At 42.7% G+C, this 60,948-nt stretch overlaps 3 protein-coding genes and 1 long non-coding RNA gene across 12 annotated transcripts; 1 reads left to right on the top strand and 3 right to left on the bottom strand.

Annotated features, from left to right (window-relative positions):
* Nucleotides 1-314: 314 nt before the first annotated feature.
* On the bottom strand, nt 315-15,378 carry SSR1 (signal sequence receptor subunit 1). 2 transcript variants are annotated; one of them, XM_053396953.1, is made up of 9 exons: nt 15,187-15,378; nt 10,984-11,102; nt 9,354-9,441; nt 8,960-9,222; nt 7,875-7,951; nt 5,900-5,978; nt 4,438-4,531; nt 3,763-3,777; nt 315-1,747 (listed from the first exon to the last, which is right to left on the bottom strand). In XM_053396953.1, the coding sequence occupies exons 1-9, from the start codon at nt 15,272-15,274 to the stop codon at nt 1,680-1,682; spliced, it is 891 nt and encodes a 296-aa protein (XP_053252928.1). In that variant the 5' UTR covers nt 15,275-15,378; the 3' UTR covers nt 315-1,679. The 2 variants fall into 2 exon arrangements, with proteins under 2 accessions (XP_053252928.1, XP_053252929.1); XM_053396954.1 differs by lacking the exon at nt 3,763-3,777 and having other exon boundaries at nt 15,187-15,377.
* A 2,324-nt stretch (nt 15,379-17,702) lies between these two features.
* CAGE1 (cancer antigen 1) lies at nt 17,703-34,223 on the bottom strand. Of its 7 annotated transcripts, XM_053396946.1 has the most exons (13): nt 33,785-34,223; nt 32,824-33,027; nt 30,774-31,985; nt 29,622-29,744; nt 28,681-28,830; nt 25,201-25,311; nt 24,056-24,136; nt 23,597-23,704; nt 22,662-22,766; nt 21,722-21,792; nt 19,720-19,788; nt 18,532-18,574; nt 17,703-17,842 (listed from the first exon to the last, which is right to left on the bottom strand). In XM_053396946.1, exons 1-13 carry the CDS (start codon nt 34,205-34,207, stop codon nt 17,729-17,731), a joined length of 2,814 nt encoding a protein of 937 aa, XP_053252921.1. In that variant the 5' UTR covers nt 34,208-34,223; the 3' UTR covers nt 17,703-17,728. The 7 variants fall into 7 exon arrangements, with proteins under 7 accessions (XP_053252921.1, XP_053252923.1, XP_053252922.1 ...); XM_053396948.1 differs by lacking the exon at nt 22,662-22,766; XM_053396947.1 differs by lacking the exon at nt 24,056-24,136.
* A 937-nt stretch (nt 34,224-35,160) lies between these two features.
* Nucleotides 35,161-37,694, bottom strand: LOC128417796 (uncharacterized). The gene is made up of 3 exons (XR_008331555.1): nt 37,081-37,694; nt 36,722-36,859; nt 35,161-35,252 (listed from the first exon to the last, which is right to left on the bottom strand). It is a non-coding gene; the product is annotated as an uncharacterized LOC128417796 (long non-coding RNA).
* A 380-nt stretch (nt 37,695-38,074) lies between these two features.
* On the top strand, nt 38,075-55,840 carry RIOK1 (RIO kinase 1). Of its 2 annotated transcripts, none has more exons than XM_053396943.1 (18): nt 38,075-38,198; nt 39,469-39,585; nt 41,175-41,373; nt 42,103-42,193; nt 43,608-43,677; nt 43,762-43,804; nt 44,244-44,336; nt 45,697-45,809; nt 45,928-46,008; nt 46,453-46,539; nt 48,290-48,427; nt 49,275-49,378; nt 50,010-50,116; nt 51,163-51,228; nt 52,010-52,129; nt 53,563-53,616; nt 54,501-54,650; nt 55,305-55,840. In XM_053396943.1, exons 2-18 carry the CDS (start codon nt 39,515-39,517, stop codon nt 55,413-55,415), a joined length of 1,698 nt encoding a protein of 565 aa, XP_053252918.1. In that variant the 5' UTR covers nt 38,075-38,198; nt 39,469-39,514; the 3' UTR covers nt 55,416-55,840. The 2 variants fall into 2 exon arrangements, with proteins under 2 accessions (XP_053252918.1, XP_053252919.1); XM_053396944.1 differs by lacking the exon at nt 38,075-38,198 and adding an exon at nt 38,274-38,442.
* Nucleotides 55,841-60,948: the final 5,108 nt, after the last annotated feature.

Below are 60,948 nucleotides of genomic sequence, written 5' to 3'. Positions count from 1 at the left end.
TTTGAAGGTATACAACACCTTTGTTTCCAATCTTCCAGTCCACTTTCAGCTGCTGCATTTCAGGCTACCACTGGATGTACATTATTAACAATTGCAAGTTAAGCCAAAGAGATCAACATGACTTTAAATTAGGAAATTAACATACTTTTAGTTTCTCATCAAGTCAAACTTACTGAGGTTAATAATGGATTGATCCTAGTTGGAGGGTTCCCTTCTGAGCAAAATGCAGAGCTGAATTTATCGCTAGTCATTTCTTTAAACAGGTAAGACATCAATAAGAGTTCAAAAAGGGAAAAAGGCACAAAACTAAAAAACAAACTTAATTTATGTTTTTACTGTCATTTTAGAACTTATTCTTTTGTATACAATCAAATATGGGAACAGAAGAGCACAATTCCACTGTACAGGTTGTAAGTTGTTGCCCAAAGACATGTTCATGAAAGTCAAACCTTGTATCCAGCTTTATCTAAGAAATTCAATGCATTTTTCTATCCATGATTGGGTTTCAAATGGTGGAAGAGTCCCTACAATTATAATGGCCTGGTCTGCATGACACGCCAAGCCAAATTATAGCTTAATGGGACTGGAGGAACATGCAGGCTCCTGGGAAGGAGCTTACAGACTCTTTGCTCCTCCTGCATCTTTTTCACTCACATATTGCGCTCAACTAGGCTTAGCTTATTGTCTGAACCAAGCCTTGTGGGTAAGCTTTCTTCCTGCCAACTCAAACTATGGCCAAGAACATACCTGCCCGTGGGGTGTGTGTGTGTGTGTGTGTGCTACAAGTTACTTTCTAGGAGCCTGCCTGTTCCACTGCTCCTAGTAAGCCATATTTTGACTTAAGAGTGTCCTGCAAACCAGGCCAATGGTGAGGACCAATTTGCAACCATTTGAACTAGGCATTCAAAAGTTACCCAACTTGCTATATTCACCAGCTCTGCTGACCAAGTCAAACTACTAACAATTTATACAGATGTACAGTTATATTGCAATCAAAAAAAGGGGGTGATGAATGCCAACGTGAGCACACAATTCATATTTCACAAGTGCAGCTGCTGTAGAAATCCCTTATTTGACACACATGTAAGAACATTTGGGATCTCAGACTCAGTGTGCGCTTTATGTCAAACAGCAGCAGCAATATTGTAAAAAAACAAACACTATACTGCTAAAAGCAGTTACACCGGCTTGTGCCTTTAGAATACTAGCTACACAAAAATGCGACTCAGTGCTTCATGAGAGGTTCCAACATGCGTACCAAAAAGGAGCTGCATACATGTAGCAAAGAATATGATAGATGACTCTGAGTAACAGATAGGAAAATGCATAAAGACCTTCTTTTATGACAGGATACAATCAGAACAGGGTAGGAAACGACACATTTGCATTTCTGACGACGTCAGAAACAAAAGGTGTGCAGATGACAGATCAGCATAATGAAGAGACTCTAAAGGCACATTTCAGATAGCACAATGATTCTTAATTGTTTCTTTAAAAGGAATGAGAAGTGCATTGTATGCAGTGTTCTCTGAACACAGCCAAATGCTTATAGTCCAAATGTTTTTCATAGTATTCTCCTCAGTCGATATGGCTTCTCAGCACAACTCCCAATTCAAGCAAAAACAAAAGGGAGGGGGTTGGATGGCTGGGTTAATAAAGGCTGACTGTACTAACAGTATTTACTCATCAGATCCTACTGATCTCTTCTGCGCCCTCTTCCGGGGCAGCCGTCTTGGGGAAGCTTTGTCTGAAGGAAAAGAAGAAGAAAAGTTATTCAAAGGGATAAGTTAAATGAAATATTTTGGGGGCCAGGGGGAGAAAATTATTTTCTAATTTATTCCCTCAAAGAACGATCATGCAAAAGGCAGATCTGAGAAGCATCTTATATACGTTCTTCAGTTATGGACATGCAACTAGTAGCCTATTAACAAGATGTTCCTAAAACAATGCAGGATCAAAGCATTCAATCTCAGCTCTGTGATGACAATGGGTGGCTTGAGCAAGAGTATTTTGCTCTATTTCAGTTTCTAAATATAGAACAGGTGTGTATCTGTTCTAAGGATGAAGGAAACATCATGCCCTACTTCCCTCTAGGCTCAAGGACAGCCAAATCAAAAACTAATCTTTACATTCACAAGCTCAAGTTTCAGTATCTGTAGAATTCTAAATCATACAAAGTAGAAAGAATGCTAAGTATTCAGGCAGTAAATCCCCCAAAAGGTAACGATATCAGTCTCTTATGGGCAAACAAAAAGAGAACTATGGCACCTTACACTAACATTTTAGCAAAAGCCACAATAAGTAATAAGCCACAATAAATGTGTTAATCTTCAATATTTAATTAGTATTCAGTTTTCTAGATGGTTTACAAGTAATTGGCTGATTAGTTGTGGAGACTGAATTTTGCACACTGATTCGAACCACCTTTTGGCCTTGATTGCATACAGACAACCTTAATGGGGCAAAGCAGAAGTGAATGAATGTAATTGTGGGGTTCCAACTCTAGACCTAGTAACCTTACACCTTTTCTCAGCTCCCTGGCCATCCTCTAAACCTCCCTTGCTTCTCTAATGAATTCCTATCTATTCGCACAGCCCCTTCCACGTATACAACCTTTGTTTTGTCTGAGTCCTACTTTCCCCTGGGCTCATTTCTTGAACTCGATGTCTCCACCATCTATTGTTTTCTCACATTCCCGTTTTTCAGGCCTCTGCCCACTTTGCAACATTTCCTCTAGCTAGTTTCTTGTTGAGCCTCCCTCTGCCCCCTTCCCTCACCCCCATAGCAGGCAGCCCTTCTGCACTTTAAGTAGTATAACGTTTCTTTTTTTATAAAAAAGATCCCCTTCTCCATCTAGCTAGCTTGGCTCAGTTCCCTGTCACCTTTATCCTCTAAGCCTCATTCTTCAGACATTTTGGTTCTGCTTCTCAAGTCAGCTCCCTACTCTGAAATCTTTCTTGAGCATCCTTCTTTCTCAGCAATCCGTCACCTATCTTCCCAGAATATAGCCTGTCCTTGTGTAGCCTTTTATTTCCCATGCACACTTGCAACTTCCTTGGCACTCACAGAGGTTGGCCTAACGTTTTAGCTCCTACAGCAGCTGGATATTGCACTCCACCACATCAACTCAGTCAATGTCAGAGGCTTCACTGCCACCAACACAGTACAATATATATTAGTAACTATTTGCCCCTTTATCAGTTAAAGCACCATGATCATGAAGTCCAAGCAAGCAGCAATCTTAATGCATTTTAAAAGCCCTCTAATGTGTTAATACTTATTTTCTATGCAAATTGCTGTTTAGCATCAATAGTTAGTATCCTATGCTATGGAACAAGTGATGTGACAATTAAATTTTCTATCATGTGTTGTGAAAATTGTTGGTGGTCTATTTTGTTTCTGGCAATCTGAAGAATGTAGCCACGGTTTCCTTTGGGAAATCAGGCATGTGAAGTAGATGACATCCCAATAAGTGCAGATACCACTGAGTTCTAGTGACTGAACCATGTTAACAGTGTAACTAAGTTAGTATCTGAACATCAGCTCCCCCAAGATATGCAACAGTAAATATACCAAGTGGGATTAACTCCAGACTTCTGTTGCATCTTCAAGATACTGGTGAAATCCTCCAAACTTTATTACTTTAACACCACATGCAATTATGTGAAGTGTACCAACTAAGCAGAAATGGGTTCAGTGTATAAGAACCTAATTAGTGCACAATATACGTTTCAGAAGCCTCAACCCAATAAAGTGTCTCACCTCTTCTACTTTGCACTGAAGCCACAGGAAAAGCAAAACAGAAGAGACAGTAAAGATATTAGAAAAGTCCACAAGCATTTAAAAGATCTAAGAACATATTTGGACTAATTTTTGCAATCAGAAATCACCAAAACATACAGCTAAAACTCCACAGCTCCCAACCCAACAAAAAACCCTGTACACTAGTCACAGAATTACAGTTTTGTCCTCACCTAATGCTGTATAGATTCAGCAAGTATGCTTCTAACCAGTATAAGAAACAGTCAGTGATTTCACTATTGACTTCATCATTGATTTCAATATTATTGAATACTATTATCTTCTTCAAATTCATATGCATTCTCAATTTTTGGTTGGAGTCTCATTGAAGTTTATAAAACAATCTAATAGTAAAGGAATAATTCTTTCTGGAACTAATTTCAAGTGAATCTGGCAGAGTAAAAAAGAAACCTTTAGAACAATCCCTTTTCTAAACAGTTAAGAGGCAGGCATATTCAACATTGTAGTCAACACAGTTCCTCCAGATGTTGTGGACTACAACTCCCATATTTCTGACCACTGACATTCTGACTAGTGCTGATGGGAGTTGGAATCCAAACATCTGGAAGATGTTGGTTATCCTTTTATAAGAAATTCATTAATGAACTAACAACCTATGGTAATATGGATACTTACTTATCTGGTTTAAAGTTTCTTGAGGAATCCAACTCATGTCAACATCATTCTGATTCGATGTCCCCATCTCTACTTTTTGAGCTGGTCTTTTTCTCTGGAAACATTAAGCACAAGATTTAATAAGGGAAAGAACTCCACTGAACTCCACTTAAGCCATTCAACTTGTAGCATGTTTTTGTGATCACAACAGCGGTTAACTTCAAACCCAAAGCTGCTGGCTTTACATTCTAGCAGCAGTTCTACTACATGGTGGCATGAGCATCAATAATTTCTTAAAACAGTGTGCATATTTTACAAATATTTAAAGGTAAAAATCCTAATTTGTGATAAATCTCAACATAACACAGATAATTTCAACTTAATTGATTGAATCAGTATTAGGGTGAGCCATAATCTATGAACCATTTTTGAAGTTATATTCCTGTATTCGTGGCAAGTATAGTTGGTTAAGCTAAGTCAGTATGAAAAACGCATGTTGGGAGAATCAAATATACAGTGGTGCCTCGCAAGACGAAAAGAATCCGTTCCGCGAGTCTCTTCGTCTTGCGGTTTTTTCGTCTTGCGAAGCAAGCCCATTAGTGGCTTAGCGGGCTTAGGGGATCAGCTGATAAGCGGCTTAGCGGATCAGCTGTTAAGCGGCTTAGGGGATCAGCTGATAAGCGGCTTAGCGATCAGCTGTTAAGCGGCTTAGTGGCTTAGCGGATCAGCTGTTAAGCGGCTTGGCGGCTTGGGAAAAAGGGGGGGAAAGGGGAAAAAAACCCCGCAGGAACTCGCAAGACATTTTCGTCTTGCGAAGCAAGCCCAAAGGAAATTCGTTTTGCGAAGCACCTCCAAAACGGAAAACCCTTTCGTCTAGCGGGTTTTCCGTCTTGCGAGGCATTCGTCTTGCGGGGCACCACTGTAGGTCTGACATGTGGAACTCTTGCAAGACGTCAATCATCACATGCTGTACTTGTATCTGATCTTTATGATGAAATGAAAAATGGCATTTTAGCCACTTTTCACTCTCAACTATGGCTAAGATTTGCTTATGTAGTCTTCTATTACAGCAACTCAGCATCTAATCACATTTTACAACATTCTGTTTATAAGGAAGTGTGTGCAGATGCAATCCAGTTACCTCCCAGCTGCAAAGAGAATACCACTGCATGAAAAAAATCATTTAAATAAACAGGAATTGGCCTACGGTCTCTAAAGCAAATATTAGCTACACTTCTACTGCATGGTAGTTTGATCTTTGTGTAAAATTGCCGTGGATTAAGGCTTGCCTTAAGGAAAGCAATGTTCTAATATATGACATGATCTTTCCTTCCAGGTAGCCTATAGCAGTGTGTACAGATTTCAGTCACCAGCCCATCCACATATTAAAGAGAGACAGTTAGTTTAACACAGTGCCTTGAGACCACCGTCTGGGTCCAGAGGAGCATCTATAACTGGAAAGATGACCTGCAGAATTTCTTACCTTCCTAGATTCTAACAGCTGGTGTAGACCAACAATGACAAGCAGGCTAAGTCCACCAAGGAACATATACATAAAAATCCTTGTTTAGAAAAAGGAAAAGAGAGGTCCAGTAAGCTTTCATTTCTTTAAATAGAAGAAAACTAAACAAATCATCCCTGAATACCTTTACCAAATTACATAGACAGTTGCTGTCCTAAAAATGAACAAACACTCATATACCCATCCCAACATCAACCCCAATTATACTTTGTAGAACACTTTATGAAGGACTCATCTCTTGATAGAAGTCAGATTAGCCAACCAAGGGACACCAGTTTCAACTCAGTAATTTTGGTGGGACAGCTAAGTGCTCATCTAGATAAATTCTCCCCATCCCAAGCCAAGATGACAAAAAGAAATTAAGAATGCTCCACATTAATGCTAAATCTTAAATCCTGCACATAAAACATGTACCTAATGGAGCTATGTGTGGGAAACAAAAAAATCCTCGTCTTTCATAGCACTGAAAAGCACCTATGAGTTACAGTGGTACCTCGCAAGACGAAATTAATTCGTTCCGCGAGTTTTTTCTTCTTGCGAGTTTTTTGTCTTGCGAAGCACGGTTTCCCATAGGAATGCATTGAAAATCAATCAATGCGTTCCTATGGAAACCGCCTTCAGACCAGGTCCGGGGACAGTCTGTCCCCCGACCTCTTCTGAAGGCTGAGGGGGGGACAAGGGCTTTTCTTCCCACCGCCAGCCTTCAGAAGGCTGCTCTGAAGGCTGGCGGTGGGAAGAAAAGCCCTTCTCCCCACCTCCCGCCCCGCAAGCTCCGGGGACAGGAGGGCTTTGCTGCCGACCCCCAGCATTTTAAAAGCCCCCGGGACAGCGGAGACTTCTCCGCTGTCCCGGGGCGATTTTAAAATGCTGGCCGGCGGCAGCGAAGCCTCCGCTGTCCCGGGGTGATTTTAAAATGCTGGCGGGTGGCAGCGAAGGCTTCGCTGCCGCCCGCCAGCATTTTAAGATTGCCCGGGACAGCGGAGAAGTCTCCGCTGTCCCGGGAAGGCAGGCGGGGGGGAGCAAAGACTTTTGCCCCCCGTCGGCCTTCAGAAGAGGTCCAGGACCTCTTCTGAAGGCCGGCGGTGGGCAAAAGTCTTTGCTCCCATCCGCCTGCCTTCAAAAGCCGTCGGGATAGCGGAGAAACGCGCTGCGCTTCTCCGCTATCCTGGGAAGGCAGGCGGTTGGGAGCAAAGACTTTTGCCCCCCGCCGGCCTTCAGAGGAGGTCCAGGACCTCTTCCGAAGGCGGGCGGTGGGCGAAAGTCTTTGCTCCCGACTGCCAGCATTTTAAAAGAGGTCCCCGGAGATTTCCCTATGGGCTTTCTTCTTGCGAAGCAAGCCCATAGGGAAATTCGTCTGGCGAAGCACCTCGAAAAACGGAAAACTCTTTCTTCTTGCGAGTTTTCCGTCTTGCGAGGCATTCGTCTTGCGAGGTACCACTGTACTACTCTAAAATCAACAAAGGAGATTATATAGACCTGCCTCGGTGTTGAGATCATCAGAAGATGCCTTGCTGGTTACAGCATGGTGCTGATAATGCCAAGGTTGCATGTTCAATCCCTGTGCGGGACAGCTGCATATTCCTGCATTGCAGAGGGTTCAACTAGATGATCCTCAGGGACCCTTCCAACTCTATGATTCTATTAGAAGTTAGTGGGACAGTGGTGCTTGAGAGGGCATTTTCTTTGGTGGCTCCTCTGAGGTGTGCCCACCCTCATTACATGTTTTGTTTTTAGGTCAAGACACACCTTCCACAGGCCCTTGGGGGTGGAAGATGCTACACAGTTTAACTAAAGATTAACAGTAGATAACCTGCTCTAGGACTGCATGATGAAGGGGGGCCATAAATGCCTATGAAAGAATGAATGAATGAATAAATAAATAAATAAATAAATAAATAAATAAATAAATAAATAGGTTATTTAAATTAAGTCTTACGTTTCACCATCTAATCCATCTTCCTTTTCAATAATGGTAACAGTCTGGTTGAAAACAGCATCTTGAAAGAAGTTTCCCTACAATGAAAAATACAGTAACATTAAAGGCTGCCCAAGATAACAGATTCAAGCCAGTATGTGGCAGTAATGTTAATACAGTGGAACCTTGGTTATTGAATGGCTTAGTTGATGAACAAATCGGCTCCAAAACTCTGAAAACCCATAAATAACTGTTCCGGTTTTTGAAAGCTTTTCAGAAGCCAAACGTCTGATGCGGCTGTCGGCTATTGTTTCTGGGGCGCCTGCACCAACTGGAAGCCACACCTTGGTTTTCAAACGTTTTGGGAGTCAAACGGATTAAGTTTGAGAACCAAGGTTCCACCTCCAGGGATGAACTGCTCCTAAGCGCTTCGTTCTAGTCTATAATTTCCACTCACATTGCAAATCACAATAAACAAAAAGCTAGCTTACAGGACTCAGTGTCTTGTAGGCCTCAGGTTGTCAACACACATTTTCAAAGCTTTACTAGGAGAAAATGTCCACAATAAAGGGATGAAAAGCGACCACTCAAAGTGGAGTTTATTTGTCCTTTCCAAAAGTTCTAGACAAAGTTACATTTGGAGATTGATGAAGCTTTTTACCTGGGATTGGGAAGGTGAGGGGGGAGAGAGGAGGCAAAATCATAACGATAGCTTATGTTGACCAAAACAACAAGAACAAAAAAGACCAACTCAGATTCAGAAAGTGTCAGAACATTCAGATATTGAGGAATGTATAATGTTGTTGTGAAGAGTTACAAAAAGTAAGGCAGTATTTTAAAAAGCAAGACTGCACCTGTTCAAATCAGGCTCCAAGACATGAACTCTAATGTCTCCTTCCAAAACCACTCATCACAAACCTTAGACTATCATATTGGAATACTATCAAGGATTTGGCTATACCAGAACTTGCAGAATAGATACCCAAGCCTAAGCAAGATAAAAATGGCACACTTGGATAAACATCACTCAATACTCCTGGATAACATCAGCAAATGCCTAGTCTAACACTAAGGAAACCTTGCCAAGCTTCCAGGCTGTCACTCACATTTTGGTCTTTGTAGTTCAGATTGATAACCAGTCCAAAGGGGCGACCACCCATAGGCTCTGCAGGAATGAAGGAGTATTCAAATGTGGCCTGTCTCTGTGGTGGAACAACCGTGTTCAGAGGAAGAGCAGTGAAATTCTGAATGAAAAACTGGTAATCTTGAGGGTACCGGAACGAAGCATCTAGAGACTCCACAATGAAGTCTTCTGTACCCTTGTTAGTAAAGCCAACTAAAAACTTCACAATGTTGTTTGCTGGAAAATCTAGGAGGAAATTAGAAAACTGGTTAAACTGAAATTGTGTGCACAACTCAAAACTTGCATAATGTTGCACTATAATTAGACTAAACTGATAAAGTGTGCTGGTCTGAGGTAAAAAGGAGGCGATTTTTTACCTTCTCCTTTCACAAACAAGATGGTTGTATCAGCGCTAGGGGATGCTTTCGGTTCTCCCGATAGATCTTCTTCCTCTTTCTCTTCTGTCTAATACAAGAGAATGTTTTTGAAAAGCCTATGACGAACAGTGAAGCAATGAATATCTGAAGTAAGACTACTATTGCAAAATCCCACATAAAAAGCATTTCCACGTAAAAACATTAATGTTGCAATAAATATTTGGAATTTCTTGAAAACAATTATTAAGAGCACAATCCTTTGTGTGTCTGTTTGGAAGCAAGTCCCATAAGAAAGCAAAATCCCCATGCTGCCTCTGTCTAACAGGGCTCCTTTGGAAGGATGTTTGCTTGCAAGCTGGATTCATGTTCATCTCTGTTTAGTTGAGAGAAGCAGAAAGAAGTGCAACCACTGAATGCAACATGACTGCTTAGACTTGGTTTCTCCATCTTTGTTCATGACAATTATGTATTTTTTCATGTTGTGAGCTGCCTTGAGTATGGTGTGAAATACGGAAGTGCGACATATAAATAAAATTATGTATGCATGTATTATTGTACTCCAGGAATGGAGAGGGAAGAGGGTGGGGAAGGTGAACAAATCAGAGGTGAGCAACTTACCTTTTGTAAATAGAGTAGGTATCAGAAACTAATGTTTATATTATCATGCAACAAGAGGAGGACAATACACAACCTTACAAAACAGCTACCAAAACACCAAAATAGGTGCTTGTACACCAAACCACAACTAAGAACAGCCAGCTTCATGAAAAGCAGAAGTGGTCAAATGTACAAAGTATAGAAAAGCTTAGAGTTACTAAGTAAATTATCAAATACACATTTGATAATTGTGTCTAGGAAGTGATATTATACATAATCAAAACCAGCCTTCTGCTGTTGTAATGTTCACTAGGATTAATGGCAATACAGCCATCAGTAAGATTTGCATACAACTTGGTGGCAGTAATACAAACTGTGGCCATCAAGCATTGTACTTCCCTTTGGGCTTTTGATATACAAGAGGGAACCGTTCTGGAGGAGGGAGGCCTGTAGTGGCAGGCTTAGGAAAGAGAACACCATAAGCCTAATGCAGATATTTCTAAGTGTGACTCTTCCCTCCACAACTGACCATGTGGTCATTCCAACCACTCAAAAGATATTCCCTCTCCCCAATATACTGCAGCATTTCTATCCCTGCTACACATTTTTTTGACCAGCAGTACAGCTCCTTGGGTTTAGCAAAGGTCTATTTTTACTATATCCTACTTACAGTTGGAGCAACTCAAGCATTATGATTTTTGGATGTTCATTATGGCAATTAACAGGGCCAGCCCAATGTCTCAGCGTGGCAGCCTAAGGACAGCTTGGAGGAGCAGCAGAACTGGCCTCCAAGGAGCAAGCCACCTGCCCCCCTCCTCCCAGCCTCCTTTTCATCCCACCCCCTGTGAGTGGGCTATGGCAGGTATGCAGATGAGGAGAGGGAGGAGTGGCATTTTATGCTTTACCTCAAGAGCAAAACATCCTCGGTAGACTCTGACAATTGAGTACTCTTGATAACAGGTTATCTGCTGTAAAAATTGTAATAATGGACAACATAAGCTTGTGAAACAGAAACAAATACTTGTAGATGTACCAATTCTGTGGGTTCATCTTCTTCAACTTCAGCTTCATCATCTTCATCTTCAACGACTGTATCTTCAATAGCTTCTTCATCTTCTGTAGCATCTTGAGCAGCCACCAGCAAACTAGAACCTAGAGACAAGGTAAATGAAAAATTATTTTAAATGTAGGCAAAGTTGCACTAGGCACCATACAGATTAGAAACATAAAGGCCAATGACACTGGCTTAAATCCTACCAAAATACATTATAGAAGGGACAGAAATAGTTAAAATAAAGATTTCCTCACAAAGGTCTTTTTTTAAAAAAACTATTATTGCAAACACACAGAAGTCATCTCACGACTAGCACTCTGAACATAACTTTAAAGTATGGGCATGTTAGTCCAGCTAAAAAGTAGCAAGTATCCACTTGGCAAGGAAAAGGACCTCTAGTGAGCAGCTTAGGAGCATGCAGAATATTTTCTACCCCACAGTGGGGTATATCTTGGCAGAAGCTACAACTGAAGTTGCACTATGGCAAGCTAGCAACTTTGATTTATTAAGGTTAAGAACTCTGGAATGTGGAGGTATGCTAGTTTGTATCAGCCCACACCAAGTTACACAATCACAGCACATAAAGAGCTATTTGCTAAAATAGAGCATGACAATGCATGAAAGAGCTTGAAATAAAGGATTTTAGGACACCTCCTCCAAATGTATGGCAAAAGCAACCCCTCTTTTTTTGGTCACGAGGAAGACTCCAAATAAAATTTTCCTTCCTTTCAGAATGTTACAAAAGGAAAGGTCTTAGTGCCATCAAGGAACCACAGCTCAAAAGTTTCATTACAACTCAGTTCAAGTGACTTCAAGAGAGCTTAAGATCAACATACTGGTTTAATTTAGCTGTCTGTTGAGCAGAAGCGTTAAACTAAATCTCTTAAATTGTGATAGTAGACTTCTATCACTAGGATTCTTTAGTGATTTCCTTGAAATGTTCATTATGCTAAAAGCACTATGGCAGACCACACAAACTTTTCCAAGCAGTAGCATGCTTTCAAGATTTCATGATCTCTCCTATATATTTGAGAAAGAATGATGATGTGGCATTATAGTGGAGAGGAGGGAGTGTATTCAACATCTGTTATCGCAGCCAGGAACTAACTACCAAGAATTGAGAAGTGTAATTTTCCAGTTATCTTAAACTACTAATGCTGAAAGAGAGCCACCCTGAATTTATCTAAATATTTTGAATGGGGAACAAAAGTGGAAATGCACAGCAATTAATTTGTGGAACCAGCTCTCAATCAGAACACTTTGCTAAAAACACTAAGCACATGCTATTGCAACTGCATAAATTCTCTCCCACTCAACAAGGAATGCAGGTATTTGACTTTGTTCCAGAACAAAGAACACTAACTAGAGGTTCAAGAAAACTGAATTGGAGCCAAGAGAAAAGACATGCAAAATCTCCAGAAGAGCTACCTTATAACTGATTAGGTCACAAAACCAAAGAGAAAACACACATGTATCTATGACATTCTACAAGAAAAAATGGTAATACAAAATCACTGCAAATGAAATTAAAAGAGTGCTAGCTTTAATCTGGAGGGACGCGGGTGGCGCTGTGGGTAAAACCTCAGCTCCTAGGACTTGCCGATCGCATGATCGGCGGTTCGAATCCCCGCGGCGGGGTGCGCTCCCGTTGCTCGGTCCCAGCGCCTGCCAACCTAGCAGTTCGAAAGCACCCCGGGGGTGCAAGTAGATAAATAGGGACCGCTTACTAGCGGGAAGGTAAACGGCGTTTCCATGTGCGGCTCTGCCTCACCAGGGTAGCTTCGTCACGCTGGCCACGTGACCCGGAAGTGTCTGCGGACAGCGCTGGCTCCCGGCCTATAGAGTGAGATGAGCGCACAACCCTAGAGTCTGTCAAGACTGGCCAGTACGAGCAGGGGTACCTTTACCTTTAATCTGAAACTAATAAGCCTATGCCAGTAAGCTCAAATGATATCTGTGTTGTTACTATGAGAAGGGTCATCCATAAAACTGGAAGGATTTTTCAAATTGAGGCAAATATAATTCAAAGTGTAAAGTGATGCACAATGAGGCAACCCCCCACCCTTTCAAATGAACACTGGTGGGGTCTGAACTAGCAGTTACTAAGAATGAAACATCTTGGGTCTGTGGTGGACAGCTCAATGAAAATGCTGATCCAATGTATGACAGCTGTGGAAGGTACTTGCCATGTGAGGGACCGCTGGGGAAAGAAATTCAACTCACCCCCTCCCTCATTCTGATATGCAAGTTCATGCTGTTTTAAGGTGGATTCACCTTGTGGTTAATCCATAAGGCATATGTCAGAATGCATATATATGCATAAGGCATATATAACACCCATCCTTTATGGTATCCCCATATGATACCAGCAATGTTTTATTTCATGTTTGAGCTTTATAATTTATGTGATTTTTGTTCCAGAATGTTTAACAATTCAAATACACAACATTTCTGGATTTATGTTTTAAATGGAAATAATGCCAGTGGTCTGCTGGGAGTAGGCTTCGTGCTGGGAGGTTTGAAGAGACAAGTGTTCCTGGCAAATACAGCATGCCTTTTAAACACATAACCCTCACCCAGACCTCCAGCTGTGTTACCGCACCCTGTATAATTAACCTTGGAAAACACGTGCAATATTTTCTGTGAAGTACACCTACCCCATAACCTTGATCACACCTGCATATCAATAATAGCCCTACATAAGATCACAAACTTGTATTCTACACTAGCTGCCCCTGTATTCCTTCATTTTGTACTCAACTACAACCCCAACCACAAACATTGTTTCAAAATCGAAAACAATCTACGTTTACACCATCTGGTTGTGTTTAGAATATGTTGATTAATTACTTAATTAAACATTAATTGAACTCATTTGCTGGTATGATACACAAAATCAAATCTATGCTGGTCTCAATTTATACTGACAAGCTTCTTGAGCAAGGTCCTCCCAAAACTTACTTGACCTTGGCTTCTACTGCTGCAGAAACATCCAAGAAATTGCAAGTAATTTGTATGATAATGCAATTTAAATGCTTTTATTGGTTTTACTCAGCAAAAACATGAAGGTCTCAACCCTGACCGTGGACAACCACAGGGATATGTTCTAAGTTGTCAAATAAACTCAGGAAAGTAATTTGATTCAATTCACACAGTTCAGCAGACCTCTACCAGTTCAGACACCCAACTTTTGAGATCAGTAATCTCCAAGCTCTCCACAATTTTATCAGCTGTGAAATCACTACTGAACAGAACCCAACAGGTTTGGGAAAAACTGTCTTCAGTTACAGACTTCAAAGGTTCCTTCAAGGAAACTTGGCTGAGCCCCTATGAATCCGGCACAAGTTTCCTCTGGGCACGAGTTTGCTTTCTTTCCCATTCAAAGCAAGGATCTCAAAGCTGCAGCTTGTACACTAGTGCAACAAGTTGATCACAAGAACCTGAAATGTTATGCTTCCGTGTGAGTTGCCTGCACTTCAACTCTCCCTCTCCTCTCTTTAAAGGGAACAAGAGAAACTGGTTTCCCGATAGTTGTCCATTTGGCAAAGGTTGCCAAAGCGTACCGAGCTTTTTGGCTCGCACGTCTCCAGGTGGGGTCAGAGGCCGAACCTAAACGCTGTGCTGAAATAAGAGGAACTATGTGTGATTTTCCTCTCTTTCTTCCCCTTCAGCAGCAGCCAGAAGGAATCACAGCTGCACCGGAGGAGACACATGAGCAACGTGAAGAGCTGCGCGCTCCATTCCCACCGAAGGTAAGAGTTTGCAGGAGTAAAAAAGCGAAACTCCTCACACAACCTCGGGCTGCTGACACGTGTCAGCTGTCGAGTCCCTCAAAAAGGAGGTTAACGAGAAACGTAGAAATAAACGAAGCTACGACCAGCCAGCCCCATGTGGCTATCGGAGGTCTGGACTGACACGTCAGCCTAGCGAATAGGGGAGGGGGGAGAGAGCGCAGAGGAAAAGGAGCCCCCCGCCCCACTCAGAAGCCTCCGCCCCCGCCTTTCAGAATTCACCCGCCGAAACGACGCGCGCGAAGCCGCCTCACGCGCTGCTTCCATTTCAAAAAAGCACAGGAACGTTCCTCCCCCCCCCCACGCCCGGCCCCTCAACCGCCGCCTCGCGTACGCGCGCGAGGCGGAGATAAAGCGGAGCCCCCGCTCGTTCTCTGTCGGTCCGCCTCACCTGGGCCGCTGCGGGCGCCGCCCAGAAGCAAGGCGGCGGGGAAAGCCAGGAGCACGAGCAGCAGCAGTTGGGGAACGGACCTCCTCATGGTAGCGGGCCGACTAAACGCCCTCGGCGGCAGTTACTACTTTTTCCTGCCGCGACGCAATGGCGAAAGGAGCTCATCCGGCCCAGGTCCCGCCCACCGTAACCCCGCGGCGCCCTCGCGTCACCGCCCTGTCACGCAAGGCCCGCGGACTCCGCCCCTCTTCTGCCCCGCCCCTTCCCCACCGCCCAGCTTTGCGCGGAGGACGTGGCTTCCCCTGGAAGGAGGAAGGAGGGGCACGTGACTGCAACTTGGCTGGTTTCAAGCGTGCATGCTCCGCGCGACCAACAACTCCTTTTCCTCGTCAGACTTGCTTTCCAGAGCGCAGGCGCGAAAACTTTTTACCGCGTGGAGCGCCTCAACCACGGGCTCTCTGGAGCGTATGCGTGGAACCCTATAGCTCGCTACAGACGAGGGGAATCGTGCAGTACCTTTGACTTTACATGCGGACGCTAGCGTGTCTCGTTGCGTGTCAGTACGAAAGGGATAAGAGCCTCAACCGGCGACCTTTTTAAGACACTGCCGTGGGATTGCCTCTTTCAAGATCCGCAATAATCAAAACCATTGTTCTTCCGCAACGTTTTGATACGCGATGCCCCGATGACACAATGCATTGGATGTATACACCCCAAAATAATATTTGGAAGATTCCCTCCCACGCAAAAAAATAAATAAAAAATCATGCTCCTTAGGGTTTCAGTCGTGGATCTTTCCCAGCAACCACATTAGCAATGGCAAAGGATGGATTTTGGGATTAAGCAAGACTCATGGCCCCCTGCTTGGTTCGATTGCAGTGGTACTTTTAATTAATTGATCACAGTCAGTTACAGGTTTTTTTGTCCGTTCTCCACTCCCACTGCTTCACTTGAGCAGTCTTAAAAAAGAGAGACCCGTGACCCCTGTCAGCATTTAAATTTCCCTGTTGTGGAGGTGAGCAATGCATATGGGACAAGCAGGAAAACAAGCTCCTTCCAGTCTCGGGAGTGAGATAATGGGGTTGCTCCAGTGGGTGCCTCTTTTCCTCAAAGAAGCTCCCATATGAGCAGGAAAGAGATCCCCGCCCTTTCCCCCCTGTAAACCGAGTGTTTTATTACACCCGGGAATGAGGAAAATATCCACAACTGCCATCACACAATCCTCTTCAGTATGACAGGACACAGAAGCATCTCCCCCACCCCACACACATGCCTCTTACGAAGTGAGAATCCCTTAAACAGGTTGTGGGGCTCAGACTATAATTATTATTATTATGGCAACAAAGTATCTTCCTTGTTTTCACATTGGCCCATTTTAGAAAAGATTGCCTTTTAAAACAGCCCCAAACCAACATTGGCATACTCTGTCTGGCTGCTTCTGAAATAGTACAATGACAAGGGTTTTTATCAGAAGTAGTAAGGAGAGTTGCATTCTTCAACCTTTAATCTTTGTCTTTCAAATTGGTCTGGTCAGGAACCAATCACCAAAATTTGCATGGTTTCCCAACAAGTCCCTGGGGAGGTATAACTCACAGGGGTGCCAACTTGGGCCCCAGGTTATTATGGATGCCTCAGACAGCATCTCTGAGCTCTTGCGATGCCTTGGACATGACTTCTCGTGTTTTGTGAGGCACCAGAAGTTGCATCGGCAACCCTGCAGTGCACCCACAACAACAAAAATTGTGGGTGCTTGGAGATGGCGCCCTTGATAACTCATAAGAAGCTGAAGACTATTGCAAATGCATTCCTGAACAAGTACCACACACATTGTAGTGGGATGAAAATTCAGTGGGGCAACTAAATAGAGCTTCCCAGCCAGAGGTCCCTGAAATGCAAGCAGCGAATTAAGTGTGAACACAATTGCAGCTTTAGCGTACTTACTTGGGGGTGGTCCTGCTTGAATGGCTCTGACTTTTGCAATTGCAAACTCAATTGCAAAACCTTTTTAGTGAACTGTAAGCTCTAGGAGCCTTTTTTGGCTGAAGACTGGGCTTTTAAAATCTTTAAATAAATAACTGCACAGTACTTGCCTCAACCCCAATTGGGTGTAAATTCTGTTGAAGTCAGTGGGTCATTCCTCTGTGTATGCATAAGATTACATTTCAGTAAATGCATTACTTGTTTTTCTAACTAGGTATTATTTCTAGCACTGGAACTTATTGGACAGCAGAATCTATGTGGATATAATACTGCATATTGGGAAGCAGATCTTGGTGTCTGGGAAGTAGAAGGTGTAAAACTTCAATGTACTTGGGTAGGTTAAGAATCAGAAATTTTGGGATCAAACAAGGTTAACTATCTCAACCAGAATTATGTGTTAAGACATGAAAAAGGTTTCATTCTTTAATTCACTTAGCAGCATCTTTGGAAAAGAATTCACTGTATTCAAACACACTTCAAACTGTTGTCTCCTAATAATAAGAAAATAACATTATACTCACAAACCAAGAAAAAAATGAAGGTTTCTATTTTTTAATCAACTTTAATATGTCATTTGTAAACCTACTTTGCTGCAGTGACAATGACAATCATACTTGGCATATTTAATTGTTTGTCCTTTAGTAACTAAATGGGTTCCACTCAGTTTTTGAAAATCCTGAAAATGGAAGGAAAAATATTACAATTCAGATTTTCCTTCAATTTTAAGTCACTAAAGGTGAAATCCAACTATGTTGCATGCAGAGTAGACCCAGTGAAATTAATGGAGTAACTTAACCCTGGTTATTTCAGTGGGTATACTCTGAGAAGGCCTAACAGTGCAATTGTACAAGCTTACTCAAAAGAGAGAGCCCCACTGTTTTCAATGGAACTTACTCCCAGGAAAATTACACAGGATTACAGACTTAACGTTATATCTCTCTGTGTTTATATAATTTTGATATGTAATGCTGAAAATTGCAACATGAGATTACAGATAATGATCCAAAGGAACTTAAAGTGTTTTGTTTTGTCTTATGCCGTTAACAGAGTTAAGTATGTTTTTGACTCTTCTATGGAAATCAGTGAAAGATAAGTGCTTAACTTTGGACTGTGTCCAATACAACCACACATAATATGCTATATTTTCTTAAAACATCTGAATAAAAATGATAATTCTTTATTTAAACATTTGCAGTCTGCCTTACACTAAAGCAAAGTAGTTTATGACAGTGCTGTTCGGGGAACAGATGGCATTAAAAACCTTAGTTGGCCTGAGAAGGGACCAGTATTACCCTTTCAGGAGCAAAATTTGGACCCCGGTCTCCAGTTGCTGATCCTTATTTAGGGCAATATATCTTGACTTACCCCCTGAATCCACATTTTTGGGAAAAATGAAGACCACCCTTGCCTGTGGAAACATAAAGAAAGTGCTCACTTAATGCTTCTCCATTTGAAAATGTAACTTCTGGCCATGTAAGTTTGGAGAGTGAGACAGCAGAGAGTAAAGTTACTGCCCAAGATTGAATCAATACCCACAAGTACACAGGGCTAACAGCACTGAGGACTAGACTAGATGTTACAGGCAAATGCAGGCAATATAATCTCAAATATATATATATATTAACAGGAAACAGCAAGTGCAGAAGGTTCATTCCCCCTTCCTCTATTTTCCCTAGTCCGATTGTCCTCCTGGCAGCATCTTTTCCTGTTTAAAACGGCTGTCATGGTACTGCTATGTGCAAGTATATGGCCACTATGGGTTTAATGGGCAACTTCAGGCAACATAATCGTAGGTGCATTTTTCATGAAATACATATGCACAGTAACAGTAACAGATTCGGTCCAGTATACCTGAAGGAGCGTCTCCACCTCCATCGTTCTGCCTGGAAACTGAGGTCCAGTGCCGAGGGCCTTCTGGCGGTTCCCTCGCTAGAAGAAGCCAAGTTACAGAGAACCAGGCAGAGGGCCTTCTCGGTAGTGGCACCCGCCCTGTGGAACGCCCTCCCACCAGATGTCAAAGAGAAAAATAACTAACAAACTTTTAGAAGACATCTGAAGGCAGCCCTGTTTAGGGAAGCTTTTAATGTTTAATAGGTTATTGTATTTTAGTGTTCTGTTGGAAGCCGCCCAGAGTGGCTGGGGAAACCCAGCCAGATGGGCGGGGTATAAATAATAAATAATAATAATAATAATAATAATAATAATAATTACAGAACAAATGCAGGCATATTATCCACCTGATAGTTGAAGCCTGAAATTTATGTGATGGTACTGGGACTCAACATGTTGGAAGGTATGCGTAACTGTCCCAATACCCTCGTGAGCAAAAATTATGAGAATACGATTTTTTGTGCTCTGGAGGGCCCCCAAATATTAGCAGATGGGAGCTATAGTTAGGTGGTGGCCATATTTTATTATTTTATAAGAAGCACTTCAAGATTATGTTTACCTGTCTATGCTAGTTGTATGTAAAGGAAGACATTCGTAAGTTTGATAATGTGAGCACTTTCAGAACCCTCCTCTTCTTGAATGTGAAATATATATGAAGTTTACCTCAGCTTTCTGGTATTCATTTTGAACTTCTTAATTAAATCTTCCAAATCCTGGTTTCTTTTCTCTAAACTGCCAGTAAGAGACAATTTAACCGATTGGTACATTTGTTTCAGTTATATGCAGTATGTTCTCATAGATTTAGGCTGTCACTGCAATGACAACTTGCAAACTGCTATTCCAGTCTGAAACACATTTACTTGGAAATAAGTTCAACTGATGTCAATGCAGTTTGCTTCCAAGAAAAATAAATAAATGTTTCGAGACTCGGGATACAAATACACTTAAAAAAACCCAGACAGCTAAAGTTCTTGGTTTGTAGATGGATTTGCAATTTCACTTTTACAATCCAAAAAGAGTTTCTTCATATGTGTCTGAAATTTGTATCTGAAATAATAATGGAATTGTCATAATTTTGATTTATAAGGGCTGAAAGCAACATCACATTTAAAAAATGATCACCCAGCAAACCCCAACATAAAGTATAAACTACTGCACTAAATGTATGAAAACTCCAAATGCGTGCCTTGAAAGCCGATCTACAGAAGAAGGTGTTGCAACACTTCCTGAAAGTCCTTTAGGTCCAAGTTTCAAAGATTCCCCAAGAGAAGTGAATTTGGGACAGTCATAAGATCACCTCTACATGCCTTCGCTGCGTTAATTTAATGCTGTGGATTGTACATGTATAAAGTTCACTCCCCCCCCCCAAGACTCTTAATTTGCCTGTGACCATTCACACATTCACAAAATACCTGACTTTGCCACTTTCTTCTGGGTAGGAAGAAATAAGCTTGAGTATACTGAAATTAACGAATAACTCCCATTTACTATTTACTATTTATTATTTATTTATCAGTCAGTATTTGTATGTCTTCATAGAACATAAACTTCTCTGGCAGTTTAACAAATAAATAAATATGGAAGCCACATAAAGGCGAAATAAGGCACAAAGCCACAAAATCAAAAGCAGAATAAAGAAAACAGAAATGAAACCACATCCCCAAAGTTAAAACACAGATTTAAAAACTGAGAGGCTCTTCCTCTGTCTTCTCTGTTTTTTTCTCTGTCATAAAGCGCCCTTAGTGTGGGGCACTTTTGTGTGAGAGAAGAAACAGGGCAAGGATCTTTTTGTCACACAAAAGCACCTGAGGATGAGGTGAAGTGTGACCCAGGACAGTGTGGGCTAAGGGGAAGTCCTGAGGGACAATTATTCTGTTTATGTTTCTTCCTGTCACTCAATCGAAAAATCAATCCCTGGCCATTGCTAATGTGACTGCAGACAGAGAGGCCTGGAGATCAACCTCTGGCCCTCAGGCCTGAGGTTTCCAACGCTCCAATATGGGGAAATGGCCTGCTTAATGCTGCTTAACACTAGCCGACACTTGTTTTCATCCCTGTGGGATTCCAGACCCCCCATTTGAGAGGTTAATAAAATTCCAAAACAGTGGCAGAATTTAAAAAAAAGGGGGGGAGTAAGCATTGATCTATCTGTGGCTCTACTTTGGTGAAAAGCACCCCCTTCTTACTGAGGCTTCCTTACACATGGATGGCGTGCCATGCAGCATTTGCCACTGAAAATAGCGGTGTGGTCAGGTGTGAACCTGGAACAGACTAAGCCCTGAGACTGCATCTTTAGGCTGCTTTCACACCAAAACAGCCCAGGTTAAATTGCAACCCCAGAGAACATTGAGCTGAAAACACTTCCTCCTCAAGAAGCAGAGCAGCTATTTGATTTAGCTAGAGAGCAGTGGCTCCACACGTCTCTCTCTAGTGGCTGCCAAAACTGTATCAAATGGGTGCAGCCATGTGCTTTAATATCAGCCCAGGATTTGGTTTGAGAGTTCCTAATCTGAAGTGGCTCTATAAAACACTGCAGTGCTAAAACACCTGATTACAAAATTTCATTTAGGTTTCACTCAGTTTTCCAAGTGCAGGAATTGTCTCTTACTATGTGTTTCTGGAACATATACAACAGAAAAGAATCCAGAAGCAGTGCTATACCTACTCAGATATTTCTGAATTGGCTTGTTCGAGCCTTTTGTCAGCGCATTCAATAATTTCCTCATATGATGTCACCTTTTAAAATAAAACCAGAAAATGATTTAGCATAGTACAAAAGAGAAAACAGCCAGTGAAATCTCAAAGTATAATATTATCAGATCTTTGATAGTATATGGTATTTTATTAATTGTGATCTGCCTTCAGTACACTTGTAAACCCTGCCTTTTTGCAACATTATAGCAATACATAAATATCAGCATTATCACTGATCTATGGAACGTCATCCACATGAGCACTGCATACAGAAATCCATTTTTTAAAATCACTGCGTATAATCCCAGTGAATCCATTGGGGTAATTAAATGAGTTAAATGGACGGGAGGTGGATCTTACTGGTATATTTACACTATCATTCTGCACCATGACAAGGGTGGAGCACATCTGATCCTGCAAGTGTACTGCATCTCTCCAAAAAGAGATTTTTACAGCCTGCATCTTTGCCATTCTTTTTGTTATGAAAACAAGTTCTTTCCTTTTAAGTCATTTGGAACATTTTATTCTTTATTTTACCGCCAATAGATGGAGAGTTGCTTGCTCTTACTTCTGAAAACTCTGTAAGTAAAATCTTTGCAAATTTAAGTGTCTGTGATTTATTCTAGCCTGAGCATTTTTTGTTCAAAGGTGGATGAAGCCTAGGTGTAAATCTAACCAAGTTTCAACGTGCTTGGAGATTTGTTTCAGGGATGTCAGTAGCTCAGTAAAGAGCTTCCAGGCACATCTGGCCATGGCTGGGAGCAGAATGCTGGACAAGATAAACCTGCACCCAATCTAGCAATGGAGTTAGTACTACTGGAGATAGTACAACTCCAGATTACAGTTACTATGTTTTGAAAGTGAATTGAGTTTTTCAACCTTGTCAGAGTAACATCAGCTCATGCTCATACCTTGCATGTCAAGCTGCCCAAGTCCTTCTGAAGCTCGACAATTTCTCCAGTGAGCTTCTTGCATACTTCTTCTTTGGATGCCAGATTAGCTTCCAGTGCTTTAATCTTTCCAAAGAAAGAATGTCTCATTAAAATTAATGGATATAACTTGGCCAGGTTGACTCATTTTAATGGGTCTACTCTGAGTAAAAGGTCATTGAACACCACCCATTATTTTTGTGTTCTCCAAAATGCCCAGCACATTACTAGTGGTAGTAATGATCAGCCATAGATTAAGCCTGTCAACACCAATTATTTTTCCTGGGATACATCTTGGGAACAACTGATACAATCAACACGCCATCTCAGGAGTGTGGCCATTTCCCCCCCCCCTTGGGAAATGAATGCTTCTTCAATGAAGTAATGGACTAAGACAGGAAAGGGAATTGCCCCATACAAACATGTGCTTATAGGGCAATTTTTTTCATCCAGAAACTATTTTGTGTGGAAGTGCCTCTAGAAGTTCACCCAGGAGCTATTCAAAGCAAGCTTCTCTTGGCTCTTTGCTTATCGAATCACAGAACTGTAGAGTTGGAAGGGACCCTGAGGATCATCTAGTCCAACCCCCTGCAAGGCAGGAATATACAGCTGTCCCACATGGGGATTGAACCCATGACCGTGGTATTATCAGCTTCACACTCTAACCAACGGAGCTATCCATTATGAGGGCTATTTGTTGCCCTTTGTTGCTGTTTTGGGCTGAAACTGATCCCTTTGGACAACCATGAGGTGGCAACCATCAGGCATGTAACAGAATCAGGATTCCCACAGATGTCTTCTGAAAACCTTCCAAGGATTTAGGTCTTCCCAATGATAACAGGAATCCCAGTTTTCTGGAAATGGAAGCAATTTCATGGAAATGATTCCTGAGCCCTCTTTCTCTCATAACTACTCACCTCAGCTTGGAGCTCATCAGTTTGCTTGTGGTATTCACTCAGTTTTGTTCTCAGAAGATCAGGCAGGTCTCCGCCATTTTCTGATTCCTCTTCGCCAGCTTCTGTAGCCTGTGAATAAATACCCATTCAGAACAAGGCATTAGCCTTTAAAAGCGTAACCCTAGTATGTTTACTTGGAAGTAAGTCCAGCTTACTTCCATTTGGCTTACTCCCTAATAAGTCTGTTTAGGAACGTATTCCATATTTGCTACTTTTTTTAGCAATAGCAGGCCTTTATTATGTATACATAGCAAGTCTACAGTATTTACCCCATGGTTAAGTCACCCCAAGTAAGTATATAGGACTGCAGCCATAGTAATGGAACTTCTTGTTTTAAATTAATGCTCCATAATACACAAAATCCAATTCTCCTCCTGATTTTCTTTTAATTTCTGTTCTTTTTCATAATACTGAACTCACCTCAGTATCGGGGTCTTCAGACGCTTTCTCATTAATTATCAACTCCCTCATGGCTGCTATGTTTTCCTTGTGTTTCCTCAACTAAATATTTATAGTGATGAATTATAGGCAAGAGAGGGAAAGGGAAAATTGAACATATTTCATTCAGTTGTGTTTTGCTTCTCCCCAGACTTTCTTATATGCTATACGTATATCCCAAAGCAAAACTGACATATTCAAGAAGCCGTAAATTTTATTCATGTTAAATCACTATCCATCTTTGCAATGGCACATTAATTGATCCCAGCAGACTGCTCCTGTACTTGTGGTAGAGCATGTAGTTCAGTTTATCGCTTATTTTGTAAGAAATATGGGGATTGATGGTTGAAATGTGTTGTTTTTGTCCGTATGACAGAATGCATAGGATCCTTATGAAGTTCACCTGCCATCGCACAGCATCCTCATGAACAAGACTCAGACGTACAGACCAACCTCCCATCGAGAATAGCTGTATGTGCCCTGAATTCATAAGTGGTACTTTATGGATTTACCGTATATATTCTCAATCGTATGCAGACCACAGAGCTTTTCCTCAGAACATAACTATCAATCTCAGAGTGGCTCCAAGCAGCACACCGCAGCCATCGCTGCCATTGCTTCAGTGGCAGCAGCAGCAGGTGATTTATTCCTCAGAAGCTGAATCTGCTGCCCTGGTGGATCCTGCTGCCTGAGGTGGTTGCCTCACATTACCTCATGAATGGGCCGGCCCTGCAGAGGGGGCATCTGGTGGAGGGCCTCGAGTGATGAACACAGGGTCCGGATATATTCAAGTTAGGGGAAGCATTCTGTTAGATATTGGGGTCCTGAGCCGTATAGAGCTTTGCAGGTTAAAAATAACACTTTGTTCCTGTTAGCAGTCTTGCCGCTATATTCTGCCCCAGCTGCAGTTTCCAAGCTGTCTTATGGTTTTATTATTAGATTTATATACCCTTCATCAAAAGATCTCAGGGCGGTTCACAAAGCAAAAATACAAAGTCTCACAACACAGCACGTTTAGAAGATAATTAGCTATTTTGACATGAGGGTTAAGAACGACAGGAGTGTTCTTACATATGCAAACACAAAAGCAGGGTGTAACTGGGAGGGAAAACAACCAGTGCCCCTACCTCTTTCTCCAAGCTTTTCTTTTTAAATAACAGGCGCTGCATTTTCCCCTTCACTTCAATAACAGTTTCACTTTCCGTGGAACATTCAGCAATTGCCTGATTATCTGTGTCCTATCAAACAACAGTGACATAAAACGAACATTGTTTAAACTCCAAATGGACACCAATTCGTTTCCTAAGAATTAATGCATCACTTGTAATAAAGTGAATTTCTAATCATGATGGTTGTAGAGCAGCAATTCCCCGATTGTGTGCTGGAGAGGAAGCCGTTGGACTGAGAAAACGGTTTGCACGTTTCAAGAAATAAGTCAATCCAAATAATTCAAGTTCGACCCCATAGGAAGCTGTTCTGCACACAAATCGCTCCCCTGGTCTTGCCTTCTTCCTGGTAGGAGACATGGCTAGATGCTCATGCAGAAACAGACAAAATGGGCTCTTTTGAGTAAAGTGATTCTTACTCATAGACAGACTAAAGGGATGCCCATATGAACCCGCTCCTGCATTTACTGGACACATGAAGGAGTAGTGGGAATGCAACTACCGGCCACATCGCTCCCAAATCATTGAGCATTGACATTAACCAGAAGAAGGACATACAAGTGTACACCTGTATGCATGTTCAACTGACCAGCTGTCTTGGACAATCATGGCTCAAAATTGCACAGAGAAGCCCAACACAATTGGTCCTGCACAGGGTCCCTTTTTCATAATGCAGAAGACACAGCTGCTGAAGAGGCATGGCCAGCAGACATGTTAATTTCAGGGGAGGATAGCCAGTGAGGGCCTTCCTTGCAGTCCCCTCAAGCATTCACTGAATGCTTGAAGGATTTCGTAGTGACACCCCTTTAAAAAAAGAAGCCCTTTTGTGGCCAAGGATGAAGCGCAGCTCACAGTTTGAATCAGAGTTGAAGTGTGCCTCAGGTATCAGAAGTTTAGGTAACAGGTAAAAACAACAACAGGGGAAAGCTTGTAAACATCACTGAAGACAGCAGGGAAATAAAAGGTGAGATTCAGAGAAAAGAAGGCACATTTCAGCCATTGCTTTCAACAGAAGAGTTTTATTGAGTAGTGAATTTGCTCCGTAGCAAACATTCTTAGGATGGCTTAACACATACACAAAACCAAGGCAAGACTGGGTAGCCATTTCCATCAGGAAGAAGCAGCGAGCGGCCTTGTCTTTAGAAGGAAGGCGGTTGTTCTTCCCCCACTGCTTCTCAGAGTTGCTCACTCGTCAGTTGTTTGATTCCTTAGCGTACTTCCAGACGTACTTGACCTGGCAATCCACATGTGGGTTATGGTGATCCCCATTCTGACTACTGGCAGTCCAAAGCAACTAGCAAGATATACACAACGGACACACCAACCATTATGCATAACCAGCAATGGCAGCTCTAACCTTAACAGGTGAGAGTGCACCTCTTTGTAGAAGTACTTCTTCTCTCACTTCCTGTTTAGTACTACCAGTGCTAGGTGAGATGACTCTCTAGAAGGACTCTGAGGAGTTACATAGATCCACATAACCCGATGGAAAAGCGCTTCCTATTTTCCACTGGTTCCTATGTGAGACTGAAGAATGTAGCCACATGTGAACCAGGGGGTATATTCCTTGGAAGGAATCAGATTCATTGACTGCTGAGGCATGGGTGGTCTACCATGTAAGGAACACTATTTCCTATAGAGAAATGCTACTGAACATTACAACACAGTATAGCACGGCACTCTTCTTAACCAAGTAACTCCAACAGAACTCAAGATTTGTTACTCAGTTTGCTTCGAGCTGTGATTCCATTCTTTTCAGAGCTGGAAAAAAATCTTACTCAGCTGGTTTAGAACAGGGACTTGATGTTTTCTGAAGTTTTTTTATAAAACGATGGCAAAATGTCAGGATGCACCCTGCCATTTGAATATGTCACCAAAGACGCTAATAAGCAACTGATGCTCTGCATTAACAAATACTTCTCCTTGTTTAGACCTGTGGGAAATGTGAATTGTAAAGACTTTCCCGTACACTTGACTTCGATGCTCATGGAAATTTAATGTAATTTTAACGCAAGCTATTGCTTTGTGTACTACCGTATTTTTCGCTCTATAAGACGCACGAGACCACAAGACGAAACCTAGTTTTGGGGGGAGGAAAACAAGAAAAAAAAATCTGAATCCCAGAAGCCAGAACAGCAAGAGGGATCGCTGCGCAGCTTCTGGGATAGCTGCGCAGCCTGCATTCGCTCCATAAGACACACACACATTTCCCCTTACTTTTTAGGAAGGAAAACGTGAGTCTTATAGAGCAAAAAATACGGTATATAACTTTGCCTTTACCGCTGCAGGCAAAATAATATACAAGCGCACCCATGCCCAGTCCACACCAGAGATTATGCTACACATTTGAAGAAAGTACCATACACTGCACTAACAAAGATACCTTGTCATGATTGCCTGAACTAGCCCTCTGCCTGCAAAGGTATTTTCATAATAATGAAGGATGGAACCTTGGCATTTATGAAGCACAAAAAGTGGGTAGTACAATCATACCTTGGGTTGAATATGCTTCAGGTTGAGTGTTTTCAGGTTATGCTCCGCAGAGACCCGGAAGTAACGGAACGCATTACTTCTGGGTTTCGCCGCTTGCACATGCACAGACGCTGAAAATGACATCATGCGCATGCGCGGGAGCGGCGAATCGCGACCTGCGCACGTGCAGACGCGGGTTGCGTTTGCTTCAGGATCCCATTCACATCCAGAGGTACCACTGTATAGAAAAAGGATGGGGAAACTCGCAAGTACACATGCAGACATTTAATTAAAACTTAAGTGTATACCTTGCTAGTTATTTGTTCAAAGTGCACCACTGGCCACGGAGAGAGCAGGAGGAGATAACCGGGTGTTTCCTATGTGATCCATAGGTGTCCAACTTTTTAAAATTGGGAGGCACATTTAAACGTACCACAATCACTGCGTAGGCACTATCCAAGGACTCAAGGAAGAGCGCACAATAAAACACAAATGTGGTCAGTACTGTTTCTGTCTGATGTACTTGTGTGAACAGAATCATGGTTGGTTTGGGCAGGCTACTCATGCAGGCCTCTCTTCAAGGCATTTTCCCTTCTGCCATTCTGTTTCCCACCCTCTCTGAACCCCTGCAACAAAACAACAAAAACAACAACCCAGGCAGAGAATGTTGCATTTGTGTTATGTCTGATAGTTAATGATTTAGGAGCCAGAGAAGTGCTACTTCCTAAATAGTAACATCCATGTGATCTGCCTGCATAATGGTGATGGAAGAAAAGCTGGAGGGAAGGGAAATATAATAAAGACTGATCTGTTTTACTGGCAGAGTTGAAAGATCCTTTATTTCAATCTTGTTGGAAATATACAGTACAGTGTATACTGGGTGATGGGTTGTTCTGGATGGACCATAGAATTCATGTTTTAGGTGCTATCAAGGCGGCTATTGAAAAGGGCTGTGGTATTTTGCATTACCTGGCAGGTAAGTAATCCTTCTGCAAGAGCCAGAAGACTGCAGATTTTGGACAAGAGGTGAGATGCTTTCTGGACATAAGGAGAACTGAAATGGTCTTCTTCACTGTGGAGATCTCTGATGGACAAAGCTGAATGCATTGACTTCATGTTCTGTTTTGACAGAGGATACAGTGAGGTACATTAGATTATAATAAAAGAAATAAGAAAACAGGTTGAACATAGAATATCGGCACTGTAAACCTATTAAAAAGCATTATGGAAGCAAAATATATTATGGGGTTTTTATTGCCTACAGTAGGCTTCCTCAACCTCAGCCCTCCAGATGTTTTGAGACTACAATTCCCATCATCCCTGACCACTGGTCCTGCTAGCTAGGGATCATGGGAGTTGTAGGCCAAAAACATCTGGAGGGCTAAGGTTGAGGAAGCCTGCCTTACAGCTATGGATGGGGGGACGGGGACTTAAGCTTAAAACTTGTGTTTCCTCCAACCCTAAGTTCAATATCTTATTTAAAACAAACACCAGAACAAGAAAAAAATATATAAAGATCTCTGCAACAAGTATTTTTAACATAACAAGCTACTCCAAAATCATTGCCATCTTTTGTCCAACTGCCGCTTACTGTTCATAAGTGTATGAACATTTCCAAAAGTATGTTTTGCTTAAAAGTAAACATTCCAGGAGCTTAAAAAGACATACCAGTTTAAATGCATGTTTGTGATTTTTTAAAAGAGAAAATAGGCTCATATGTCATCCTTCTTTTTCTTTTTTGGCTTTCTTTTAAAATGGAATGCACTTCTTACTACTTCCATTTGGAAAAGGGTGCAATTTTGACAGAAACTGAAGGCTGAAAGCACCCACACGTGTACTCAGACAAAAATTCAAAATAGTAATGATAAAGCTCAGTGGTGTTGCCCTTAATGGTATAAAACTGAGCATACCAAAAGAAACCTTCCCAGAATGTGCATGCTCCACTCAATTATTTCTTCTTTCTTTCTCAACTCTTCCCTCTTTAATCCAAGTTCATATCTGAGAATCTGGATCATTTGGGAATGCAGCTGCTCCTAATATGAAGAGAGTGCAAGAACATCAGCTTAGGTTATTTGTATATCCCTGAAAACAAACACTCATAATTTGTCAATCTTCACATTCACAGTTACTGTTAGGAATAATGTGACCTGGGGGTGGGGGGGACCTCTTCCCTACAGAGGAGAATAAAAGCAGGTTTGTGTTGTACCTGAATTTTCCCTATGGCCAACATCCTTCTATAATGTTTACTCACAACTAAGTCCCATTCTGTAATGGTTCCTTTCCAATGTTATTTAAACATTTCCTGTTTTCTAGTCCCATTCATTTCATTGCCTTTTATTAGTGACACTCAGGGAATTAAGTTATAGTCTCTTGACTACTCTAATGTTAGTTTCTGATCCTGGAGTTGGGAAGGCTTTAATTTCCCTGCACTGGAGTAATGAGAGGAAATCACTAATTAAGCTTTCTCTTGTGACACTGTGGCCATTCAGACATGTTAAAGGGGGCTATTCATTACTGACCTCAGCAATTAACAGGAAGCAATTAAGTACAACAAACAGATACAAAACTGTTAACTTAAGGTACAAGAACTCTGAATAATTTGTTTTAATATGCTTTGACCAATTGCCCACATTAATGCTGCAATTGCATTTGATTAAAAAAACCAAAAGATCAGATCTGGGAAGGAAAACCAAGGATGGTGCAGAAAACACTGGACTGCAATCATAGCTGGATAATAATGGCAACATTAATTGGATCTCTGTGAGTGAACAAAGGATGATAATTCCATAGGAAAGGGTTGGTGTGGAAGCATCTGTAATTTTGAGCTAAGAACAAATCAAGACCATCAACATTTTGGAATACCTACGTCTCATATTAGCAGTGTACTTCCACTAGCCCTGATCCTGTAACAGGAACAAGATGGAGCAGTGAATCTTGCCACAGGGAATAGAGTGAGAAAGAGAAAGCCTGTTTGCTCCTTTAAAAGTATGTGCAAACCTTTAAAAAAAACACACACACAAAAACTACGGGCTACTCAATGATTTCGAGATAGCCTTGTATACCTTCAGCATTTGTGGCTCTCTAATTTGTCTGCATTGCTCTTTCCACCTGGCAGACTCCAGCTGCAAGAAGTGATTCTCCTCTCTGTTCTTTGCCATCTCCTCCTGCAGCCTGCTCGTCTCTGTTCTGAATGCACAGACCTGCTGTTGCATTTTCTCCATATCGGCCCTCTCCTTCTCAAATTCCGCCTGCAGGAGTTTAATCTGAGCAAGCAGCGTATTGTACCTGCAGCCCAGCCCCTCCCTTTCTGCCAGCCTCTCGTCCTTCTGCCTCTGCAGTTCTGCCTCCAAAGACAAGGAACGCTTCTGAGCGTCCTCGCTTTCTCCCCTCAGTTTGTGCAGAGCCGACGTGGTGCTGCTGGCTTCACGCTCCAATTTTTGTACGGTGCGATTCAGTTCTTGTATCTCTTGCTCCTTCTTGTGGAGAGTGCAGTCCAGCTCCTTACACTGAGCCATATATTTGACCTTCTCTTCTACCTCTGCCTGGTGCTTTTCTTGAAGAACTCTGTAGTCTGCACTGAGCTTTTCCAACTGCAGCACCAGAGCTTTCTTCTCAGGCCCAAAGTCCTGGAGATCATCCTTAGTGTTTCCTGAAGCTCCCATCATGCACTTTGGGCACCCCTCTGCCTCTTCCTTCTTCCCTGTGACTTTGCCCATTGCTTCTATGAGATCAGCAGTGTTCTCCTTCAGCTTCCTGATGGTGTCAATAAAGTCGTGGTTCATGAAAAAGTCCACCTCCTGCTCTTTAAACCTTTTCGCCAAAGAAACATCACAATGATAAAGGTCCATGACTTGGATCTGTTGCCTCTTTTGGCCTTGCTCTAGTGCCTGGATGATTTTGTTCAAATCCGTATCTCCTTCCTCAAGAAGGAGTTTCTCAATTTCTTTGGTCTTCTCAGAAAATATACTGCCATACTGAAGACCCAAGATATGGGGCAGGTGCTTCTGCTGGTCCAGTTCTAAGTCCTTAATGACCTTGCTGAAGTCCATATCGCCTTCTTGAAGCAGCAGTTGCTTTGGACTAAATTCCGGGGTGTTCCAGAGTTTGTCTGAAGCTCCATAAGGACTCAGGCAGCAGCTCTTTGTAGAATGGATTGAGGAAAGAGCTTTGTCGCCTCTGTCCCCTTGTGTAACTTCTTCTGCCACAAAGGAGGACTTCTCTGAATGGAGAGGTGAAGGCTCAGTGTTATGTTCTCTTTCGGACACATTTTCAACCTGTATTAAAACAGATCATGTGATAAGCAAAGATTTAAGTCAAAACGTCATGGGTGAAAAGTAATTTCTATGAGATCTGCTTTCTGTAACAAACAGACTGATGTACTGTAAACTGTTGTAGATTCTACTTGCCCTCACACACTCCTTAGTTTCGTCTACCAAGGTATGCAAGCTGGGCAATTGTACAGATTGTTTGTGGTGGACATGATCTAAAGTCCAACAAATTCATACTTAATTTCTTGGCAGTGCCTTAGTACTAAAAGGTGCTTCACACATGTTTTACATATCATAATTTAGACCTGGGGTGGGGAATGTTTCTCCCCCTGGGTGCTTGCTGCCTTGACTTACAACACATGAAGGTGTTTTGCAGAGTCAGTCTATGAATCCATTTAGTGCAGTATTGTCTACTCCGACTGTCAATGGCTCATCAAGGTTTCAAATGCAGTTATTTCCGAGCCCTGCTTCCTGACATCCTTTTGCAGGGGGGATTTTAAGTGGGATTGTAACTGAGACTTTCTGAATGCAAATCATGCCCTCTGCTATTAAACTACGACCACAACCCAATCATGTGTACATGACTCCACCGAAAGCCATAACATTTGATGTGATCATCTGTGGGGTAACATCAGCTATTGCTCACCCGTACTTCCAAGTCATCAAGTGATGAACGTCAATATAGAACCAATTCTTATTTAAATTAGATCAAACTATGATCCTTTTTTAATTTTTTACTGATGAAACTGATTGATGCATTATGATAGTACTGCCACTTCTCATGGTTGCTTTTTCTATGATCAATTCTACAATATTTATTACGTTATAAATTTTAAAATCTTACATTTTCTGGTAGAAGTGTGCTATCGTCCACTTTCTCATCGCTGATACAACACGCTATATTGCTCTTGAGACGTTCTTTTAAATGTCTGTTGGACTGCACCAGAGTGCGAATGTAATCTAGGTTTTCATCCACAGCATTTGGCAAAACCGTGAGCTCAGAGTCCTGGAAATCTTTTGTTGATTCGTTGTGGTGCCCAGTCTCCATCTGTCAGCAAGAGGGATTCAAAGCTGGTTCATTGTATCGGAATGAAAATATACTACTACAGTGGTACCTCGGGTTAAGTACTTAATTCGTTCCAGAGGTCCGTTCTTAACCTGAAACTGTTCTTAACCTGAAGCACCACTTTAGCTAATGGGGCCTCCTACTGCCGCGATTTCTGTTCTCATTCTGAAGCAAAGTTTGTAACCCGAGGTACTACTTCTGGGTTAGCGGAACCTGAAATGTCTGTAACATGAAACGTCTGTAACCTGATGCGTATGTAACCCGAGGTACCACTGTACAACCATATCTTTGCCAGACACAAAGCTCTAAGTCAAAAAATTTAGTCAAACCTCAGTTTTCAAGTGTCTCGGCTGCCGAACAATTTGGAAGCTGAACGCTGAAAACCCAGAAGTGAATGCTTCTCTTTTCAAATGCGCTTCAGAAGTCAAACGGCTTCCGCAGCAGCACATTTTTCATTTTCACCATTCACTTTGCCGGCAGCCCTTTGATTTTTGAACGTTTCGGAAGTTGAACGGACTTCTGGAATGGATTTCGTTCAAAAACCGAGGTTCCACTGTATGTACATCCTGTATTTCTCATTATAAAATATAACAGAAAGAATACAGAGCTTGTACATCCTGAAAAGGGGTGAAATCTGACAGCATTCTTTGAAAAGAGTAGCTAGGGTATCTACTTTTTTGGACTTAAGAATTGACACCACCACCCTTCCCATCTACAGCCCAGCTAAAGGGAGGCGTACCGTATTTCCGTCATCTGATGCTTCTTCAATCGCATTTGAGCCATTCCATTGGACAATTAAGTCTTCATTAGCCGCACACACATCTGTCTTCAATAAAGAACCTGTGGGCTGTGTGAGAAAACTTGACACAATGGGCGATTCCTTAACAATGCAGTCCAATAAGGACTCTTCCATGATAGGCACATCTGATGTTTCCACCAGTAACTCCTCCACTTGCATGGCATTTTTGGCTGTGACTTCCTGTGAATCTTCTGGATCAGATTCTTCCCCCGTTCTGTACCATTCCTCCGGCCAACTCTGCATCCTGCACTGTTGCTCTGATTCTCCTTGGTCCAATAATCCCTCGTTGCATTCCTTCCACTCAGTGATAAAGGAGGAATCTTTCATTATAGGGCAAGGTCTTAGCGTGCTCAATGGCGACATTTGTTTCTCCAAAGCATCTTCACGATTAAAATCTGCACGATTAAAACAAAAAATACCGTCAAATTCACTGAGAGAACCGGTGGTACTTTTCATGTGTGCAAGATTAAAGGTGGTTCTCCTGCTCTCTGTATAAGGCAGGTTCTAAAGTGAGACAGCAGTTTGAAATCCTCAGTCCGGTGATTTAATCCAATATTGCCTCTCATCTTTTGGGGGGGACCCCATTTGTGATTTTTATTTTTATTTTTTTAAAAAGAATAGTGCTAGGTTGAGCAATGTGGACTAGTAACAAACTACTGAGGCTTTGCAGTACTAATGCCTCTTTAATTAGAAGCTTTTTCACAGCTTGTACAATAGTAATTGTTTCCTTTCCAGGAAAGGATGCAGCATTACTGAATTGACCTTAATTGGCCTTTAATTGCTCTATTGATTTCCCTGCCGAAGAAGGATAATTATTGGTTTTCTCTTTGGAGCCAAAACAATTGCTTTTTGCTTTTTTAAATTCAATTTTTTATGAGCTAAACTGATGGGCAATTTAGAGACTACACTGGAAGACTTCTAAAATATAGGACACTATAGTAGGATCTTGGTTGTGAGGAGATATATTGCCAAGTAAGACGGTGGTATTATTTGGGTTGCCAACAGCAATCTTACATTAAATGCTCAAGCTACTCTTGCCAATAGGAGGACTATCTTAACAGAGCAATGCTTTGCAATCATTTTTGAGACAGTACAGTTCAGGACTGTGGTACATATCAGGAAGTTTTACATAACCAAGCCTTACCTCTTGTATTAGCCATGCTAATAATCACTGTCATGTATAAAAGAATATTTCCATAACCCAAAATGCTCATGTACCTGCTGTGTCATGTGAAAGAAGGGATCAGGCTAGTCATTCAAGAGTTCAGGCACCTATTGCTTCATTTTATATAGTTAAAAAAAGGCACATACCATATGTGAAATCTTCAAACATCAGCTCAGAATAATGGTCTTCTTTGTAGAGTGTGCAGTCAAGTCCACTTTTCCTCACTGAATCCTGCACTTCATTCTGGAATAATTATTTTTTAAAGAGTCGTTAATAACCTTTGCAACTGACACGAGGTTTAGGACATCAGGACCTCAACAGCAATAAAATGAGCTGCCCTTAAAAACTGTTCAGAATCTTCAACTAGTTCATAATGCACTGACCAGATTTTTTTTAAAAAACTTTATTAAATCATACACACGCATACACACTTACATAAAACAGCATAATGCATACGTAATAAATATAGATAATAAAGAAACAATGGCAGAAGTTGAGAAGTTGAGAGTAAAGAGGATGTGAAGTGTCACTGAGAGGAAAAATAGCGGCAGTTTTAAACAATGGCAGAGGTTTGGGTGGAGTGAGCAGGGTGTGACACTGAGGGGAGTGTGGAAGCTTGAAACAGAGTTTGAGTACAGAAGAAAGAAGATGCCGTGCTGCATTATCCTTTTGATGTCAGCTTCTGAGTTGTACTCGTCTCTGCTATTTCTACTGGTTAAAAGTTACCGTATTTTTTGCTCTATAAGACGCACCAGACCACAAGACGCACCGTTTTTGGAGGAGGAAAACAAGAAAAAAAATATTCTGAATCTCAGAAGCCAGAACAGCAAGAGGAATCCCTCTTGCTGTTCTGGCTTCTGGAATAGCTGCGCAGCCTGCATTCACTCTACAAGATGCACACACATTTTCCCTTACTTTTTTGGAGGGAAAAAGTGAGTCTTATAGAGCAAAAAATACGGTATTTGTTTTTCAAACCAAACCAAACCCAGCGTTCCATCTCTGCTTTACTCAAACCTCTGTTGTTGTTTAAAACCACCATTTTCATCTCAGTGAGCCTTCACCAGGGGCGAACAAAGGTGCCATGAAACACAGGGCGGGGCATCGCTATCTAGGGCGCATGTGTGGCGTCGCTACGTACGAAGCATGCGGCGTATGTAGCGACGCAGCACATGCACTGTACATAGCGGTTTGCCGATGGTGGCGCTCCAGCGCCATATGGACAGTGCCAGGATCCTCCGTTCGCGGCTGTAGCAGCGACGGAGGGTTGCCACCGCCATCCGTACGGCACTCAAGCGGTGCCAGTGGCAAACCGCTATGTACAGCACATGTGTGCGACGCCACACATACACTGAACATAACGGTTTGCCGCCGCTGCTGGGATCCTCTGCTCGCAGCTGCAGTTGCGAACGGAGGGTCCTCCACATGCGATGGCTGCTCGTGCCCCTGCGAGCCCCCACGGGGTGCCTTCTTGTCACCCCCACAGACATGGCACCCAGGGCACACCACCCCCTGTTGCAATGCCACTGGCCTTCACCCCGCTTTACTCAAACTTGAGACCTGCTCAGCTGGTTTTCATACATGTGCCACCCCCCCCGTCTCCTCTCCTCATAGACTTCTAGCATATCAAGGGCAATAATGGTGGCTACAGCCAAAACAACTACATTCCTAAGCTGCCAAGAGAGAGTACAAGCGATGATTCAAAGAGCACATACTTGGGAGATCTCTGAAGCTGTGCTGCAGCTTTCTAGGTCCAAATAAATGTTGCTGGTGGAAACAGGGTTTACTACTTCACTCATGATAGTTAAAGGCTCCAAGGTGCAAAAAGAAATCCTCCTCTGATGTGCCGATTCCTAAAGAAACATAAGATTATTTTCAGTACCTTAGACACGGTTAAAGCATCATACGCAGCCTAAAACCTATGCATGTCTACTAAGGCATAAAACAAAGCAGAGGCGATTTTACGATTGCACAACGGTTCATTCGCACTGGGCTGCGCCACCACAACAATGCAGGACAGGCAGAAGTAATTAGAAATCAACCAAAGCAAAGGTCTAAATGCCAAATTGCTCACAGTTTTCCGGATCCATGGAGATCGCCCCAGGTTTCTCCCGAGAGGAGGCTGCAACTTGCTTCCTCGATGCCCCGATCTCCTCTGAAGGGGCTGTTGACAGTTTCTTGTTCGTAAAAGCGCACGTGGCCAAAGGCGCGCCTACGTCACAAAGAATCTTAAGCCCCCGCAGCCGCTCTATTTGCAAAGAGGAGCGCGCAGTTTTAAGAATAAACACCGCATTTCTCTCGCCGGGCATAATATATGCAAGCGCAACCCGATCCTGCTTATGCTTCCTTGGAAGTCCTTACGTTAGGCTCCCCCCCCCCTGTGTAAAGTGTGCAAACGGACCTACTGAATTCCGAGAAAACGTGGAAAGGACCAAGCTGTCAGTTCCGGAAAAATAACGAAGCATGGAGTCCCTTGCCAGTCCCTGCGCTCAGACGAGCCGCCTAGGATCGACACAGGGCTTTGGGTGCCGAGAAAGGGTAGAGACCGATCATATAGCGGAATAATAAGAACATAAAGCGAGCCTGTTGGATCAATGGCGCATCTAAGTCCAACACTCTGGTCTCATAGTGGCCAAGTGGATGCCTGCGGCAAACCTGCAAGCAGTCGGCCAGCAGTCTAAGGTTGTTGTTCCGCCTTTCATCAAAAGATTTCAGGGCGGTTGCAATCCCAACCCCATTTACCCGGGAGTAAGCCCCACTGAATTCGCCCTGGCTGACGGATTCCGAGCAGACACGTGCACAAAAATTCTTGAGTTCAGAAAAGAAATTAAAAGATTCAACCCGGAGCCGGACTGGGTCTTATCAGAGCGCGCATCTTCCTAACTCCGGGTGCGTTTGCTGCATCGAAGCGCATCTTGCGCAAATGGTTCAGAGGCCGGGGGCGCAATGCTATGCGATGCGCGCGTCCACCCGGCTCTCCATCCACCCCTCTCCGCGCCAAAGCGAAACACCTTCCCTCCCTCCGTTGCTCCGGCGCCGGCTCCGATCCTCTTCGCGATCCTCCCCCTCCCCTCGATTGGGCAGGCGCCGGCAGCGACGGGCGCCCGGATTGGCGCGAGGGAGAAGGGGAGGAGGAGAAAGAGGGCTGGGCTGAGCCCTGCGGAGCCGGGCAGCGTGTCGGCGGAAGGAAAGGTAGGCCCGGGCAGCAGGAAACGGGCGGTGGGGGGAAAGAAACAGCGGCTAGGGCGCCGGGGAAAAGGTAGAGGAGGTCTGGCCAAAGGGGAGACACAAAACCGGAGCGGGGCTTGGCGTGAACCTTTGTCCGAAAGCAGCGCTCCCCGCAAGAGGCCTGGGCAGCGACGGGCGCTTTTGCGCTTCTTCCCTTGCTGGCTGCTGCGGGCGCCGCGTTGGGGACCCTGGAGTAGAGCCTACAGGGGTTAGGCGCGTACATTTTCGGACCTGGTTAAAAGGCAGGCCGCCTCCTATGGCTTGTGCTACCTCCTGAGTAGCCGGTGGTGAAGTTTAGCCTGGGCGATCTTCTGTAGGATGAACACGCAGGATGTTGCTCTGCTGAGACGTATACCGGTAATTTCCACGCTTCGTGCGAGTCCCCAGGCGGGGTTGTAGTCAAGTGTGCCGTGTAAAATCATCTGGAATAGTTGTTGCACTCCTGGTTCTGTGCTCTATAGACTTAGTTGAACAGCGTTTCTCAAACTTGGGTTCCTAGTTGTTGTTGGACTACAATTCCAATCATCCCTAACCAGCGGTCAGGGATGGTGGGTAAGGGTTCTAATCTTCAGCCTGCCAAACCCTGGAGATGGGTATTTGACTGGTTTAAAAGGGTTATGGTCAAATAATGGTCAAGTTCGTTAATGGCACCACCTCCAGATGACCTGTTTATACTGATTTGCTTGCGCAAATATTATTCCCGAGTTATGGAGTATTTGCTCTGGCTTCTTAACAGTTCTGCAACGATGAGCATTCGCTCTAATTTGCTTCTGGAGTATTAACACATCTTCCCATTGAATTGGTTCGTCTCACACTTCCCAGTGTAATTTCACCATCCTTTTCCTAATCTCAGAAAATCTTGTTTTTGTTTTTAAGGGATTGGACAGAGCACTTCAATCCGCTTTAATTGTTCAAGCCTAAATTCCCAGTATGTGCTTGAATCCTTCCTTCCAGAACAAGAACAATTGTTTTTATTTCATTTATTTACTATTTCATCATTCTTATAACCAACCCTTCCTCCCATAGGGAGGATGGCTTACAACAATAATAAAAAGCTAACAATGCTAAAATCATAATAAAACAGCCTTAACACAACAATCGGACAACAATCAGTTATGGAATATTGTAACAGGTTGAGCCTACTACATGGATGAGTACAGCATGCACACCACCCACCCACTCGCAATATATAGTGTGTAAAACATTGTCTTATTGTACCATATATATTTTACAGGAAGTGGATCAGGGTTGCGTGCATTGGAGATCTTCTACTAGCCACAATGAATTACAGGGTGAAAATTATGAGCAAAATAGTTCCGGGGCAATTTGATGATGCGGAATCTTCAGACAGGTAATGGAACAATAGAATTGTCAAAGTGATTTTCAGATGGTGTGAAAGAACAGAGCTCCACAGAGTCATCTTTCCGGAGAGGCTGTTTGAAGTATGGGGAGAAAAAGAGAGTAGCAATGTGATGTTGACACAGAAGATCAGCAAAACATTTGGGGGTATTTTTTCCTTCCTTTTCCTAACCCGTCGTAGGTTGGGCCCAGTTTCCATAATGTACCACATTATGAAATGTGATTTTGTCAAGGGTATGTTTCTGGTATGGACTTCCTGGGTTGCCTTCAGTTATAGGCAGTTTTTACAAAAGCTGCCGTATCCTGTTTACAGTATCCAAGGCCTAATAATCAATCGTGCTTGTGCTTTTGTTCCCAATTCCTCTTGCCGGATTTCTCGTGCATCTCCATTCATACAGAGAGGGGTATCTATAATCCGATAATGTTATTTATAAGACTTTCAGCTAATTCACTTATCAATAAGGAAGATACACAGAAATTTAGACCGGCGTGGATAAGTAGCCAAAATACGTAACTGCCACCAATGCTGTCCTTCCCAGTAGTCAAGTGCCCACCTTCACAGTAGCACTTTTTTTTAAAATGCAGATCAAATGAAAGGAAGGGAGGGGATGGAATCCAACAACCAAAGAAACACTGAATCTTATTATAGTAAAAAAAAAAGTTGCTAACCTGTATTTCTCTTTTTTATTGTCTACAATATCTGTAATAATAATATACACGATAAATCTATTTTGTTTCTGCCTACTTGCAAACTAAATTGAGTTATAGTAAAAGTTCAGAACTAATACACCCTACTTCAAAATTTCTTCGGTTTCAACACCACCAATAGCCTTCTTCAGAAATGGCTCATGCACATACAGAATGCAGAAGAGGCTGTTGGGTCATCCTGCCTGCCCCTGACACCCATGGGCTCAGTGTGGGTGTCTGCAAAAGAAAAGCATGGACACATTGCTGCAAGACTGAGAATCCTCTTCACGTAAGGTTTCCAGTTGTGTGAAAGCATATTCACATAGTTGATGTGCCTAAGCCCGTCTTTTACAGATGTGGGCATTGGAGGCATAGGAAGCTGCCACATACTGAACAGGATCATTCATTCCTCTATCACAGTATTTTCTACACTTAACAGCAGCAGATCTCCAGGGTTTTAAACTGGGACGTTTTCTGGAGATGCCTGGGATTGAACTGCAAAGCGGATGCTGTACCACTGAGCCTTACAGTCCTTGCAGAGGCATTTCCCCACAGTCTTCCAGAGGCAGGGTTTGCTGAGCATGATCCTTGGAAAGGCTTGCAAGTCACCTTGATACTTGTCCCCCTTCTTGTACACAAGAGGGGCAAGGGGGAATCTCCCAGGTGTGACACTGAGCCTCAAGGAAGCTTGGAAGATAGTCAGTGAACTTACCTGGGACGGCTAACAGCAAAGCAGCAATTAATCTGTGCTCCAAGGTACTATTTCAGTATAATAATAATACTGATGATTATGATGACGACAGGGAGCTAGTTGTACTGTGTTGCTGGCTTTGCGCAACTTGATGTGTTTATCATGATTTTACTAAATATGTGTTTTTAAAATACATACGTTAGCGAATGCACACAGGCTTCGAAAGCAGCTGAAGAGGCGAAGGAGGTCTTTATAACGCAGCAGCCACGTTTGTGCGAGGAAGCAGATGAGGGTGAATTGGATGAGAGTGGCGAGGAGGAGGATGACAGCGATTGGGACTGGGATGATGCCATGGGGAAGCTCACGAAGCGAAATCCGTTATCTGCAGGCAGAAACCCTCAGGTATGTTCAAGGAAGAAGAAGAAGAGTTTGGATTTGATATCCCGCCTTTCACTCCCTTTAAGGAGTCTCAAAGCGGCTAACATTCTCCTTTCCCTTCCTCCCCCACAATAAACACTCTGTGAGGTGAGTGGGGCTGAGAGACTTCAGAGAAGTGTGACTGGCCCAAGGTCACCCAGCAGCTGCATGTGGAGGAGCGGAGACTCGAACCCGGTTCTCCAGATTACGAGACTACCGCTCTTAACCACTACACCACACTGGCAAGGAATGTGTGGCTTGAGGGTGTCAACTTGTTGTTGCTCTTAAGTGAATTTTTAGAAGGCCTCAGGTTTAGATCCTAGCTACACCTGGAGGGATAATAGGAATTGTAGTCCAACAACCTTTGGAGGGAAGCAAGTTTCCGATCCCTGGACTGGACAATCTCCAAGGTCCTTTTTAACCCCATTTCTGTAACTCTGTTAATGAGGGATCTGGAGTGAGTTGCAGCATCGCACGCTCCCTCTTCCTCTGCTACAAATATACCCCTCCCTCCTAGGCATAACCATGTTAAAGTGTTTATCAGAGCTTGACTTCACATGCTGATTGGGCTTTTGTACCCAGGTGGATGGTCTGTGAAATTTGCATGAGAAGGGATGGGTTGTGCAAGCATGGTGTCCGGATTGTATAGCTCTGGTTATGATATCGAGAGTACGATTGTGTGACAGGGTTTCTTTTTTTGTGTTTTTGTTTCAGGCCAATAAGCAAATTCCTAGCTGCAACGCGGCCAAAATGTCCACTCCTACAGACAAGGCCCTAAGAAAGTTTGAGAATAAAATCAATCTAGGTAAGAGCAGTCATTCTAGGTAAGAGCAGGACCGTGCCGAATAGCCATATTTGCTGGGTTGAAGTTGGTGAATCCACGTGTGTCACACTCCCTAATGTAACTCATCAGCATGAGTTTAAGAACTGCAGAGAGGCACACACAGCCTGAAAATGTGTTTCTCAGGCTCTGTGCCTGCACCTTTGAGGACACCCTGCCTCCAGCTCACGCAAGGGGGCACAGGGCTTGATCAGCTGTAGGGCTGGCTGATGTGTCTTGGTGGGGAGGCAGAAACGGTCAAGACACATTCCAGAGCCGGAAATATATCAGCATATCGTGGTATTTAGCTGCTGATATATCACAATGCTGAAAACCAGCCCTACTTGAGAAGACTATACCGCAGTGGTAACCATTGGGCGGGGGGGGGATTAACTTGATATTTCCCTTTTTAAGCTATTCTTTTTTAATCATATTTTCTGTGTAGCACATGGCACACTATGGCTGTCACAGGACAGGGATGCTGTGGCCCTCCAGATGTTGCTTGACTACAACTCCTGTCATCCCTGATGATTGGTTGTACTGGATAGGGTAGATCAGTGTTGTGAGTCCAATAACATTGGGAGAGCTACAAGTTCTCTCATTCTGATACAGCCCGTTCTCCTCTGTCTGCACAACGGCAGGTATCACTGAACCCTCCTCCATTTGCAGGTCCTGCATCCCACAGCACACCCTTAGTTACTTCTGGAGCAAACCTTCCTTTGGCCACAGGGAGAGAGAAGGACGTTATTCGTACCAGATTTCTTCTTCAACACCCCAGTATATTCATGGCTATGTGAGAGCAATGTAATAGACTTCCCTTTTGTGTGACATTGTCTGAAACCTTAGGAGGGTGTTGGAGGAGTCTCTGAGAGTCTGGCCTAGTTCTCTGTGTTGTTCACTTCCTGCCAAAATAGCAGGCCTGAAACTACAGCGGAACCTCTGGTTACATACTTAATTAGTTCCGGAGGTCCGTTCTTAACCTGAAACTGTTCTTAACCTGAGGTACCACTTTAGCTAATGGGGCCTTATGCTGCCGCCGCGCCGCTGGCACACAATTTCTGTTCTCATCTTGAGGTAAAGTTCTTAACCCGAGGTACTACTTCTGGGTTAGCGGAGTCTGTAACCTGAAGTGTTTGTAACCTGAGGTACCACTGTACTTGCGTTTAAATGATTTTTGGACTAAAAAGAAGCTGAACGTAGTACCTTTGTTGTGGGTAATGGCTTTATTTTACAAACATTGCAACAAGGACATTTTTCTTGATGTGTCTTGGATAAGGAGCGTGACGCATTTTCAGGCTGCAGAGTCAGAAGCTAGTTTTAAATTGAGAGGTGCGGATAGGCGAAAGAGGAATGTATTGGTGTTAATTTCTTTATATGTATGTGTTTTCCCCTCTTCAAGACAGGCTACACTTTGCTGACTCTGTTATAAATAAAGTTACTGAGAAGTCCAGGCAGAGAGACGCAGAAATGTAAGTAGTGAGGATGACCCATTTGTATTTCAGTATTATCCAAATGAAGTGTAGTGGATCATGAAATTCCTTTGTTTCCACTAGGTACCGGGTGAAAGACAAGTCAGACCGAGCGACAGTGGAACAAGTAAGTCACACAAAGTATCGGACAGTTGCAAAAAAAATCTCCATTTAAGTAAAAATCAAGAGTCCTCACCTTTTTTAAAAAGCTAACTGGCGTAATAAAATGATTCAACCACATTTACTCAGAAGTAAGTCCTGAAGAATTCTTTGGTGGGTGTCCATAGCTCTAGTTTTTAGTGTGCTATTGTCTTTCACTTTTGCTTAATATTGGTATTTACTTACTCCATTTTAATCAACCATTTTTACTGTGATTTATTGCTTGGACTAACATAACACTTAGCTCCTAAAAAAACCAATGCTCTTAGCTCTCTTTGTGTTTTTATTATTTTATATAATCTCTTATATGCAAGAATTTAGACAGGACCAATAAATGCAAGAGAAAAGTTTCTGGACAGCAGTTCCAAATAATGCCATTTCATAGGGCTTTTTTTTGCTTTCCTGAGGTTCTGGATCCAAGGACTAGAATGATTCTGTTCAAGATGCTAACCAGAGGTGTCATATCGGAGATCAATGGCTGCATTAGCACAGGAAAAGAGGTTGGTTTCACAGCAAAAAGAGCCAGCTATAGTAAGCTGTTTAGTCTAATGGTTTTAGACCAAAAAGAGGGTCCCAATTAAACACACAACACATTTTCAAAATATAAATAAAAACCAAATTAGTTCAAACTCAAGTTATTATATAAGCGGCAGACAATTATACAGTATAAGCATGCAAAGACGATGGAGAGGTTGTACACTACACTAAACAATGTTTTAGTGTTACGATGGTGAGCTGCAGTTGTGTGATTTCTTCCTTCTACTTTCAATCAATGCTGTGAGAAGATTAGAAGCTGAATCCTGGTAATTGTAATACAGAACATAATGTAATCCAGCCTATGAATTCTGAGCTTTAAAAATAATTACCTTTTGGAGGGTCAGATCCAGCTTGTAAGCTGCCAGTTAGAAGTCCCTGCGCTAGATGATTGATCTTATTTACTGTATTTTTCCATGTGTAAGACTAGGTTTTTTTCCTTTAAAAAAATGTCAAAAATTAGGGGGTGTCTTATACACGGGGCCATCTCCCCCCATTTTCTTAAATCTGAGTCCCCCAAAATAGGGGGTGTCTTATACATGGGGGCGTCTTATTGATGGAAAAATACGGTAATAAGTGGGTTTGGTATGTACAGCAGTGTAGCAGAACAGGATTCATTTCGTGAGAACTTTACATCCATCTTTATTATTTTCATGAAAGGAATCTTGTTCTGTGTGCTTCATGCAAATTGTGTGCATCATTGGCGCCATGGTTTGCACACACATGCAGAAGTATGCAGGTATACCCCCACCTGCCTCTTCTGTTCATGATCCAAGTGTTTGGGGACTGAAAATGTAAACAGAAATGTGGTTCTGCGCAGTTGCCTTCTGGAATAGGGCTGCACAGGTATAGTGGAACCTCATGTTATGCACCGTCCTCCTTGCGAACACTTCAGGTTACGAGCTCCGCTAACCTGGAAGTAGATGCTCCTGGTTGCAAACTTTGCCCCGCGATGCGAGCGCAAGTGGCGGCAGCGGGAGGCGCCATTAGCGAAAGCGCGCCTCATGTTAAGAACGGTTTCGGCTTAAGAACGGACCTCCGAAATGAATTAAGTTTGTAACCGGAGGTACCACTGTACTGACCTGTTAGCCTTCTATTTTGGTCTGCTTAGTCCTTAATAACCTGTTTTTTGTAGACCAGGTAGGCAGTGGAACCTATTGGTTTCTTGGGCTGCCTTTAGCTTGGTGGATTAAGTAGACTTTTGTAGTATAGGATCTCCTTGGATTGTAATCTTTAAACTATGGGGGGGGGGTTAGCAACAGGGTCCTTATCTTTGAATAAAGATCAGATGATACATTTTTGTTTTGCCCATTTGCAATTTGCTAGGCTAATGTATATCATGCCAACACAGCAAACGGAGAGAACAGAGCAATAAAGATTTATAAAACGTCTATACTGATGTTTAAAGATCGGGATAAGTATGTGAGTGGAGAGTTCAGGTGAGTCTGAGATTTTAATTTTTACTTATGTGTGCAGGCTTACTTGACATTTTCCATAACAATAATTTCCATGCTGGGTTTTTTAATAGTTACATTTGCCTGTTGTTGTTATCTCAAGGTTTCGCCATGGCTACTGTAAAGGAAACCCAAGAAAAATGGTCAAGACGTGGGCAGAAAAAGAAATGAGGAATTTAACAAGGTGACCTTTTTCAAACGTTTTGGCCAAGACTTTGTTCCCATACGCCAGCTTTCATCAGCCTGGTGCCCTCCAGCTGTTCCAGCCATCAGGCACAGAGAGTTGTAGTCCAGAACGCCTTTGCAAAGCCTGCTATGCTCCATTTTGTAGTGGATCAAATGAACATTTTAATGGGCTCCCTTGGGAAATTAAAATAGAATCCTAGGGTTTGAAGAGACAAGAATTTTGCTAACCCCAGTCCCTTTTCCCATAGATGAACATTCCCATTTCCCTGCAAGTCATGCTTACCTTTCTGACAGATAAATGGAGTCTTTTTTGTGCTATAACTATTAATGGGCCTTTTTTTAAAAAAAAACTTAGAACATTTTAGTAAGTGTTACAAGTGTTTTTTAAAAAACCCTTCATGCCAGATAATATCATTGGGGGGGGGGGGCTTTTTTTTTGTAGGTTACATACAGCCCAAATTCCATGCCCAGAACCCATTATGCTCAGAAGTCACGTTCTCGTTATGAGTTTTATTGGCAAAAATGACATGTAAGTATACTCAGAAACTTTGTTCGTGTTTGTGTATTTTTTTATATAAAGAAATCACCTTATTAGCAATTCAGTCCTGTATCTAGTCAGAAGCAAGTCCATAGCTCTGTTAGTGAGTTTTCTCATCTATCTATCTCAAAAAAATGCTCTTGTATTGTCCTGTAGTTCAGACAGGGTCATCTCATCAATGCTTGGGAGGGGGGGGAGCCTAAATAATGAAAATCTGAAAGCAAACGGGGAGAAAAATAATATAATTTGTTAGATGCGAATAACTGATACAATTTGTTAGATGTGAATACAGTGGTACCTTGGTTTTCTAATGTAATCCGTTCAGGAAGACCATTCAAGTTCTGAAATCTTCAAAAACCGAGGCGCAAAGGGTGGTCTGCAAATTTAATAAATATGAGAAAAAGAACATATGCACTCAGCAACTTCTGAGGCGTGTTAGAAAACCGAAGCGTTTACTTCCGGGTTTACGGCATTCGAAAACCAAAACGTTTGTCAAAAGAGACATTTGAAAACCGAGGTACATACTTGATTAGCTTACCCCACCCATTAGAAATTACATTAGTATAAGCAAATACAAATGACACATGCGCAAAGGAAATGAGAGAGATGTCTACTGAAATAAAACAAATAGTGATAATAATAGTAACTGTAATAGATAGAAGACGCCATAGAAGGAAAAAAAGGAAAGAAGAAAAAAATAAGGTAAGGGAGGGGAATAGGTGTGTGTGTGCATGTGTGTATAATGCAGTGGAGAGTTATTCAGAAGTCAGGTACAGTGGTAAAAAGGTAAAGGTAAAGGTACCCCTGCCCGTACGGGCCAGTCGTGTCCGACTCTAGGGTTGCGCGCCCATCTCACTTAAGAGGCCGGGAGCCAGCGCTGTCCGGAGACACTTCCGGGTCACTTGGTCAGCGTGACGAAGCTGCTCTGGCGAGCCAGCACCAGCGCAGCACACGGAAACGCCGTTTATGTTCCCGCTATACAGCGGTACCTATTTATCTACTTGCACTTAGGGGTGCTTTCGAACTGCTAGGTGGGCAGGAGCTGGGACCGAAGGACGGGAGCTCACACCGCCGCGAGGATTCGAACCGCCGATCATACGATTGGCAAGTCCTAGGCACTGAGGTTTTACCCACAGCGCCACCCGCCTCCCATTCAGGTACAGTGGTACCTCGGGTTAAGTACTTAATTTGTTCTGGAGGTCTGTTCTTAACCTGAAACTGTTCTTAACCTGAAGCACCACTTTAGTTAATGGGGCCTCCTGCTGCCGCCATGCCGCCGGAGCCCGATTTCTGTTCTTATCCTGAAGCAAAATTCTTAACCTGAAGCACTATTTCTGGGTTAGTGGAGTGTGTAACCTGAAGTGTATGTGACCTGAAGTGTATGTAACCTGAAGTGTATGTAACCTGAGGTACCACTGTATTTGAAAATAGGTTACAAGGGGAGGTGTTGTCTTTGACCCTTTCTTCCAATAGCTTATGCCTCCGAATATCAGTCTCTGAGAATTGCAATTGGGGAGGGTTAGTGCTGTAACACTCTGGTCCTGCTTATGAGCTTCCCATGGACATCTGGTTGACCATTGTGGGAAATGGGACGTTGGACTCGATGGGCCTTTGGCCTGACTCAGCAGAGCTCACATTCTGTTAGCCAAAGTGGGTATGGTATTGGAGAAGAAGGAGGACAACTGTTGATTATATTCTGTTTTTTCCCCCTCTCCCTCTCTCCTTTTCCTTTTGATCCAAGGCCTGCTCCATTGTTGAAAAACGCCCAGTTGTCGGAATCCAAAGCTCGGGAGTTGTATCTGCAAGTCATACAATACATGAGAAGAATGTACCAAGATGCCAAGCTCGTTCATGCAGATCTCAGTGAATTTAACATGCTGTATGTCTTAAAGAAGCTGAACGTTGATACCTCTTTCATCCGTATATGTTACCTGGCACAACTCTGCCCTGGAGCCAGGGTGTTGTCCTCCTGGCTCCACAGCCTGTGAATGTGAAAAATGATTTGTGTCATTGTTACACAAGAGCTCTTTAAAAATTGGTGCAGTTTCCAAGAAACAAAATGAAAAATGAAAAGCTGAATTTATCCTACAATATGGGGTCAAATGTAAATGACCTTCTATTCTCCTTTTTTCCTAAAACCATTTTGGGGGTTCAGTGAAGGTTGGCTATCTTTCTGCAGTATAAAAATAAATATGTAGAGCAAGAGATGCAATTGGACTTAGATCAAGCATCTTTTGCCATCCTAAGATTCAGGTGTTTGACATGCTCCTTCGTCTCTGTTTCCAAGGTTTCCCTAAAGTTAAAACCTTGGTCAAGTATCTTTCATAAGTCTATATCCAGATTTTCATGGATCTTAAAGACACCTCTGGCATCTGCGCTTAGATTCTCCTGCTTCGGCTTATGGCGAGAAATAAGAAATGAGATTAAGAAAATAGCTAAAACGCATTGATCAGCCTTGTATCTTCTGATCTGCCCTCTGCTTTCAAGTAGAAAAAAATAATAAAATACTAATAATTAAATTCATTTTTATTTCAATAAACAAAACAATCGTAGGGCATACAGTGGACTTATTTCACAGAAATGACTTGTGCTTTACATTAGCTGAAATTCTAATGACCTCCCTCTTTCACCCTAAGTGGTAGAATGTTCCATAAAAAGTCTCTAGTAAACTTTCAGAAACAGCAGTACTAACGATAGCATCATGTTGCTTATTCCCACTTCTCCAGGTATCACAGTGGTGAGGTATACATCATAGATGTGTCCCAGTCGGTGGAACACGACCACCCACATGCTTTAGAATTCCTGAGGAAAGATTGCTCTAACATCAATGGTGAGTTCCAGCTAAGGAACATCAACATCCTGGATATCTTGAATATTTTTGTGCGCATGATTTAATCCCCTGTCACTTGACAGATTTGCATGCATGGATCTGATCCCGATTGCTCATACATACAATGTTGAATGGGCGCTGGTGTAAATTTTCCTGCAAATTAAAAATGTTATTGAGTTATCTCGAATGATATTTTGACTCGGATATGCTTTGAAGATTGGTTGCTTCAGCATCAACTGTCCAGGATAACTCTTGAGGACTCCACCAAATAACAGAGTTATACTAGTAATAAAAAATAATAATAAATTTTATTTATATCCCGCCCTCCCCAGCCGGAGCCGGGCTCAAAGCGGCTAACAACAGTAAAACGATAAAACATTCTAAAATCATTTCATTCTAAAATTAATTCCAATCAAATTAATGGCAACCATTGGGCTAGAAGTTCTGTGAGGATTGCCAAAGGAGGGAGTCAGGCTGTGCCCTGGCCAAAGGCCTGGTGGAACAGCTCTGTCTTGCAGGCCCTGCGGAAAGATGTATTTTTATTTTATTTTACAAGAGTTCAGATATTCCACACTGCATTTGGTTTGCATAGGTGCTAATATCTTATGTTGCCTTTGATCCTTTCTGGCAGATTTTTTCCGGAAGTACAATGTTGCGGTGATGACGGTGAGAGAACTCTTTGAATTCGTTACAGATCCATCTATTACAAACGAGAACATGGATGCTTACCTTGAAAAGGTAAAGCTTGAGAGATTTTGCCTCTATGGGAAAGCATTAGGAGGGAAGATAGAGGTTCAGCTTTCTTACAATTCACTTTTTATAAATGAAAGCTGATTTAGCTATTGTGAATAGCAACAATGTTGTTTTTGCAAAGTTTTCTGCATCCTGCTATAGATACGGAAGTATGATACACATGCACTGCTAATCAAAGATGAAGGGTGAAAAAAAGTGTGTCCGTTTTGGTCCTTTCCCACAAACTCATAATGCCTGCATTCTTGGTCTAGTACTCTACACTAATTCTCTAACCTTCCCCAACCTGGTGCCCTCCTGTTATTTTGGACTACAGCTCCAATTATCTCTGACCTGACTGCTATTGGTTGGAGCTATATAAGGTTGAAGACTTAACCACTCGATTCAGTCAGTTGCTTATTTATACTGTATTCTTCTACTCATATGGCATATGGAGTGGCTGTACAACATAAAATGCACAACAGAAGTACAGCATGTACATTAAAAATGCTAATAATAAAGTTTAAAAAAGCACAAATGTAATATGAAGACAGCAATAGTCAAACCTTTAAAGGATTATAATTCTTTAATTAGAATAGGTTTTAAGAGGCAATGAAAAGAAGGCACAGATAATAATGTGTTTCCACAGGACATGTATTAAGACATCCAAAGCTGATTTTAAAGCATGGGAAGTTCTGTATCAGATGTGAGAGTTGTTAAGGTAACCAGAACCTGGACAATTTAGAGCTTTGAAGGGCAAAATTAGCAGTTTAATTGAGCCCAGACGAAACAAGCATCCAGTGAATTTGAGAAAGAATAAAGAGTTACATGCTCTGGACAAAAGTCTGGCCTGCACGTTTTGGACCAATTCAAATTTCCCATGTGTTCTTAAAGGCAGTCCCTTGTAGAAAGCCTATTCTGGGAGAGGGACAGCCCCTCTGGGAGAGGTAGCGGTCACTGAAATAGGAAGAGCTATTTCTGAGGGTTACGAGGAGAGCATTTAGGTCTCGGCGGCCTTTGAGTCACTGTTAAAAGTCTTGCATTATATCCTGTAGGCAATGGAAATATCGTGTGAGAGGACAGAGGAGGAAAGGTCCAATCAGGATAATGTGGATGAAGAGGTAAGCCAGAGCTTGGATTCCTCCCTGGCTTCTGTATCTGTTGTGTCTCTTCTGTGAAATGTTCCTCAGTAATTTGACAATGTTCTGCAGTGTCTTTATTATAAATGTTTTTACAGTATCTAAATGTCCGTGAGATTATTGGCCTTGCAGTCTTTCTCTTTCTACACTTGGGTGTTTCCACCTGTTCCCAAGTGGCCCCTCATGTGGACTACACGATGGCAGTGTTCCCGCATCATGCCAAACCATGGTTTCTCGTGTTGTTGTCTGTATGGCAAAGTGGTTAACACTAACCATGGCTGGTTTCACAAAAGCCAGCATTAACCACAGGTTGGGTCATCAAAACGAACCATACTTTGTGTTACTCACAGTTCTGGGTCCAGATAACACTACAAGCTGTCATTAACTGGAGGTGAAAGCTTCTGAACTCCCCCAGGAGAAGGAGAGGGAATGGGGCACACGAGACCAGGGTTTGCTGCAGCTTGTGGTAAACCATGGCTTAGCATGATGTGGGAATATGACCACTGTAGGAACACAGTGATCACAGATAAGGTTTCTAATCACGCCAGCTGCTAAATGTGTTGACATAATTACAACAATTGCTACTGGCCAAATCTAGGCCATCTGATTTCCATGTTGCTTGTCCACGTAAACATATTTCTGAGAACCAAACTAGACATAATATCAGAGGTCGACAATTTTTGCTGATCTAGTCATATACTCTTTATTAAAACTTCGGCATTGCAGAACTGAATGAATGTTTATGGTTATTTCATCTTGTTAGGTGTTCAAGAAAGCGTATATCCCAAGAACTCTGACTGAAGTTAAGAACTACGAGAGGGATGTTGACACAATGATGAAGCTGAAGGAGGAAGAGACGGCCTTAAATGTGCAGCAAGATAATGTAAATATCCTTGGACTATGTGGAATTTGAGGTTGCACATACAGTGGTACCTTGGGTTAAGTACTTAATTCGTTCTGGAGGTCCGTTCTTAACCTGAAACTGTTCTTAACCTGAAGCACCACTTTAGCTAATGGGGCCTCCTGCTGCTGCCGCTCCACCGGAGCACGATTTCTGTTCTCATCCTGAAGCAAAGTTCTTAACCTGAGGTAATATTTCTGGGTTAGCGGAGTCTGTAACCTGAAGCGTATGTAACCTGAAGCGTATGTAACCCAAGGTACCACTGTACTGACCAGAACATGGCACGATATACAGTAACAATGGTAGCAAGCTTGTAATAAAACAATGTTCCTAAAGGAAACCTCTCGGTCTTTTTTTCCTCTATTTAAAGTTCCACAATTACAGCCTCAGCTGGTCTCAGAAATGGTAGATTATTACTATAAAAGGGATGGTCATAATGTAAATACTGGGGCAGGTTACCTAAGGGACAGCTTCATACTATATATCCCTGCCTGTTATCATATTTTTTGCTTTATAAGACTCACTTTTTCCCTCCTAAAAAGTAAGGGGAAATGTGTGTGCGTCTTATGGAGCGAATGTAGGCTGCGCAGCTATCACAGAAGCCAGAACAGCAAGAGGGTTCGCTGCGCAGCGATCCCTCTTGCTGTTCTGGCTTCTGGGATTCAGAATATTTTTTTTCTTGTTTTCCTCCTCCAAAAACTAGGTGCGTCTTGTGGTCTGGTGCGTCTTATAGAGCGAAAAATACGGTAATTGCTGCTCAGATAAGGCACTGCTGAGAGTAGTGTGTGCCCCAGAGTTATGCTTAGTTTGTACTAGAAACTGGGGCTTTTAGCATTCCCGCTGCATTCCCTCTGGAATAACTGACCAATTGAAATCGGACAAGCGCCTAGCATCTTTACCTTCAGACATCTACTGCAAACGTGTGTGTTTTTTGTCTATGAAAGCATTCCCTGAAGGGGTGACACAATCATTCTATCAAATATTTGTTTATCTTGTTAAAAGGTTTTTCGTTGTTTGTAGAAATTGCTTTAGTTTTCATAAAGACTTTGTGATTTTTGTGTCTGTTTTATCTCATTTGGACACTGCTTCAATGGCTTGAGGCTATGAATCAGTTTATAAATCTGTATGCCTGCATGAATAAATGCCTGTATTCACAGAACAGCAGGGTGTTAATGGACACACTGAGTACTTGACGCAGTGATCAGTGCTTTGTGTCAACTGAGCCAATGTAATGTAATGTAATGGGTAGGCTAGGGGACATAGACTGGAGACACCCAACTTCATATTGCTGCTTCCCCAAAAGGCTCATTGAGACGGATTACCAGGATAATATATATGAAGCCCTTGGACATTTGAAACGTGCTATATAAATGCAAACGTTTATTCCAGGTTTCTTATATTTATTTCCTATGCAGATTCTCTACCAGACTGTGACAGGGTTAAAGAAGGATTTATCAGGTGTCCAGAAGGTAAGTCTGAGATTGTCTTTACAGTGACCTTTTAGCTACTAGAACAGTTCTTCTTGTGATGATATACAATACCTAGTTTGCTTGTTCACATTTATTGCTTGATTACTTTATGCTTGATGACGCAACTGACTTCACAGGGGGGGAAAATCATTGTGTTTGAGGCAATGTGAGTGGATACAAAAACTTGGCTGTGAGGGTAGATTTGTGATGGTTCATTGATGCTCCATGTGTTCAACCAGCTGTTGAGGCAAGAATAGGGGACCTGAGGCTCTCCAGATGTTGTTGGACTCCCAGTTCCCATCATCCCTGACCACTGGCCATGATGGCTGGGGCTTATGGGAATCGTAGCCCAACAAGCTCTGGAGGGCCACAGATTCTTCATTCCTGGCTTAAGAGTTATCTTAGAGCAGGGTTTCCCAATCTTGGGTCTCCAGCTAGTTTTGAAATACAACTCCCATCAATCCTAGCTTGCAGCTGGAGACCCAAGTTTAGGAAACCCTGGTTTAGAGTACCCTTCCCCAATGTAATACTCTCCAGATATTTTAGATTACAATTCCCATCAGCCCCTGCTAGCATGGCTAGGGATAATGAGCATTTCGGTCCAAAATACCTGGAGGGCTCCAGGTCATTCAGGCTGTATATATATATATATATATTCTCTGAGGGAAAAGTACAGCAATTGTATAAATAGGTATGTGAAGAAAGAGAGAGTTCAGCAATGTATATTGACTCCTTTGTGAACTTTCAAAAACAATTAGATTTAAGTGAGAACAAAAAAGAATTCTCTAGAATTGTGGCACGTCCAGTGTTATTTCCTATGGAGCTTTTCTTGACACTTTGAAGTCCAGAACTAGAACGACACAATTATGTTGTCTGCCTTTTAGGTGCCTGCTCTCCTTGAAAACAGAGAGGAGGCAGATTCTGATTCAGAGGACAATGACAGTTCTGACCATTCAGAGTTGGGCTGCAAAGAGCAGGAAGAAGAATCTGTGCATCCTAAAGATCGACCTGCTGAAACGAGCATGGATAAAAAGGTTAGTTGTTCAGATGCATCTTCCGTGGCAGAGTGTGTGCTTTGTGTGTGCTAAAGATTTCAGGTTCAGTCTTTGGGATCTGTAGCTAGGGCGAGGGAGAAACCTCGTCTCAATGCCTGGAGAGCCATTGCTGAGACAGTACTGGGCTAGATGGGGCCAGTGGCTTTAAAAACCCAATTAAAAAAAAAGGTAAAGGTACCCCTGCCCGTACGGGCCAGTCGTGTCCGACTCTAGGGTTGCGCGCCCATCTCACTTAAGAGGCCGGGGGCCAGCGCTGTCCGGAGACACTTCCGGGTCACGTGGCCAGCGTGATGAAGCTGCTCTGGCGAGCCGGCACCAGCGCAGCACATGGAAACGCCGTTTACCTTCCCACTATAAAGCGGTACCTATTTATCTACTTGCACTTAGGGGTGCTTTCGAACTGCTAGGTGGGCAGGAGCTGGGACCGAAAGACCGCCGCGGGGATTCGAACCGCCGACCATGCGATCGGCAAGTCCTAGGCACTGAGGTTTTACCCACAGCGCCACCCGCGTCCCTTTCCAAAAACCCAATTACGCAGCATTAAAACATAAACATTCATAAATAAAACCTGTAATATTCTATGAGTCCAGTTGGTCACTTAGGCCTATTATTCACAATACTCTCTTTTTCCAGGAACGGAAGAAGATAGCCAAAGAGGCTCAGAGAGAGAAGAGGAAAAACAAGACCCCAAAGCACGTGAAGAAACGGAAAGAGAAGACTGCAAAGATGAAAAAGGGCAAATAAATCATGGCTGCCATTTCTAATGGGCAGCTTTAGCCATTTGTGATTTAATGGGTTGCTGTTTTGATATTAAAGTAAACCCCATGGGCCATTTATTGTGGTGGCCACCAAAGGAACAATGTGAAAGGGACATACTGTTACCAGTCACCAAGATTCGCTTGTGTACCCATGTGTATAGTCTATAGCTCACACCAGGAATGTCTTCTTGGTGGATAAATAAAAACAAATGGAATTCCTTTAAGGCAGTTGGCCAGTCCAGAGAAATTTACGCAAGTTGTATTTTGCAGCTTAGTAGTGTGAACAGCCAGAGCGATGCCAGATTATTTTTTCATGCTCCAAAGCAGATGCACATGCATATGTAAATAATAATAATGTGTATAGGGAGGAATATGCATACTCACGAATTAAAACTATCCGTTACATTAGAACTGCTGCAGTTTGTCTCGTGCACAGCGATGAAAATTGTCTACCCATTCATCATAATCCACAGTATTGATGGTTGCTGGAAGAAGGTAGGGAAGGAAAACAGCCAGGCTTGGAAAGGTGGTCCTCACTCTTGGCTGTGTCTGGATTTGTGTTGGCCTAGAATGGGATGGACTATGGGAAGGAACAGCAGTGCTTATTGCAGTACCTCGTTCCTGTCCTCTACTAACTGGACAGCTAAATTAAATCCTCGCCTTCTCTTTTGGAAATGTGTCATTTATTTCTCGATCGGCTTGTGACACTTCAGTGACCTTATTCGGACATAACAGTAAGCCAAATTATAGCTTACAGTAGCATAAGCAAATAAGGTGTGCTGATGCAATGAGAAAATCATGACATCTCCCATTCTCCTGCTGCACTACCAGGAAGTAAGCCATGGTTTGGCTTAGTGTTACATAGGAACTTTTGGTTTGTTTGAGAAACTACCATGAGTTCAGGCTTGAATATAATGCTATGGCAAACCATGGCTTCGCTTTTGATAGCATGGCAGCTGTACAAGAGGCCAAATGGCCAGCATTTTCTGACTTGATCATTCATGGTGAAGCATTTGTGCTAATCTGGTTTAGCATTATGTACAAACTGGGCCAGTGATACTTGCTTTTGTGTTCCATTCTTCTGTGATAAATTTTTGTTCCTTCGGCTTCCTGGTTGTTAGAAGTACAGCCGTGCCTTGGTTTTCAAACGCCTTGGGAGTCGAATGTATTGACTCCCGAACGATCGAAAACCGGAAGTGGTGGTTCTGGTTTTTGAAAGTTCTTTGGAACCTGAATGTGCAGCACGACTTCCGCAGCTTCCGATTGGCTGCAGGAGCTTCATGCAACCAATTGGAAGCTGTGCCTTGGTTCCCAAACGTTTTGGAAGTCGAACAGACTTCCAGAATGGATTCCATTCGACTTCCAAGGTACCACTGTACTTGTTCAAATGGTAATACTTGGAAGAGCAGCATTTTCCATCTTCATTGAGAGTGGATACTTGCAGACTGAAGATCTGTGATACGTAAGAGCAATAATCTATTTGGATCTCGTTGTGCAAGTGTTACCATTTGTTTTCAAAATATTTGAAATCAGAGTTCAGAGAACAAGCACTGCTATGTTGTTTGGGGCACAATTCTGCAGATGTGCCTACAGTGTTTAGGCTAAACAAATGCAATGCAAACTATAACTTCAGTAGTATATTTATTTGGTTTGGCCTTTTAAGGAGCCAGAGTGCTCAAACAGCTGCACACAATAATGTTTTATATACCTTATCGATGGTGCCCTTCTGTTTTAAAATAAACCTGAAAATATTCTCTGTATGGGTACTGAGTCTATAATTAGAGGGCTAAATAAATTCATGGGCTAACAGTTGCACTGTGGATTCCAATAACGAATTCAATCCCAAAAAATGTTCATTTTTTTTTAAAAAAAACACCTCTTTGTTTTGCTGTAAAATCTGAATAACACTGCAGTTGTGAAGTCAAACAAAATAATGAATAATGCCAGTACCACCATGGACTAGATTGTTCACATATTCCAGAACAGTTGCAGTGTTTTCAATGAGACTGTCCTGAAGTAAAATTGATTGTGTTACAGTCTACAGTTTCATGCATATTTGGAGTGATATTCCAATTCATAGGTGCCAGAAGCAAATTTGCAGTCATTTCCCAATAGTAAAAGAAGCTTATCCTTTTTAAGGTAGCATTCATTCATCAAAATATTGCATCGTCACCAGCTTCTGCACAAAAAGCTAGCTTTGCTGGCTTTTGAATAAAAATCTAGCATTTGCTTTAATGCTAATGACACACGTGTCAGTGGTCTTAAATCAGTATTTCTCAAACTTTGAGATATACACACACATACTATTTTAGTCTTGGGTGTACTGAGCCTTCTCAGAGAAATGTGCCTCTGAATGATGTACAGCTGACAATTGGTATGCAATTCACCTGCAATCAGCAGAGACTTGCCTTCTGAGCCAGTAATAGATGGTGACAGGACTGTTTATTGCCCTTCTAAATCAGGCTTTTGGAGGAAAAGCACTATTAATTGCAGAGAGATAAAAATGTCAGGAGCATCTCTTGATTCTTTTGAATACTCGCAGAACTGTGTGTAGAAAAACAAAGCTCAGGTCATGTTCCTGGAATCCACCATCTTCTAACGTGTGTTTTGCGGAGTGCCATTGATCCTATATACAGTGGTACCTCGGGTTACAGACGCTTCAGGTTACAGACTCCACCAACCCAGAAATAGTACCTCGGGTTAAGAACTTTGCTTCAGGATGAGAACAGAAATCGTGCTCTGGCAGCACGGCGGCAGCGGGAGGCCCCATTGGCTAAAGTGGTACCTCAGGTTAAGAACAGTTTCAGGTTAACAACGGACCTCCAGAACGAATTAAGTTCTTAACCCGAGGTACCACTGTACTTCCACGTTGCTAAGCCTCACTTCATTCGATGGGATGTGTGCACTTAATTGTACACAGCGTTGCAACCAGTTTGCATCATTTGAATGTTCCGCCCCCTCTTAGAATTAAACTCTATGTTTTTATTCACTCTTGCTCTTCACCTCAGCAACTACAACTTTATAACAATGTGCCTGATTGCCATAGGCTACAGGGAATGAATTGCAGAGGAGTACAGTGCTGGGATGCGGGTGGCGCTGTGGGTTAAACCACAGAGCCTAGGACTTGCCGATCAGCAGGTCGGCAGTTCGAATCCCCGCAACGGGGTGAGCTCCCGTTGCTCGGTCCCTGCTCCTGCCAACCTAGCAGTTTGAAAGCACGTCAAGTGCAAGTAGATAAATAGGGACCGCTCCGGCGGGAAGGTAAACGGCATTTCCGTGCGCTGCTCTGGTTCGCCAGAAGCGGCTTAGTCATGCTGGCCACATGACCTGGAAGCTGTCTGCGGACAAACGCCGGCTCCCTTGGCCAATGAAGCGAGATGAGCGCCACAACCCCAGAGTCGGTCACGACTGGACCTAATGGTCAGGGGTCCCTTTACCCTTTACCTTTACAGTGGTACCTCAGGTTAAGAACTTAATTCATTCTGGAGGTCTGTTCTTAACCTGAAACTTCTTAACCTGAGGTACACTTTAGCTAATGGGGCCTCCCGCCACCGCCGCGCTGCAGCCGCTCAATTTCTGTTCCCATCCTGAGGTAAAGTTCTTAACCCGAGGTACTATTTCTGGGTTAGCGGAGTCTGTAACCTGAAGCGTCTATAACCCAAGGTACCACTGTATAGGAATGTCCTCTAGATAAGTAGGTCTGGTGGAAGAGGAATAGTTCTCTCTATCCCACTTCAGGAAAACTGCCTGATTTGTATGTTGGCCATGGAGGGAGTATAAAGCTCCCTCCAACCAGGCTGGCATGGAAATACTGTGGGCAAAGAAAAGAGGGGTGTTTTTCTCTGCCAGCCTGCTTTGCGTTTCCGCACTGGCAGAGGAGAAACATAAAGTTTCCTCAGCTGCCAGCACAGAAACGAAGCCTGCTGCTGCTGCAGGAGGAGGAGGGACAGAGTGATCTGTTCCTTTGCTGCAGCCAAGCACAAAAACTGGGCTAGCGAATGAGGGGGAAAGTGACCCACCCCTACAAGCCAGGCTTGGGAGAAGACATTTTAATTATCAGCTATACTTTTCACAGCCTCTAGAGGGAGCCTCAACTTCATCCTCATAGGACAAAAAGGACTAGAAATAGATACTGAGATTAGTAAGTTTTTTGAAAAATAATATATAAAAAGGTAGCAAATGAAAGCATAAAAGATGGTTACTTTTAATGTAAATAACATTTGACGTGGCACGTCCTTTGTAGAAAGAAAGGAAAAGAATATATAACCATTTGCCCCACCATATTTGATAGGGCTTACTCCCTAGTGTGTTTTAAGATTTCAGGCTTAGTATTTTATTTTATTTTTTAAAACTGGCCTTCTATCCTGTACTTGGAGTCTCCACAACACCCTCCCAAGGGACCCAAGCTGCAACTTCTGATGTAAAACTTTGGTCCCTACTTGGAAGAGTCTACATGGCAATATTTAATGGGAAAGACTACAATTGTTTTGATTACAGTTTCCTTAGTACAGTATCCGCTACTACTAATCTAACGGCAGGATTCAATAGCTATTTTATTCGGCCTTCACCCAGAATTGTTGCCTCTACGTGCAAGAGCCCTGAGGTACCATAACAAGATGGCGGATGTGTGGCCTCATGCTCTGCATCTTCGCTAATCCCCTTGCCTGCATTTCTTTGCTCTCCTGATGTGGCTGACATGATTCTCTATTGTTTACTGGGTAGGCCAGGCTTTAAATCAGACAAAAGTTTCAACACCTTCCAGCATTAGAGTCTGGGGTCCTGCGATAGCTATCCTCTTGTGTCACGTGGCCCAGCTCCAAAACGGCTAAAGGCAACTTAAACAACTTAGGCCAGTTCACGTACGGTATTTCTCCATGTTGCCAGTGCAGCACCATGCAAGCAACAGTGTGCCCACCAGTGCCTACAAAAAGGTCTCACTAAATAGCCCCTTGGTCACTCACAACGTATGGGAGACTGTTTGCTTTTTCTGCTCGGTTCCTGTTTGCGCTGGCTCAATATTGAACATGGCCCCATAAACAGGCCCACATTTCAATGGATGCCAGAATTCAGCAACCACCATCCCATCTGTTTGGAACAAGGAGAGGATCTCTGCGACTCTGGCTGGCTGGCTGGGGGTGCTTGCACAGTTTTGTGGCCCTCTCTCTCTTTCCGCTCTTATGTGGCAGTCGCTTGGTGTTATTCCACATCCCCACAGCAGCCATTTTATGTTATAGCATATCCTCGCACCAGCCCATTTGGGACTGGTGTCCTCAAAACCCCTAATTGCGCCCATTGCCCAGAAAGGTTGGTGACCCCCTGGACATTGTAAACCAATTACTTTATACTTTCCAAATGAATGTATTAGGATGTGCCGCTTGAGATTGGTTACCTGGTTTCTGATAGGCCGCATTTTAATACCCATAGACTTCAATGGTTTGATTTAAAGCCACCTTTTACTTATAGAGGAAGCAGGCATGAGAAGCAAAACAATACTCCAAAATAAGCAGAGTTGCAATGGT

This window comes from Podarcis raffonei, chromosome 7 (assembly GCF_027172205.1).
Source record: "Podarcis raffonei isolate rPodRaf1 chromosome 7, rPodRaf1.pri, whole genome shotgun sequence".
Classification (NCBI taxonomy): domain Eukaryota; kingdom Metazoa; phylum Chordata; class Lepidosauria; order Squamata; family Lacertidae; genus Podarcis; species Podarcis raffonei.
Note: the sequence above shows the minus strand (reverse complement) of the source record. Positions and strands in the feature narration are given on the sequence as shown.

What these genes read in the sequence shown, in the direction of transcription:
- RIOK1 (XM_053396943.1), top strand. Translation starts at nt 39,515, where the DNA reads ATGAATTACAGGGTGAAAATTATGAGCAAAATAGTTCCGGGGCAATTT. An exon ending in ACCGAGCGACAGTGGAACAA is followed by an intron (nt 43,805 to 44,243) that starts GTAAGTCACACA and finishes TGCTTTCCTGAG; the next exon opens with GTTCTGGATCCAAGGACTAG. An exon ending in AAACGAGCATGGATAAAAAG is followed by an intron (nt 54,651 to 55,304) that starts GTTAGTTGTTCA and finishes CTCTTTTTCCAG; the next exon opens with GAACGGAAGAAGATAGCCAA.
- CAGE1 (XM_053396946.1), bottom strand. Translation starts at nt 34,207, where the DNA reads ATGTCGCCATTGAGCACGCTAAGACCTTGCCCTATAATGAAAGATTCC. An exon ending in CTGAAGACCCCGATACTGAG is followed by an intron (nt 23,705 to 24,055) that starts GTGAGTTCAGTA and finishes ATTTATTCACAG; the next exon opens with GCTACAGAAGCTGGCGAAGA. An exon ending in CAAAAATGTGGATTCAGGGG is followed by an intron (nt 17,843 to 18,531) that starts GTAAGTCAAGAT and finishes TTCCATTTTCAG; the next exon opens with GATTTTCAAAAACTGAGTGG.
- SSR1 (XM_053396953.1), bottom strand. Translation starts at nt 15,274, where the DNA reads ATGAGGAGGTCCGTTCCCCAACTGCTGCTGCTCGTGCTCCTGGCTTTC. An exon ending in GATGGATTAGATGGTGAAAC is followed by an intron (nt 5,979 to 7,874) that starts GTAAGACTTAAT and finishes TTTCTAAACAAG; the next exon opens with GATTTTTATGTATATGTTCC. An exon ending in AGCTGTTAGAATCTAGGAAG is followed by an intron (nt 4,532 to 5,899) that starts GTAAGAAATTCT and finishes TAATGTTTCCAG; the next exon opens with AGAAAAAGACCAGCTCAAAA.